This window comes from Sus scrofa, chromosome 11, assembly GCF_000003025.6.
Source record: "Sus scrofa isolate TJ Tabasco breed Duroc chromosome 11, Sscrofa11.1, whole genome shotgun sequence".
In the NCBI taxonomy this organism is placed as follows: domain Eukaryota; kingdom Metazoa; phylum Chordata; class Mammalia; order Artiodactyla; family Suidae; genus Sus; species Sus scrofa.
In genome coordinates, this window is record NC_010453.5 from 41,391,715 (window position 1) to 41,463,803 (window position 72,089).

Genomic DNA, 72,089 nt, shown 5'->3' on the forward strand with positions numbered 1-72,089 from the left:
GCAATGGTGCTATAGATGCAAGATAAGAGACACCATGGTCAGTGATAAAGGAATTTATTTATCATGACGTGCAGACTGAAAGTGCTCAATCTTCGCATCAGTCCCCCTTGTCCCTACCTCCTGTGGAAGCAATGTAGAAGGAGACTCACATATATGGAAAACACATGGAAGGTTTGTGTCACATCTGAGGACTCTTAGGTTTAGTAAACTCAATACATAAAAGAGGGCCTGTAGCAAGTTCGCTCAAACTTTCCCTAAAGAGTAATTCCTTTATTGTGCTGGATCTTAAATAATATATCCTGTGACCTAGAGGGAAACACGACGTCTTAACAACTATTTACCATATGAACATTCTTGAAAAGGTAGTTGAGAACAAAAGCTGATTCAAGATGCATAGAAACACTATAGATAATTGCTTTCCACCAGATCTGAGAAAGCTATAAGGTATTATATCAACTTATATTAACAAGGACAATGGAAGTTATTGTACCTTGCTGTAAGAGACAAGAGAGAACCATAAATACAACCAAACATCTAATACAGATGCTTCACTTTTTCAATATTTTCGATGTTTCATAACACCTGATTTTTGCCATGAGATTAGAGGAAACAGAAAGAGCAGAGCAAAAAGAATAGCGCAGTAACCTGCCAACACCTGCCCCTGATATGCATGAACACACACACACACACACACACACACACACACTATTGGTATATGGAAGGAAGTAGTCAGATATCATACTTAGGATGAGGAAAACATAGAAAAATATTTTAATAGGGTCAGAGATTAAAATTTTATACTATTTTGGACTAAAACTTTAAATAAATTATATATGTATGACTTCAAATATATTATTTGGTATTGTCTAAGTTTTATCATTGACAAAAGTGGTTAATATTAACATCAAAACCACAGGGAAGCTGTGAGGATTGTATACAATCATATACAAAAGCATATGATTGAAAAAAATGATTGTGAAACTTGAGTAAATGAAATATTATTTTTGTCAGTTAGATGATGGTATATGATTACATTTGGTTAACATATTTCAATGTTTTTTGCTAGGCAATCTAGTACTGCTTTTGACATTGGAAACAGAATAGACTGCATTTAAAACAAACGTGAAATATATAAAGATTTTATTATCAATTTTATAAATGTTAATTATAATCATATTAGATTATACATTTTGGTATGTATCATCTATATGACTTAGAAGTAAATTAAATAGTAGCAAAAATTTATACTACATATGGGGAGGGGGAAGAAATCAGTTGACATTGCCTAGAAACCAGCTGACATATATTTTTAAATGAGTAATTAAAATTTCAGAAGCCTAAACCAAAAATGTACATCTTAAATTGTTCAAGATATATTCTGCTCCTGTTCTGGACCTCAAGGTTGAACGAACACCTTGTGCTTAAATTCCATGTTCTGAAATCCAGATTTATTCTTATGAAATTAGAATGCCATCATGTTAACTGAAAAAAATGTGCTAAGACATATGTCAAATATTGACATTTTAATTTGAATATAAACTGGCAGGGAGCTTACAAAAGACAAAAAAAATTTGGATCCATGAGATTATTAAAATCCAGAAAAGAAAAGTTTTACTAAAAAGGATGAATGCATAAAGAAGACATTTAAATATGATCAATGTCTTGCTATTGCTTCAGGTTGAAACATAAAACCAAAAAAGCTTTATTTTCTCTATTATGACAATCTTATAATCTTTCTTTGGTTATAAGAAAAAAAGGGACTTAATAGATGTTTAAGTAGAGAATAAGTTGTTTAGAGAGTAAAATACTTTAACTTAATTGATGGTAATTTCCATGTCCTCTAGCCAAAGACCAAAACTGTAGTTGAACATAGTTGAGTTCAACTCTTTGCAACAAGGGGGAAATATATATATATATATACATACATACAAACATGTTATACATACAATAAGCTTATTTGCTAAGAGAAAGAGATGACCACATTGGATTTTTAAAAATCCAGCTATGCAGGTTACCAATAACTAAACCTACTGTAACTGACCAGGAGTCTTTGAAGCCTTCCTGTGGCAGATCCTCTCAGGTCCTCTGCCTGTCTCTTGTTTGTAGAAAAGCTTTAGTCTCCCAGGCCTCCTTGGAGTCACAAAATCCTGGATCTAGACTTAATGATTGAAAAAAAAAATGTGAACATGTAGCAACAAAAAAAGTAGCAGTTGGACCAGAATAACTAGTAACAATTTAAATAATAGATCAGCTATATAAGAAGTTGCAGAATCTTTTGTTCCTCCTTAAAGGATATGGATGATAATGTCTGATGCACATTCTTGAGTTGTTTGCAGATAGGAAAACTTCCATCTGATGAAATAAGTTTACTGCATAATGTCCATGAGCATGTTGACCCCAGACTATCTGGAGCCTGAGGATTGATGTGTTAACCCCTGTTACACTACCTTGTTACCTCACCATCAACTAATCAGCAAATTGTGCATAGCTATTCACCTTGCAATTCTCCTCTCCCATCCTGCCTTTAAAATCTCTTCCCTGAAATCCATTGGGTAATTTGGGTCTTTTGAGCATTAACTGCCCATATTCCTTTCTTGCCACCTACAATAAATGTTGCACTTTCCTTCATCAAACCCAGTATCAGTAGATTGGCTTCACACATGTGTTTGGTAACAGGAAAGGCACAGAATATTTAAAACTAAAAGAAAAAGAGAGTGAATTGCATCACTGTTTTTAATAGCTAAAAATCAGGAAAGCAAAACTAAATCATGATATTTATATGACATAATATTAAATATAGCTTAACGTATTAATATGAATGTAAATTAGTACCAATATAATTATGTCTGAGAATAGAATAAGCAGGTCATGGAAGAAAAGTGCTCATAGAATCTTCAAAAACATATATGAAAATCTAAATAAGAATTATACAGACATTGGAGTTGCCGTCGTGGCTCAGTGGTTAACGAATATGACTATGAACCATGAGGTTGCGGGTTCGATCCCTGGCCTTGCTCAGCAGGTTAAGGATCCAGTGTTGCCGTGGGCTGTGGTGTAGATTGCAGATGTGACTTGGATACCACATTTCTGTGGCTCTGGCATAGGCCAGTGGCTACAGCTCCAATTCGATTTGACCCCGAGCCTGGGAACCTCCATATGCCGTGGGAGCAGCCCAAGAAATGGCAAAAAAAAAAAAAAAGAATTATACAGACATTAACATATATGTATTAACATTATTTTTTAAAAAATCAAGCAAATGACAAAAACAAATTTCAGGATATAGATTATTTCTGGGTATAAGTAGGGAGATTGAATATAAGGGATCAATAGTAGCTAAAAAACGTAGACAAAAGTAGATATTGCTACATTTCTAGCTTTTATATTTGTGTTGATATCTGCTTGCTCCTCATATAATCAAAACAAATACCCACCCGCATTCACACACACACATAAATACATATATACAGCTATTTACAGATTAAATAATCATGTGTCTTCAAAAACAATTATCATTAATTCTCTTCACCTCCAGGGTATATTTTTTTAAAGTGTCAAAATCTATTTCAAGTATTGAATTAGTAATTCTTTCCACAGTAATCCATGGACTGTTAATGCATTGTCACACACTAGGTGTTCAAACAATGCTCTCCATATGAAAAAATGAAAACATTCTCTTTGAATGATAAGACTGACAACTTATCCTGACAGTTGTCACTAACATCACTGTTTATGTGCATATACCCCAATTAATTGCTTGAACTTTCTTTTTAAATGAAAGAGCAATATTAACTATTTTCCCTTAATAATTTGAATTGCATTGGTTCAAATAAAGATGTAAAAGCTTGATGAATTTTGTCATTTGATGGTTATTCATTCTTAGGGGAAAAAATATAAATTAAGAAAGCTGAAATACCCATTGTAAAAAGAGAAAATGGAGAAAATGGCCTGTAACTGTAGTATGCTGGCTTGTTTCCCATGCTTAACTTGATTCTGAGGTTATCAGGGTGTTGTTGCTAGGAGATTGCAGACATCTATTGCTCATGGTTTCTGTTATCCCCCACCAAAGACCCATTCAAATGTGTTTTATTTCCCACTTTTTTTTTTTTTTTCCAAAACGCCCTACTTAAAGTTAACATACAATATCACGGAGAATCATGTTGTAACTATCGGAGCTTTTTCATTATTCTTAGGAAATTCATTTTAAAGTACTGATTTCTTTTTTCTCTTTTTTTTCCTTGTCTTTTTAGGGCCACACCCATGGCATTTGGAAGTTCCCAGGCTAGGCACTGAATCAGAGTCATAGCTCCTGGGCTACACCACAGCCACAGCAATGCTATATCCGAGCCATATCTGTGACCTACACCACAGTTCATGGCAACGCTGGATCCTACCGAGCAAGGCCAGGGATTGAACCCGCAACTTCATGGTTCCTAGTCGGATTCGTTTCTGCTGCACCACAATGGGAACTCCAAAAGCACTGATTTCTTTAGATAGATAGGCCATTAGATACAGATAGACAGAGAGATAGATAATATATAAAGTCTCAGTGACTTATTATAAAACATATTTCTATTAAAATTTTGTTTTTCTGAATGTGTTGGTATATCATACCTCACCTTACATTAATTTTATAGTATTTTGCATAAAATAAATTAAAAGGTAAGGTCCATAAATTTTTGATTAAAATTAGATATAACAGGTATATTTAAATATGATTTGCTGTTATAAGGAATGCCTTATTTTAAGGAAAAATAATGTTATGCTTTATTATATCTAGGTAATATTGTATTTGTGTGCATAAATGTATGCTAAAACATAAATTAATGTTATATACTATGTAGTGTATCATCAGACTTTCATAATTTTGAAAATGAAGATACTAATCTTAAAATTTTAGTTGAATATTCCTGAGATGTTACATGAACTACTTACTATTTGCATATGTCACTGGTTGAAATCTGTATTACTTTGCATTCTTGACAACCAGTCAGATGTATATAAACATGTAAAACAACAAAATCAAATTTTTAAAAGTCCCAACAATAAATAAAAATAAAATGTGTAGTATTATTTATTTATTTCCTATAAATAAAATGTATAATTTTCTACTGTTATGATATACGTCTGTATCCTTCAATCCTTCAAATATAGAAGAGATTGGCTTGGTTATTAGTGGCTAGTCAATATCCCAGAGCTTGTTTTGAGGTTTGGACCTTGGGTGGTTCTTTCTAACTTGGCAATCATCTCACATGTTGGGACTGCTCTGTAGAATCTGGTGTATTTAGTTGTTGACATTGCTATAGAGATCCAGACACAATTTAATCTTGAAATTTAAGTGGGCAAAAATTATAAACAGAAAGATGGTGTAATGTACTGACATGTATTGAAATGATTTAGGCAAGACAATATTCTTCACAGTTATCACTGGAAAGAAGTTCAACTACATGGCTTAACCATAATAAAATAAATAAGAAAATCTCAAGTCCATTAAAATTTAAAAATTGAAAGCATTTTTATTAATCAGGCTTAAAGATTATTTTGGTATTCATATCTTTCTTGAATTCTCATTTTCATACCATTGGTGATAAAGACTTTTTTATACAGTAGACCAATTTTTATCTATGCTCTTCAGCAAAACAGATAAGCTTTTTTTCTGTCAAAACATTTAATTATAAAGTTGTTCCTGTTAGTTAAGAAGTAAATCATTTAAAGGTTAAAAAAGATTAAATGTAATCTTGAAAGAAAAATGCTTACAGATAAAAAGGAGAAAAACTTGTAGTCAAAGAAAGAAAGTAATTTGTCATTTCAAGATAGTTAATGAGCTTCAGATACTCTTTGATGATGAGAAAGAGTATGATATACACAAAAAAAGCTTTAATGAAGTATAAAATTATAACAGATAATGAAGTTCTTTTTTTAGAATATGCAATTAGTAACTGTTGGATTTTTTATTTCTTAAATATATTGACAGCACTGCATACATGTAAAACCATTTTGAAAAAGAGTTATAAATTCTAACTCAAGATGATCAAAATCAAACATTTTTTCCACCTCAATTCTCCTTTCTGAAGGATCAAGGGGAAAAAAATCTATGTTCAGCATACAGGATTTCAGAAAGTTTTCAGAATATTAAATTGCTTGAATTGTAATAGTATAGGAATTAACTGATGAGATTTATTTAATAAAAAGGCAAAGGGATTTTATGGTATACTCTGAAAAAAGAATTACATGAACAGAAACATTGAAAAGACTGATAATTGGGAAAACTAGAATTGGTGAAATTTTATGTAACTTTTATAAATTATAATACCAGATACAACGTAAGAAAGAGTAAATGGTTTGGCACTAAATATGTCAAAGTTAATTTGAACCTTCGAATACCAAAAGATTGCCTTTTCAAAGCTTCTATTTTGTGATAATTTTCATTTTCTGTACTAAACATATAGAATGAAATAACTTAGGAAATTATAATGTGTGTGTAAAACTATACTGCCTGCAGATATATGCATAAGGATATTATTTACAAAACCGTTTGCAAAGAGATAATATGTAGATTACCAAAATATTTAATAATTAAAATAGATTAAATGTAACTTAATTATCAAAAAACCAATCATATGTGTCTATTAAAAAATAAGGATGTGCCTATTAAATAGAAGGGTGTTAATCACCTAACCACTGAAAAATAAGTTATAAAACAGTATGTATACTCCAGCATTGCTTATAATATAGATGTGTATTGGCTTAGTTGTTAATTTCTTGGTAAAAATTGTCTGCTAAGATTATGTACTAACCTGATAACATTAGTTTAGGACGATATGCATATGGGATTAATCAGGATTTTCACTATTAGATATAGTAATATGATGTTTAAATTACTTTGAATAAAAAATATACAGACAAGAAAAAAGTAAAATTTGATATTTTCTAAGCTTATACTAGTTTACATACCTTGTCTTTGAAAAGCTGACAAAAATCAATTCTTAGTTTGAATTATTGACCCATTTTAAGTTAGTTGTATTGAAAAGTATTGCTTTAATAAACTATATTATTACAAACCCAAGAATCTAAGTAAGTATAATTTTACATATACCTTACATAATCATTTTTCTTAGACAATAGTATTAGGTAATTACTTTATTAATGATCTCCAAATAGAGCAGAATATGCTTCTTTATATGAGTTCGTCTTAACCAAGCAATTGAAGGTCAAAGAGAAAAGACAGATCTCCTGAAGAGGAAATATTTCTCCTTTAATCTGCCTTCTGCCTCAAAATTTCAACATCAAATTCTGCCAGAACTTCTAGACTGTTTGAAAAACGCTGGTCTTTTTAGGTTTCATAACTGTATGAAACACTTCCTTCAAATAAATCTCTTTCTAAATGAATAAACATAGAATTGATGCCTTTTCTCTAGAAAACTCTGACTCATGCACCAACTAACAATGTTAAACATATAAAGCCCAAGTGAATTGGAGTGATTTTAAATTCAATGCCCTTAGAAGTAGAATAGATGATTGAAGTTAGAAAATCAGATGATTATAAAACATTAAGTAGTGGTGGAAATGATGGTGAACTTGAGACTCCTTTCCTATTGAAAGAAATTCAAAGTATTTGAAACAATGTAACCCAATCAAAACTGCTTGTAGGCTGTTTCAGCATGTGGAATACCAGTGTGACTTAGTTCCAAGAACTAACCGAAGGGAGAAAATTGTGTGTTGGAATGATTAGATTAAATTTCACAAGTGTAGAGAGATTTTGAATGTTCCTTGACCAAGACTGGCCTAATTTTCCCCAAAACTTAACTAATTTTGGACAGGCTTCTTCCTGACTCTAGGCCCCTTACATTCCTTTTCTTAAGCCTTTGCTTTAAAAAAAACTATATTTTTTTCTCTGTCCCTTCAGGATGAAAATCTTTTTAAAAGCTTCTTCTAGTTTACAAAACAGCAACGTCTTTTTCAAGAAGCCCTAACTTTGGCAGATTAACTCCAAATTATAAAACTACCTCCTGACATGAAGATATGAGAAAACTTACTTTTCATTTTGGTCAATCAAATTAGAAACCATGAAAGCCTTTTGGTTTGGTGGAGTTGAGCTCAAACTGAGTTCTGACCCCTCTCTTCTGTTTCAGAGGCCTTGGAAAAAGAATTCCTTGTCTATATAATTTGTCCAGTGCAACTTTTGCATTGATTTTGTTTTCATTTCAGTTAACTTATAGTTATAAATAGATATAGGTACTTGAAAGTTTGTCTAAGAAAATGCCCCCCCCAAAAAAAAGTCTAGTGGTATATGTATTCCTTCTTATGATTTTTTTAAAATTCTTTTTTCCCTCTAAGTCATCACTAAGCAATATATTTAATAGAGACATAATTCAAAAAAAAACAAAATAAGAGACATGGTTTTATTATAAAGAAGATTTATTTCTAGAAGATTTATGCCATCATTTCACCTAGATCAATTGATGAGAGAGACCCAAGATTATGGAGTCCATTTGTACTTCTCACTAAATCATTGAAATTGTAGATATTCCTTTCTCTTTTTTTGCCAATGAAATTAAAGTCAAATTATCATTTAGCAACTGTAATATGCATACTCTCTCATAATCAAAATTTTATTCTACTTTACAGAGATACATATACATAGTTACACAGCTGAAAGTACATATAAAGAGACAGAGAGAGTAGTAAAGACATTAAATTGAAATGAGAAAATCTCAAAATCCACACTAAATCATCAAATATCTTACCCACTCCACATTATAACAAATAATTCTTTGAAAGGAATTAAACACTTTTTTTTCTTATATCATGAGCGCACAAGAGCAAGAAACATGACTTTTACCCACTGTCCTGTGGGTAAAAAACTAAATTACAACAGGAATTTAATGGTATCACTTTCACATATTAACCCAGGCAAGAATCCTAAAATATTTATCTTTAAAATTTACAACACCTGTGAGATATATGTATGTATATGCATATATGTATATGTATGCATACATATTTATACATGCATATATATTATTATATATACATTTTTTAGTTAATATAGGCTATTATATTGGTATGATATCTAGCATTGAAACATTTTTATAACAAGGCGCAAATATTTATTTTAAAAGCCCAGTTCCTAATAAGACATTCCTTTAGGAATAAAAGAAATCTTGTTGATAGAAATGCAAAGTAAACAATCAAGTATAAGTTGTAAGAATAACACTTTCAGAATTCACAATGTGAGTTTTCCTCAGGTGAAAGGCAATCAGAGATGTGGAAACTATTGCACACGTCATTCTTAGTCACATGAACTTCTTAAAGGAAACACAAGAATCACCAAATAATTGAACAGTTTAGCAAGGTCAGGATCCGTATTTTCAATCCCCAATAAAGCAAAAGCAGAAGTGAGGTATTTGGTGGCTCAGCATACTTCCTAAATGTTTTATGATTGCTGCAATAGAAAAAAACTGTGAAAGAAAACTATATTCAAAATTCACCAAGTGTCACTGAATGCCTTTAGAGTAGAAAACAAGAACAGCAATATTAGCCACTGGCAATATTGAATATTTCATTTCCTAATTTATTGCTGAACTTAAATTCAGGCACCAAATGCAAAGTACAGGACAGGTGAGTTGTGAATTTCCAACAGTTTAAGTGAAAAAGAGCTGGAGTTTTAAGTTTACTACAAGTGGAATATATGTCAATGGCATGACAGGGCTGTCAGAAAGGCAATTTTGACTTGAGAGAATTAATACAGTCCCAGTGTCCATATTAAAGTAGAGAACCCTTCCTAACTGTCAACCCTACTCAGGCAACATTGGATATAGCAAGATTTGCTCTGAGCACAAGTTACAAAGAAAGTCCACACAATTAACATATTCAAGTAAGTGATGTGTGTTTGTTTTTGAAAATTTGGCTAAAGTATTTTCTTTAAAGCATTTTCTTTACAGAGTTAGAGATGGGGGCGGAGAGTGCTTCTTCAGTTGCTGAAAAGTTTTTCTCAAAATTAAGAATGGTTAATCTGGAATTCCTGTCGTGGCGCAGTGGTTAATGAGTATGACTAGGAACCATGAGGTTGTGGGTTCGATCCCTGGCCTTGCTCAGTGGGTTAAGGATTCGGCGTTGCCGTGAGCTGTGGTGTAGTTTGCAGACGCGGCTCAGATCCGCATTGCTGTGGTTCTGGCGTAGGCTGGCGGCTATAGCTTCGATTCAACCCCTAGCCTGGGAACCTCCATATACCTCGAGAGCAGCCCTAGAAAAGGCAAAAAGACAAAAAAAAAAAAAAAAAAAAAGAATTATTAATCTTAGGTACTGGATGTTTATGTTCTCTCAAAATGAATATTTTGAAAGACAAAGTTTTAATGTGATGATATTACTAGGTGGCCTCTTTGATCTGTAATTAAGTCACAAGCCTGGAACCCCCATGCATGGGATTAGGGCCTTTATGAGACTGGAAAGTATGATTTCACCCTATGATATTTGCTATGTTCAGATTATAAGAATAAACAAACTTCTGCAAATAGGAAGCCAGACATCAGATCTGCTATCACCTTGATCTTATACTTCCCAATCTCCAGGACTATGAGAAATAAATAATTTTTAAGCCACATAGTCTATGATATTGTTGGAGCAGTTTGAGCAACTAAGAAAATTTCATTGTTTCATTTTCCTATTACTCAACAAATATCCACTGAGTGTTGAATTTCTGCCAGAAACTGACCTAGACATAGAAGATTTACAGTGAGACAGTAAAAAACTGATCAATGTACATAAAGAGACTTTAATCTTTCCATGATGAGGGGTTGCTACATGGACTATAACTCAACCAACTGTAATTAATTCTCTGACAGGGGAACAAAGAGTGTTATAGAAGAGGGTCATCTAAACTAGCTGGGCCAGTAATCAAAGAACTGCATTTCTATGAAGGATGTTGGAGAGTTAGAAAACAATGGCAATCAGAGAAATGGAGATAGATCTGAGAAGAATATTGTCTAAAGACTTGCACCTGGTGAAAGAGGTAGTACAGATGATTTGAAAATAATCTTGTAGGGGTGAATTATAGAGTCCCTGGGGCATATGGCAAATTTTGTTGCAAATAACAAGAAAAAGGCTCAAATGATGGTACATAAGGAATCATATAGGAATTGCAGGTATAGAAATTGGTGTTTATTCAAAAGGTGAAGGATGACTATTAAATAGCGGATGATTTTTTTTTTTCAGATAAATGTCCCAGATGAAGAGATAAATGGAAACAACAATAACAAGAATGTAATAGAAGCTATAAAATTTTTTCAGAAAGAAGTGAAGATGACTGCAAGGATGGAAAAGTCTATGGAGATAAAACACAAAGTATACAGTCAAGAGAGGATTCAGGGTGTTCCTGTTTGTGGCTCAGTGGATTAATAACCTTACATAGTGTCTGTGAGGATCTGGGTTCAACTCCAGACCTTGTTCAGTGGATTAATGATCCAGTGGTTGCTGCAAGCTGTGGCATAGGACACAGATGTGGCTCAGAGCTGCTGCTGTAGACCTGTTGCTGCAGCTCCGATTCAACCCCTAGCCTGGGAACTTCCATAGCATATAAGTCCAGCCATAAAAAGAAAAAAAAAAAAAAAGTGAGCAAGAGAGAGAGGTTTCAGAGCTGGAATCAAAAGTGGATGACACATCAGAAGGGAAAGACAGTAAGGAAAGGGAACATACCAAAATAATTTGGTAAATGAATTATTTTGCCCAGCAGGATATACTCAGCTAAAACTATCAACATGGAGAAATGGGAGAATAGATATTGTGTGAGGGGTCATGACTAGGAGCCTGTCATTTGTTGTCCTTCCCATAGCAAAGTAAAAATTCCCATCTAACGTGAGCATTTTTGGCAAACATAATTTTATAACAGCAGTAGATGTTAATAGAATACATGGAAGTAGAAGTCTGTTATTAGTCTGTCCATACATGAAAAAATCAGATAGTATAATTGTAAGATATTTAGGCCTGAACTTTACTCCCAGCCTTTACTTTTTTAGCCTTGTGAAAAATCAGTAAATCTTTACAGGACTAATTTTTTTTTAATTGTGAAATAGAGATAAGTTCCCAGAATTTCTCATTTCAAGGAACTATTGACTAGATTAGGTATCATCTAGATATAGCAACTCCAACACATTATTCAAGTTTGAAACAGAGTTATCAATATCCAGATTTATAAAAAAAAGAAGAAGACTAAGTGAGAGGTTATATGATATTTTTGAGGAATATTACAGAGGTAAAATTGAATTGGGCTGGAGGTAAAGCAAGATATCTGGGTTACATATAATTTTACTGAATTATTTATGATGCATGTTATGTGACAGTGGCTTCTAATGGAGACAAGAGAGGATATAGCTCACATGAAAATACTTTGATATTATAAATATCCCTGAATGATTGCATTCAGTGGTTTTGAGAAAATAAATTGAAACATTTACATTAGGGGTAAAATCTTTCTACGTATTTATATATCTTGGAAAAAAGCCACTGCTATAAATTTCTCTGTAGTAAGATTAAAGGATATAATACTGCCACTTCTAAAATATTCTCTAGTCTGAGGTGATATATTTTCTTAATAGAGAGAAATCTTAAATTTTAAGCAACTTTATGTATCTTTTCATAATATGCTTTATTTAATATTTCCTGTTTAACATTTCTTGTCCCACTTTTTCTTCTTCATCACCACATTTGAGGAGATACTTTTTGATAAATAAAAAAATCTAGTATTATACAAGGAATCAGCACTTATTAATTTCTTATTAATGACTTACTTTCTCTAAAAAATAAGTTTTACAAGCTTTCATGTAAAAAAAGAGAAAAATCATTAAATTCAAATGAAAGTTTCCTATGCCCTGCATGTCTTAGAGAAAATGATTAATATGCAATTGAATGTGTTATAAAATTTGAATTTCTACTACATGGGAAAACATCTTTTTTCTTTTCTTTTCTTTTTTTTTTTTTTGTCTTTTTGCCATTTTCTTGGGCTGCTTCAGTGGCATATGGAGGTTCCCAGCTAGGGGTCGAATTGGAGCTGCCGGCCTACGCCAGAGCCACAACAACATGGGATCTGAGCCACGTCTGCAACCTACACCACAGCTCACGGCAACACTGGATCCTTAACCTACTGAGCAAGGCCAGGGATCGAACCCACAACCTCATGGTTCCTAGTCGGATTCGTTAACCATTGAGCCATGACGGGAACTCCAAGAAAACATCTTATTTCTTAAAGAAATCATATTATTTTTGAGGGAGCAAATTAGCTCATAATAATAAAAGTACTTGGGAAAAGTATTGCCTTTTTAAAATTTTTTTATTTAAGTTGATTTACAGTGTTCTGTCAATTTCTGCTACACAGAAAAGTGACCTAGTTATACATATATATACATATATTATTTTTCTCATCTTAACCCCCATCACAAGTGATTAGATCACTTCCTTCACAAGTGATTGCTTATCCACTGCAAATGCAATAGTTTGCATCTACTAACCCTAAACTCCCAGTCCATCCTAATCCCTCTCCCTCCCTCCCACTTAGTAACTACAAGTCTGTTCTCCATGTCCCTGAGTTTATTTCTTTTCTGTAGATAGGTTCCTTTGGGCCATATATTACATTTCAGATATAAATGGTATCACATGGCATCTAGCTTATCCTTCTGACTGACTTCACTTAGTATGAGAATCTCTAGTTTCATCTATGTTGCTGCAAATGACATTACTGTGTTATTTTTGATGGCTGAGTAGTATTTCATTGCATATATGTACAGCATCTTCTTAGTCCATACATTTGTGGATGAGCATTTAGGTTGTTTCCATGTCTTAGCTATTGTGAATAATGTTACAATGAACATAGTGGTGCATGTAGCTTTTTCAGTGAAAGTTTGTCTGGATTTATGCCCAGGAATGGGATTGGTGGATCACATAGTAGTTCTATATTTACTTTTCTGAGGTATCTCCATACTGTTTCCACAGTGGTTGTACCAACTTACATTCCCACCAACAGTGTAGGACGGTAATATTTCTCCACACCCTCTGCAGCATTTGTTATTTGTAGACCTACTCATGATAGCCATTCTGACTGTTTAGAGGCAGTACTTCATTGTAGTTTTGATTTGCATTTCTCTAATAATTGATATTGAGCATTTTTTCATGTGCCTGTTGGTCATCAGTATGTCTTCTTTGGAGAAATATCTATTCAGGTCTTCTGCCCATTCTTCAATTGTAGGTTTTTTTGCCATTGAGATTTATTACCTCTTTGTATATTTTAGAGATTAAGCCCTTGTCGGTTGCATCATTTGCAACTATTTTCTCCCATTCTGTAAGTGTTCTTTTCTTTTCTTTTTTATGGTTTCCTTTGCTGCGAAGAGCATTTTCAGTTTGATTAGGTCCCATTGTTTTTTTTGTTATTTCTAATACCTTGGGAGACTGACCTAAGAAAACAACCGTATGGTTGATGTCAGAGAATGTTTTGCCTATGTTCTCTTCTAGGAGTTTTATTGTGTCTTGTCTTAGGTTTAAGACTTGAAGCCATTTTGAGTTTACTTTTGTGCATGGTGTGAGGGTGTGTTCTAGTTTCATTGATTAACATGCAACTGTCCAGTTTTCCCAGCAACACTTGTGAAGAGACTGTCTTTTTCCTAGTTATATTCTTGCCTCCTTTGTCAAAGAGTAGTTGACCATAGGTCTGGGTGTATTTCTGGGTTCTCTATTCTGTTCCATTGGTCTGTATTTTGTTTTGTACTAGTACCACACTTTATTGATTACTGTAGCTTTGCAATAGTGTCTGAAGTCTAGGAGAGATTTGCCTTCTGCTTGTTTTCTTTTTCTGCCCTCAGGATTGCAGTGGCAATTCTGGGTGTCTATAGTTCGTATCAATTTTTGAATGATTTGTCCCAGTTCTCTGAAAAAATGTCATGATGATTCTATAAGGATTGCATTAAATAAGTACATTGCTTTCATAATATGGATATTTTAATGATATTAATTCTTCCAATCCAGGAGCATAAAATATCTTTCCATTCCTTTGTTTGAATCCTCTTTGATTTCCTTGATTAATGTTTTATAGTTCTTGGCATATAAGTCCTTTACCTCCTTGGTCAGGTGTGTTCCCAGGTATTTGATCTTTTGGGGTGCAATTATAAAGGTATTGTATTTTTGTATTCCTTTTCTAATATTTCATTGGTAGCATATGAAATGTGACTGATTTCTGAATGTTAATCTTATATCTTACTGCCTTGCTGAATTGTTGATCAGTTAAAGTAGCTTTTGTGTGGCATCTTCAGGATTTTCTATATACAGTATCATGTCATCTGCATAGAGTGACAACTTAACCTCCTCTCTTCCAATTTGGACACTTTTATTTACTTTGTTTGTCTGATTGCTAGGACTTCCAATACTATGTTGAATAAAATTGGTGAGAGTGGGATCCTTGTCTTATTCCAGATTTTAGCAAGAAGGCTTTCAGCTTCTCTCTGTTGAGTATTATATATACTGTGGGTTTGTCATAAATGGCTTTTGTTATATCAAGGTATGTTCCCTCTATACCCACTTCAGTGAATTTTTATCATAAATGGATGCTGAATGTTATAAAATACTTTTTTCTGCACATATTGATATGATCATATGGTTTTTGACTTTTCTTTTGTTATTGCGGGATACGGTGATCAATTTGTGTATGTTGAACCATCTTTGTGAACTTGGGATGAATCCCACCCATTCATGGTGTATGTTGTCTTTATATGTTGTTGGATTCAGTTGGCTAAAAGTTCATTGAGAATTTTTGTGTCTGTATTTATCAAAGATGTTGCCTATAGTTTTCTTTTTTGGTAGTGTCTTTGTCTGATTTTGGTATTAAGTTGATGGTGGCTTCATATCATATTTGGGAAAATTCCTTCTTCAAACTTTTGGAAAAGTTTGAGAAGGAAGGGTATAAGTTCTTCTTTGTATTTTTGGTAGAATCTGCCTATGAAGCCATCTGATCCCATACTTTTGTTTGTGGTGAGTGTTTTCTTACATATTCAATTTCATTTCTAGAGACTGGTTTGTTCAATTAACATATTTATTCTTGATTCAGTTTTGGCAAGCTTTATACCTCTAGAAAGTTTTCCATTTCTTCTAGGTTGTCACATTGCTGGCTTATAATTGTTCATACTATTCTCTTTTTTTTTTAATTTCTGAAATATACATTGAGATTTCTTCTTCATTTCTTATTTTATTTGAGTTTTTCTCTCCTCTTTTTGGTGATTCAGGCCAGGTTTTTAATTTTGTTTACCCTTTCAAAGAACCAACTTTTGTTTTATTGATTTTTTTCTATCATTTTTTGAATCTCTATTTTGTTGATTTCCTCCCTGATCTTTATTTTTTCCTTCCTTCTGCTGACTTTAGGTTTTGTTTGCTCTACTTTTTCTAATTATTTTAGGTGGTAGATTAATTGTCAATTTGAATTTTTTCTTCTTTTCTGAGGAACACCTCTATGGCTATGAACTTCCCCATAAGCACTGCTTTTGTGGCATCCCATATATTGTGAATGGTGTGTTTTCATTATCATTTGTGTCAAGTATTTTTCTTAAATTTCCCTTTTGACTTCCTCATTGGCCCATTAATTCTTTAGTATCATGTTGTTTAATTTCCAAGTAGTCAGTTTTTTCTCATTTCTTTTCCTGTGGTTCATTTCTAATTCCATGCCATTGTGGTTAGAGAAGATGTTGAAATAATTTCTATACTCTTAAATTTGTTGAGGTTAGTTTCATGTCCTGGAATGTGGTCAATACTTGAGAATATTCCATGTGCACTTGAAAAGCATGCATATGCTGATTTTTTTAACATAATGTCCTGAAATTATAAATTAAGTCTAACTTATCCATTGTTTTCATTTAGGGTCTCTGTTGATTTATTGATTTTCTTTCTAGAAGATCTGTCCATTGATGTGGGTGCAGTGTTAAAGTGTGCTACTATTATTGAATTCCTATCAGAGGAGACATTCAAGTATTTTTCTTTAGAGCAGACATAATATTGCTGTACTCTCTCAGTTTTTGTTTGTTGAATAAATTATTTATTTGTCCATCTATTTTAAATGATATTCTTGCTGGGTAGAGAATTTCAGACTACAAAATTTTCCCTTTTAGAACTTGGAATATATCTTACCACTCTCTTCTGACATGCAGTGTTTATGTAGAGAAGTCAGCTGATATGCTTATTATGATGGCTCCATTATAATTAACTTCTTATTTTTCTCTTACTGCCTTTGAATCCACTCTTTATGTTTAATTTTTGCAATTTTTATTTTAAAATGTCTTGCAGTGGGCCCGTTGGTTTCAACTTGTTTGGAGTCCTTTGTGCTTCCTGTATCTTGATATCTGTTTCCTTTAGATTTGGTAAGTTTTCAGCCTTAATTTCTTTAAATATATTTTCAATCCCCTTTTCTTTTTCTTCTTCTCCTCTAATCCCTATTATACGTAGACTGACTCACTTTATATTGTTCCATAGAGCTCATATTGCTTTTGTGTTTTTTAATTTTGTTTTCTGTCTGCTGTCCTGATTGGGTGATATACATTTTTCCATCTTCTAAATCACTAACTCTATCCTCTGCAATATTCATTCTGTTCTTCAGTGACTTTAACTCAGTTTATATCACTGCAAATGAATGATCTAATTTGTCTTGGCTCCTCCTTATATTTTCTATTTACTTTCTAAAGTAATCAAAATTATTATTCATGTCTACTCTAATTCCTTCACATTCATAAGTCCTTCAGTATTTCCACTATCTCATTTTTGACTGCATAGGTCTGTTTCATTGTTTGTTCTTTCAGGGAAATTCTCCTTTTAACTGGGAATGATTCCTGAGTTTCTTCATTTTGCTTATATTTTTCTTATTTTATGAGTTTAGGGAAAACAACTACTGTATCTAGGATCTATCTATCTATCTATCTATCTATCTATCTATCTATCTAAGAATTCCCCTGGGTATTTTGTGAGGGATTACTGGTTTTTCATTTTTGTGGGGTTGTTTTGGTGGGGGGCATGAGGAGGGGTTTTGGTTTGGAGGCTTACTGTCTCTTTCCTCAGTGTGTGCAGGCTGTTATCCCCTTAAGAGTGGGTGCTGGTGTATGGTGTTCACATGCTTCCATGGAGATGGAGGCAATGTGCAGGGTTAGTAACCAGTCCTTGTTTGCTGGGCCCTTGATAGTGGCAAGAACACTTTAGTGGCAGTGCAGGCTTCTCCTGTTGCAGGGCCCTGGGCAGTGACCCTCAGGCAGGTGTAGTTGGAGCCCAAAATATTTAGAAGTGTCAGCAACAGGGCTTGTGTTTTCCCAGGGAATTGAGAGCAACGAGGTGGTGCTTTGTTGCAGTGCTCTCTTCTGTACTGTCCCCCAAGGCAAATGGAACTGAGGTGTGTCTGTTCACAGACTTCACAAACTCCATGCCCAGCTCTGGAGTATGAGATGGTTGTTGTGATTTGCCCCTGCTGTCTGTAATCTGCACAAGCTGTATCCCTAATGAGAAGTGCCCAGCCATCTTTAGCCCATGCAAGAGGTACTCCTTTGCCCATAGCCTGTGTGTGAGGTGCCCTGCCCTCTGGCCGTATGCATGTGTGCAAAGAAAGACAAGGAGGGGCTGTCTTCCCCTCCTCCTCTTGCCCTCCCAGCAATGGCACCTTGCTTCTCCTGTGGGCTCAGACCTCCTCCCATGTTCCCTCAGCTCTGGCTTTCCACTCCTAGACCATACCCTAGCCCCTGAGGCTGTCTCTACACAGCCAACCTGAGTCCTCTCTCCAGGACTTATCTCTGGAACCTGAGGCTCATTTCCCAGCCATGGCCCAAGCATCTCAGGCTGTGGCATCCCAGGCAGCGGAATCAATTTTTTTGTGCAGCTTTCTCTCTTTTTTGCCTTCCTCAGTCTGACTTTTGTGCTTTTCTCTGAGGTTTTGAGGTCCCTCCGTCTTGTCTGCTCTCGTCATCAGTTAGGTGTCTTCCCAAGTGTGGGCTCCTTTCCTCTTTAACAGCTCCATCTCAGGAATGCTGGTCCTATTCTGATGCTTTCTTTGTTTTCTATTCACTCTCTCTTTCTTTTTTCCCTCCTTTTGTTCTACCCAATTATGTGGAGGGCTTCTTGCCCCTTTTGAAGTTTCAGGTTTATCCCAGTGTTCAGTATATGTTCTCTGTGAATTTTTCTACAGGTAGATGGTATTTTTTGTTTGTTTATTTTTCCTTTTGATGTGTTTGTTGGAGAAGATCTTATTCCTCCACCATCTTGATCTCCTTCTGGGTATTGACTTTTAAAACCACCTTAACCTGGAGTCCATGGTTGCTCAGTGGATTAAGAAGCTAGTGTTGTCACTGTCGCATCTCTGGTAACTGCTGTGGTACAGGTCTGATCCTTGGCCCTTTAATTTCTGCAAATAAATAAATAAATAAAACCGAGGTAACCCAACATAACATTTTGTACATGGAGAAGTAAAATGTGGAAATATTTAACTCTAAATGAACACTGAAGTTTTAGGAAAAGAACCTTTACTTAAAACATACTTACTCCAAAAAAATTAGTTTTTTGAGAATTAAAAAATGGTAGTTCAAATAGATTAAATGAATATATAATGTTTATGTCACCATAAACCAGGACTTATGTGTTCTAGGTTCAGATATCTATATAGCTCAGAGATGCTCAGAAGTCAGATTCAAAAATTGAGTCATGAAACATTTACAAATATGATTAATTATGACATTTAATTTTTAAAATATAGACTATAGTTCTATATCATATCATTAAAACTTAGCAGTATTTACCAGCCATGGTAATTATTATAATCTCAAACCTTTGTTCATAAATCATGATACAATTTTTGTAAGAAAAACTTTATTACACTTTAGCCAATACATTTTATAATTATTTTTTAACATAGATTTCCTATTTAAATATTTTCAAAGATAGACTTGCCTGTGAAAAATAATACCATTAGGATGTTAAAAAAATGCTTATTATATTGAAAGCCTACTTGTATAAATTCTGGAGAAAACAAAACAAAAAAGACAAGCAAAACAAAAAAAGTATGTGTAGAAGAAAAGATAATGATAAGCACAATAATCTTTATCATGTATCTTGAGTACTGTCATAATTACAGGGTAGGGAGGGTTGCCAGAGTGTATCAGAGTTTTATCATTTATGGACGATGCACATTGTATGTGAAGAGGATTGGCATAACACTTGGTGCCTATATCATTGTAAATTATAATAAGTTGATGTAATAATGAAATGACAATTAATATGTCAGTTTTTATTCAGGAACCCCAAACAATGTAAAATATTCATTTTTTTTTTATTTATATGTGTTGGCATAGATGATACCATCTACAATTATATGGCAATTAAAATGGATTAACTGTATCCACCTTTTATCAACATGGTTATATCAAATATACACTTCTCATATGTGATCCACTTACAGAAAAATTACATGTACATTTATGTGTACAATTAAAAATATCTACACTTACATACAAGCATTGTTTACAAAGTCATACATGTTTTATAAAACTTTTTATAATACATGTATCATTAAACAATGGATGGCAACAATGCACAGAAACATCCAGAAACATATAGGGTTAAAGGTGGTTTAACCCTATATTATACATATATAAAATAAATGTTATACATATGTATATTATACACATATATACATACATATAGTCATTTTTAGGGCCACGTCCACAACATATGGAAGTTCCAGGCTAGGGTCAAATCAGAGCTACAACTGCTGGCCTAAGCCACAGCCACATCAACAGGGGATCCAAGCTGTGTCAGAGACATACACCACAGCTTGCAGAAAAGCCTAATCATTAATGCACTGAGTGGGTCCAGAGATCAAACCTGTGTCCTCATGGATACTAGTAGGGTTTGTTACTACTGAGCCACAACAGGAACTCCCTGTACATAATATATTAAAGTTTTTTTTAATCTAAAGGGAAAAATGACATAATATTAATTAATTAAATAATATGTATTTGGTATAAGGTTCTATTACTTCCTCATTCCATATGTTAAATGTTCATGAAATGCAGCAAGTTAAAAATATGTTTAAATAAGAAAGAATGTGCAAAAAAGTAGAAGAAAGAAGAAATAAGATTAAGGTGAGTAATTGAAATGAACATCACAGAATATAAAATGCTTGCTAGAGAAGGATCATAAATAAGAGCTGAAGTATTCAAGCCTTAGATTCAGAAATACACGATTCAATTTTCCATAGGATTCTACAAAAATAGATTTTATTTATTTATTTATTTTTTTGCTTTTCAGGGCCACACCCATGACATATGAAGGTTCCCAGGCTAGGGGTTGAATGGGAGCTGTAGCTGCCTGCCTATACCACAGCCACAGCAACACAGGATCTGAGCTGTGTCTGTGACCTACACCACAGCTTAAGGCAATGCCAGATCCTTAACCCGCTGAGCAAGGCCAGGGATCAAACCCACAGCCTCATGGTTCTTAATCAGATTCATTTCCACTGCACCATGAGGGGAACTCCAAAAATAATTTTAGAAACTACAAAACAATGCTGTATGCTGAAACCAAAGTTCACTTTTTCAAAATAAATAGTTATAAAATTTTAATTTTGAAAATGCTATGATAAACATGAATTGAAATCAATATTTTTAATTTTATTAAAATACAGCTGATTTAAAAACTATGTTTTCAATAAGCTTTTAAGAACAAAGTGTTTTTTTTTTGTTTTTAACAAAAATAAATTTATATCTTACAAAGTATTCCCTGATTCATTCAATTTCCAGTAATTTCATCTTTCAAAGTTGAAGAAGTATGATAGCTAAATTTTCTGGAAAAGTCCAATCTAGTTTCATAGGTCTATATGCCTTTACCTACTATTACTGCAAAAGTAGTGTTGTATTTGTAGGAAATTCATAAAATACAGAAGGTAAAATGAAAGCAAAATATGCAAGTTAACTCCCTGGAAAATTGTGTAAACATCTTTTTGCTCTATTATATAATATTTCTTTTCTTTTCTTTTTTCTTTTCTTTGTATTTTTTGGAACGCACCTGAGGCATATGTAAGTTCCCAGGCAAGGGGCTGAGTCAGAGCTGTAGCCACTGTCCTATGCCACAGACACAACAATACAGGTTCTAAGCCCTCTGTGTGACCGACACCACACCTTACTGTAACACTGGATCCTTAACCCACTGAGTGAGGCCAGGGATCAAACCCGTGTTCTCATGGATATTAGTCAGATTTGTTACCAGTGAGCCACAGTGGGAACTCCCTACACAATATTTCTTATTTATAAATTTATTTGAAGTCATAATTCACATACTTTCACATAGCCAGCTTTTTATATTAATATATAAGAAATATTCTTGAGATAATTTTGTATATATAGTTCAGTATTTTACATTTTAAAACACATAGCACTCTGTTGTTATTTAACCTTTTCCATATATAACCTTTAAGATACTTCAATTTTTCATTATTTCAATTAATACTTTTGTTGTGCAATTAGAAAGTGAAAACTTATTTGGATACATCCTCATATTGAACTCTAGAATAATGATTGTATTAAAGAGTATGTATTGAAGAGTATTATTAAAGAGTACTTTAAATAATTTGACAGTTCTGGACAGTTGCTCTTTAGAAAATTTTACTAATATATATTTTCTGCATCTTATAAAATTCTGGCTTCATGCAACTCTAATTCTTTGTTGTTAGGAGTATTCATGAATTCAACATGTTCAAAGTCCTACTTTCCTAAGATCCACATTAAATTTTTCTGTGCTTCCAAAATACTTTCAAATTAATTTATATTAATTATTATTAATCTAGTCAAAATGCACTAATTCAGTCTCTGAGATGCAAAGAAATTGTCAATCCCTTCCAAAAAGAAGCTTGTTGGGATATCTGTCAGTTTGCATTAAATTTAAAGATCAATTTGTAGAGAATTAATAGCTTAAAAAATCCCATCCAGGAATATAATAAGCCCTCCATTAATTCCTGTAGTCTTCATTTTTCTTTCAGTAATATTTTGCAGTTTTAAGAATACTTATCTTATAAATATTTTGTTAAATTGATGTAAAAACATGTTTTGATTTATGCCTCCATGAATGAATTTTCCAATTTCAAAATTTTAATTGTTCTTGATTGGTTATAATGATAACTGCTTGTTTCTTTTTATATTATTAACTATTTTCAAGATTCTAAAAGCACTTTTTTCATTAGCGGTCAGTGATTTTTAGTATATGCAAACATTATGTCATCTGAAAATTAAGAAAATTTCATTCCACCTATTTTCTATATTTTATTTCTTCATCTGGCCCTATTATACTAGCTGGCTTAGAGTACAGTGTTGACTAGAAGTGATTAAAGTAGATTTTCATTGTCATCTTCTTTAGTTTGGATGAAAACATTCAATCTGCAACCACCAAGTATGATACTGCTCAATTATTTTTAATACACAGCATTTATAATATTGAGAGTTCTTTTGCCAATTTCTGAGGATATCAGTTATGAATCATGTTGAATTTTGTTAAATATTTCTTCTGCGTGTTTTAAGAGGATATGCTTTCTTAATTTAATTTAATTTTTGTATTTTGTATTTTTTTCTTTTTAGGGATGCATGTGTGGCATATGGAAGTTCCCAGGCTATGGGTCAAATTGGAGCTACAGCTGCTGGCTTATAACCACAGCCACAGCAACCCAGGCTTCAAGCCACATCCATGACCTACACCACTTCTCATGGCAATGCCAGATCCCCAACCCACTGAGTGAGGCCAGGGATCAAACCACATCCGCATAGATAATTGCTGGGTTTGTTTTCACTGTGCTGCAATGGGAACTTTATTAATTTTATTTTAGATTTTATTAATTTTGAAAATTTTATCAATTTTTAAAGCTTAACAAATTAACATTACTTGCATAACTGAACATATTTCTTTTTTATATTATGTTTGGTGTGACTTGTTAATAGGTTTGAGTTGTTTTTATTTTCAAAGGATATAATGCTATAGATTGCTTTCTGCTAGAATTTTAGATCTGCTATCAAAGTTTTCAATTTAGTTTTAGAACTTTGATTTTACCTATTAAGGTTTAGATTTTGGATTCATCATGTGAATCAGAAAGTATTTTCTGTTTCTCTATATGCTAATATAGTTTGCACAGGATTGAAACAATTTCTTTTATAAGACTTAATATTGCTCATTATTCAGCTTTTCTGGGTCCAGAGTTTTCTTCATTTCCTGCCTGCAGCAAAGTGTTAGGACTGTGCTGTTTTCTTTGTTCCTGCCTGCAAGCAACAGAGAATTTAATTAGAGGGTGCTGTTAAAAGCATATACAAGCTCTTAAAGCAAAAATGTTATAGCTCTTTTAAGACACATAAACAGGAAGAGTGTTATAGCAAGTTTATTAAGTAAAGGTGCACTCTCAGAGGGAGAGCAGGCTGCCCTGTTAGTAGGGACTGGCCCCTCTTTACAATTGGGTTTTTCATATATCCCCATAATGTGCATCAGTGTGAGGATCCTATTCTTCCTGTCCTGGCCCACTGTGGGTGTGTAAGGGTTGAGAGTTGATTGGTCTTTTTATGGGGCATATTTGACCTTCTCATTGGTCATAGGCAGGATACCTCATTTGCATGGGGGGTCGGATTATGAGGAAATACCTCAGAGGAAAGTCCCTTTTCATTGACCTGCATGTGTGTATATTGCCCCTATAGAGTTGTGGTGAGGAGTAGGTCACATACATTTCCTAGTAGGGAGTAGAAAGGCGTAGGCTAGTTTGCTCAAGGTTGGGAAAGGGTCATTACAGTGATACTGGTGGGCTAAAGATAAGGGTCTGGTAATTCTTGTCTTGGCAAGAGGCTTTGCGTTTACTCTCCTTGAAGGGGACTTGTACAATTACACATTAATTTTAAATTAAGTGCAAGTTTATTGATGTTTTTTATGTTAAGTTCATTTTGGTAATATGTGACATTCAGAGATGTTCATTTTTATCTAAATTTTCAAATTTATTATCATAAAGTTTTTATTTAATATATCCCTATTACTATATAATGGTGTAGTGTCATCACTGATGTTTCCTTGTTCAATCTAGATTTCAGCAAACTTTTTACTTTCTCTTTTTAGTCTGCTAAATTAGAGTTTATTATTTTTAACTGGTTGAGACTTTTGCTGACATTAGCTCTTTATTTCCTCCTTCCCTCTTCTCAATTCATGTTGCTTATTTTTCTTTTCTCTGTTTTAAATTAACACCTTAAATTATTGTTTTTTAGATTTTTTCTTTTGTGACGAATCATTTAAAGCCAAAATTTTTGCTTAAGCACTGCTTTAGCTATATTGCACAAATTGTGTTAAGTTGTGTACTCTTTTTCTTTATAATTTCTTTTTGAATGACAAATTATTTAGAAATGTGTGGTTTAATTAGCAAATATGTGGGGATTTTCCATATATCTTTCTATTATTGACTTTGAATTTAATTCATTTTAAATAGCATCTATATAATTTCAATTCTTCAAAAATTGTTTAAATTTGTTTTCAGATTTATTTGAATTTGCTTTATTGTCTTTCTTAGTAAATACTTTTTTGTGCACTTGCAAAATATTTATTTTTCTTTTATTTGATAGAGCATTCCATAAATATCAATTAAGACAAAACATTTAAAAGTATCATTCACATCTTTTATACCATTAATGATTTTCCTTGTTTTTCAATTATGGGAAAAGAAGGTTGACCCCTCCAAATGTAATGGCAAACTTGTCTGTAACATGTTTTTACTTTATGAGTTTGTAAACTGTCTGTGTACACGTATGTACAACCATTGTACATTCTTGATATGTTGGCTTTTAATCATTATGAAATGTTCCATTGTATCTCTTGTAATATTTACTTGTTTTGAAGTCCACATTTTTCATCATTACTATAAAGTGACTCAAACTTTATTCTGCTTAGAAAGTTCATGGTATGTCATTTTTATCCTTTTATTTTTAAATTTAAAGTATAAACTTTTTTAAAAAATAGAAAGAATGTAATTTTTGTCTTGTTTTTACATTTCTCTGCTTTAAATGATTTAGTACATTTAAATTAATTTAATCATTAGATTCAAACCTACTTTCTTGCATTTTGTTTTCTCTAAGACCTATCTGTTCTTTTTTTTTTTTTTTTTTTTCTTGTCTTTTTGCCTTTTCTAGGGCTGCTCCTGTGGCATATGGAGATTCCCAGGCTAGGGGTCTAATTGGAGCCGTAGCCACGGGCCTACGCCAGAGCCACAGCAACGCGGGATCCGAGCCGTGTCTGCAGCCTACACCACAGCTCACAGCAACGCCGGATCCTTAACCCACTGAGCAAGGCCAGGGATCGAACCCGCAAACTCATGCTTCCTAGTCGGATTCGTTAACCACTGCGCCACGACGGGAACGCCTGTTCTTAATTTTTTTTAAAAAATTACCATCATAACCATTTAAAAAAAACTTTACAATTTTATTTATTCTATTATATCACTGCATTCAGGCAATTCATGGACATTCACGGAATTTCCTGGGCCAGGGATTGAATCCAAACTTCAGCTGTAACTTACACCATGGTTACTGCAGCACCAGACTTTTATGCCCACACCAGAAGCAAATGGAAGTTCCCAGGCTAGGGGTCAAATCAGAGTTGCAGCTGCTGGCCTGACATTCTACAAGAACACCAGATTTGAGTCACACCTGCAACATATGCCACAGCTTGTGGCAATGCCAGATCCTTAACTCACTGAGTGAGGCCAGGTATTGAACCTGCATCCTCACAAACACTCTGTTGGTTTCATAACATGCTGAGCCACAACAGGAACTCTGGTATTCTCTTTATTCTTTATTATTGGCTTACACTGTATACCAAATTGTTGTTGTCATTGTTTTTTTGTTGCTCTAGGGTTTAAAACATACATTTCTAATTTATCATACTCTATCATTAAAAAATGTTGCAGAAATATAAATAATGTTAAGTCCATAGAAAGCTACACTTTCATTTGTACACTTTTAACTCTTTTCCTATTACGGTCATATAATTTCTAAATATATTGAAAGATCTGAAAAGTATTGCCATTATTTTGCTTTAATCTGCCAATTATCCTTTAAAGGATTAATAATTTAAAAAGGAATTTGTTACCTGATACTGTGTTACAAATTGCCACAAATTTAGAGGCTAAAAATAATATACATTTATTATCTTATCACTTCTGTGGGTCAAGAATATGCATATGGTTTAGGAGGATCCTCTCTATTTTTGGTGAGAAAACATAAGAAACATAGTTTCTTATTTTATACTTTTATTCTGAAAGCAGACTGCTAGAAGCAGTATTGAGTTGCTGCCATATTTTGAGTAACTAAAAAAGGTTTTGGAATATTTGACCAGTAGTTCTTTGTAGGGAACACTGTGTGCTAACAGTATGAATCTGCCCCACTAAGAAGCAGGAAGTTTGGATTTGAAAACAACTCCTCATTTTTAATTAAGTTTGTTTTATGTACCTCTTCATATTTAATTTATATGATAAAATAGAAGGTGGGGAGAATATGAACCCCAAAGGTCATATGCCTTGCTGTTTAGTTCTGGCCACAATTAAATTCACTTGTAAAATAAATAAATAAAAAATCTATGGGGTTCCTATTGTGGCTTAGTGGGTTAAGAACCCAACAGGGTCCACGAGGATATGGGTTTGATCCCTAGCCTCACTCAGTAGGTTAAGGATTCAGTGTTGCCTCATAGGTCACAGATGTGGTCTGGATCCAGTGTTGCTCTGGCTGTAGCTGTGGGATAGGCTGGAAGTTTCAGCTCCAATTTGATCCCTAGCTCAGGAACTTCCAAATGCCACACATGTACCCTAAAAAGGAAAAAAACAAAACAAAACAAAACAAAAACTGCAATTAGGACAACAGACAGAGCTGAAATCTCATCTCAAAGCTTGGCTGCCAAAGCCCAGATAATGTGATTGTTTGAATATTTCAATTCCTCAAATGTTGTGTGAGGGTCTCAATTTCTAGCTGATGTTGTCCAGAAAACTTCCCCAGTTCTTTTTCATTTGGACTCTTCAATATGGAAGCTCACTTTGTCAAATTGTGCAAGGTGTTAATTCAATAGAAAGAGTCTGCTTGAATGAAATAAGTAATGATTTCATGTAACTTAGATGCATAAGTGACTTCTCATCCCCTTTTCTATCTATCGTAAGCAAATTGCAGGTTTGCCTACATGTAAGGAAAGGTTAAACAAATATGTGAATATCAAGTGGTGGGGACCGTTTAAAAATATCATGGAGATGTCTGCTAGAGTATTTTAACATTTTTCCACAAATTAGAAATATTTTTATTGTCTTGGGGAGACATACTTTTCTATATTGCATCATATCTTTCCATAGGAAGAATTTCCTACAGCACGTATTTCTGTTCTGCTGACAATATTTTTTGGCTTTTTAATTTTCTCTGAAAAATTTATTTCATTCTCTATTTTTGACATTTTTATTAACACAGAATGTGATTTTTTTTCTTTTTTTTCAGTGCTTGCAATCATCATTTCAACACATACATGTTTTTACTTTAAAGATAGTAGTTCTCCTACTATCTTAAAATTTGGTCTTCAACTTTTATCATCTATATAATTTCTGTAACTATGTCAGGCTGAATTTTCTTAATTATGGGTTATAATTGTGAATATTATATGTATTGTGCCTGAAATTTGTTGTCTCTCTTTTCAGGGAACTAGGCTTTGTTTTGGCAGACATTTGGGTTACTTTTATATTAGGTTGATCTCCCTATAGCTTCCTTCACTTTGTAGGATAATTTTCAAGTATAAGTCTATATCATATTTCACTTCACAGATAATTCAGCCCAACTACTGATATATATCACCCTCCATGGTCCCCATTGTATGCCTCAAAGGATGGCCAATTATATTCTACCATGTCTTCTCTGAGCTCAAATGCAACTTGCTTTGTGTAATCTCGGGGAAACATTCAGTTTAAAACCATGCAGTCCTGGAGTTCTCTTGTGGGGCAGTGGGTTAGGGATCTGGCATTGTATATGCAGCAACCTGGGTCACTGCTGTGGTACAGGTTCAATCGCTAACCCGGAAACTTCCACATGTCACAATAACGGCCAAAAAGAAAAAAAAATAAAATCTTTCTTTCATCCTCTTCATCAGTTTCAGCTTATCCTCAGCAATGATTCAAGTGGATCCTTGTCATATTTCTGGAGTATTTATTTACACATGAAGCTTCCTGGAAGCTTTCAATTTGTCTCCATCTCTTCCTCTCATCAGGTTTAACAATTTCTGTTTTGGATTTTCTTTCCCTGTGTCTGCATTCCAGATGTTGTCTCCAAGGAAAAAGCCAAAGTAATGATACGGCTCACCTCATTGTTTCCCTACACTCAGAGATCATATTTCTGCACTTTTCCCATTATCTGAATGTATTATTTTCATGTATTTGTCTAGTGTTATAATTGAATAGAGAGGAGTTAATTTTTGTCCTTGTTGTGTCATTGCTGCCATGAGCAGGTGTTCAAAATTAGATTTTGCTACAGTTTTTATGAACAGGATTATTATATCATTGAATTATGTTAGGTGAGTTTTGAAAGTATGTGAGCATGCATGTATATTTTAGATAAGCAAAGAACGGCTTTTTTTTCTCTAAAAGTCAGCATTTCTCAGAGAGAAATTTTGTGATTGGAATAGGTAAGTCTGAGTGATCTCTTTGTAGATAGAGAGCAAGAATTATTCTAGAGGGATCCAGAGAGTGTTTAAAAAGAGTTCAGTGTGAGAGAAGACTATTGTTTATATAACAACAATTTTAATACTTATAAAATTATTAGTTTTAAGGGGAAGAGTTGAGTAGGCATTCTCTTAAAAAATATTGAATTAGAAAATAATTCAATACTTGAATTTTCAAATTGTATATCTTATCATTACTGAGAATTTTTGTAATAATAGTGTTTATTGTGGTGACCATTTGTTTGGTTTTTCTATCATATATATCATAGATAATATTCAAAAATAGGAAAATATTCAAAAGACTAAAGTGATGAGAAAAACTACCTTAAGAGTGAGGGAAGAGAAGTTTCCTCGTGGCTTAGTGGGTTAGTATCGAGGGTTTCACTACTGTGGCTCAGGTTTTTTCCCTGGTCTGAGAAATTCCCCATGCTGCAGCCAAAAAAAAAAATGAGGGAAGAGAGTCGACTTCAACAATTACTCTTAAGAGGGCTTGAATTTTGCATCTACAAGGGGATGCTACATTAGCTGAGAAATTTACTTTTGATTCATCCAGGTCACTGTAAATATTTAAAATCATTTGAGGTTTCTGCCTATTTCTACTTGTGAGCAAGTAGGATCTTCCTTGCTGGAGCCTCCAGAATAGTTGAAGAATTTTGAGGAATTGAAAGATAAACAAGCTTCCTGAAGACCCTACTGGATCCTGACTTTCACCAGATTGTATGTTTGGCCATTATGTGCACTTGTGACTGTGTAAGCTTGTCTCTGATGGAAGTATTGTTGCATACTATGATTTAGTAGCTCTCTATAAACAACAAATGACATTTTTACATACATTATACAAACTTTATTTTCATATTCTGTTAAGCTGAATTTCCTTCAACCATATTGCCCTAGAGACTGCCACAAAGAGGCCTAATCAAAAATTAATTACTCAAAATGTCTTTTCTTACTTTACTGAGAAAAGTACATTGACATAACAAATGGTCTAAATGAAATGCATGTCATGTGTTTTATAATAGAATAATACTCAGAAATAAGGAACTAAAAGCATTAATGTTGATTTTGTGAAATTCTGATACTGCTCCTTAGGATCAAATATTTTTTTAATCAAAGGCATTTGCTTCTACAACATAGTTTAGTGTGAAGCACAAAAAGTCAATATTTCATATGACTGAAGTTAAGACTTTATTGAAATAGTGTTTGATGAGCACAAAAAATTTGCAAAGCAAAATTAATTTCTTAGTCATGAAGAAGAAATAACATCTTGACTATTTCAGCTGTAGAGAGGTGCATTAAAAGTTTCTTCATGATGGAGTTCCCGTCATGGCGCAGTGGTTAACGAATCCGACTAGGAACCATGAGTTTGCGGGTTCGATCCCTGGCCTTGCTCAGTGGGTTAAGGATCTGGCGTTGCTGTGAGCTGAGGTGTAGGTCACAGACGCGGATCGGATCTTGCGTTGCTGTGGCTCTGGCGTAGGCTGGTGGCTACAGCTCCGATTAGACCCCCTAACCTGGGAACTTCCATATGCCGCGGGAGCGGCCCAAGAAATAGAAAAAAGACAAAAAAAAAAAAAAAAAAAGTTTCTTCATGAGAGTTCCTGTCATGGCTTAGTGGTTAATGAATCCGACTAGGAAGCATGAGATTGTGGGTTTGATCCCTGGCCTTGCTCAGTGGGTTAAGGATCCAGTGTTGCCATAAGCTGTGGTGTAGGTCGCAGATGTGGCTTGGATCCCACTTTGCTGTGGCTCTGGCATAGCCCAGCAGCTACAGCTTTGATTAGACCCCTAGCCTGGGAATCTCCATATGCTATGGGTATGGCCACAGAAAAGACCAAAAAAAAAAAAAAAAAAAAAGTTTCTTCATGATTCACATAAGTATATTGCGGGCTAATTTATGCAAGACTAATATTGATTACATAGTATTTTATTGATAGAAATATGGATATATATCTGCTAACATCATGCATGGTTAGCAACACACCTGGTTAGGGTAAAATAATGGTTATTGGTTAAAATTTCTTCCACCAAAATTCATACTTTGAAGCTCGAATGACCACTACCTCAGGGTACGTTTATATTTGGAGACAAACCCTTTCAAGAGATAATTAAGCTAAAATGAGGCCTTGACTTCTGGCCTCCAGAGTGTAAGAAAATAATTTTCTCTTGTTTTAGTCACCCAGTCTGTGACATTTTGTTATGGCTACCCTAGCAAACAAATACAGTAATTATATTTTTAAATGTTCCATAATTTGTTTATAATTCACTGCTATAGCTATGAATAAACACTAAATTTTTGGCATATATTGTATATAAAATATTCATTTGAACATTTCTCAGTTTTTAGTATGAACTATATTTTTACTAAGATATGACGTTTCAACATAAATTAACATGGAAACATTCATTTTAAAAATCATTTTACTTGACTGAGAAATAAGCCCTTTCTAGCCTTCCTCCCCTTGGTTAAGGAAAATAATGTGATAGCCATACCTTTTAAAGGGTCAGATCAAATTTAAACATATTAAATCCAAGCACAATGAATGAACACATTTCTCACCCCATTTGTCATGGGGAGAATTTTAAACATTTTTTCCCATGTTCTTTTAATTTTTTGGATAGCTAGTATGTTTACTATGACTACATGTCTTTATAGCATTCTAATGGTATTTATTATTTAGTAGATAATTCAGAGTCATCTTATATAAATTTGCTTTAACAGTATACTCATATTTAGTTTAGAATAGTTACTGTTAATAATCCTGGATTAGGAGTTCCCATCGTGGCTCAGTGTTTAAGGATTCTGACTAGGAATGATGAGGTTGTGGGTTCAATCCCTGGCCTTGCTCAGTGGGTTAAGGATCTGGCACTGCCGTGAGCTGTGGTGTAGGTTGCAGATGCAGCCCAGATCCTGAATTGCTGAGGCTGTGGCTGTGGCGTAGGCTGGTGATTATAGCTCTGATTAGACCCCTAGCCTGGGAACCTCCATGTGCTGCAGAAGCGGCTCTAGAAATGGGAAAAAGACCAAAAAATAATAATAATAATAATAATAATCCTGGAGGAGTTCCCTTGTAGTGCATTGGGTCAAGTACCTGGCAATTTTACTGCTATGGTGCAGATTGCTGCTGTGGCAGGGGTTTGATCTCTGACCTAGGAACTTCCTCCTCATACTGAGTGTAAGACCAAAAAAAAAAGAGAAGAAGAAATAATCCTGGAATTTTGCCTTTTGAAACATAACTGGCTGGAGTGTAGAAGCTAGTTACATAGATCTTCTGTTGGACCAAATAGGTCTAAAAAATAAGCAGGTCCTGATGATAAAAACTTCCTCTGAGATTGTATCATGCTCCTTTTGTTAGCACTCATCTGTTACTCCTTAACCAATTCTGTCACAGTACAGAAAAAGGGAATTTAGGGAACTAAGTATAAATAGTTCAGATCTCTTCCAGAAAGGAATATCACATTCTTTCCCAGATTCTGCTTATACCTCGTTGTGTGTGTGTGTGTGTATATATATATACACATATATATATTTACATTGAGTGAATCGTTTTTAACAATTCATTTATTTGTAATATTACACATAAATTTAACTATAAGATTGTCTTTTATACCCCAAAATTTTAATGTGTAAACCATATACTTTCTTTAGCATGAAAATATGAAAGATGTAAAAAAAAAAAGGAGAGAGAAAGAGGATGTTTTGTTGAAAGGGTTTCATTCCTATCTTTGTTAAGAAGTTGCAAAATCCTTAGGAAAATTTAAATAGTCATGTCTTGGCGATGGAATTTGGAGGAAATAGATTTAAAACTAGGACACTAGAAAAGCTTATAGATAGATGATGCCAAGAGCCAAAACATCACCAAAAATAATAATAATAATTGGAGATGATTATGTTTCAAAGAACAGAATAGAAAGAGAAGAAATGATAACACAGTGAATAGCATATGACTCAACTCTAAAAGATAAGACAAGCTGCTATGACAACTCTACCTTAAAAGATTCAGGCCAAATATGGATATATTCTAACCCAATGATAAGAATCCAAATCCAGGATGAAAAAATATCTGAAAAAGAGTCTGAATTTTCACCTCAGTTAAAACTATAGAGTATAAAAACAACTGACTAAGATGGGCTCCCCCAGCTTCCAGTACTTGTAGCATCTAAAGCCCTTGAAGGACTATTCAAAGATATGAGCCAGAGGGCATAGTTCATGATAAGATATGTACATTGATCTCCAGGAGGAATAGAGAGGATTTCTATAATAAGCTTGGAAGGTACAGTGATGCTGTGGTGGTAATGCTAGAGATGTGGTTAAATCATGAACTGGAACAAGTCATTAGAGAAAATATTCTGTGGTTGTTGCCTAACCAACATCTATAGTTGGGATGGCCATTATGTTTAGATGGGGGGCTCTTCTTCCATTATTCTGTAGTTAGTGTCAAGCTAAATCTACTTAGTTTTAATTAGACATGCCAAATATGAACTTGTGGAATTTCTAAATCTCTTCTTTGCAATAAACATTAAACAACACAGAAATTTAGGAAGGAAGCAAGAGGTCTCTGCTGAGATCAAGGTTATGGTGGAGGTGGGAGATTTCTATTGGCCAGGCAGATGTGCATGGAGGCTTGGATTAGATTAAAGGTTTGGAGATTAAAGGAAATGGTTTCCTTAAGAGCTTTAGACACACTAAATATGAAAATTCAGCATAGTAATAATGTTTAATAAAGTTATGGACAACAGTGATTTGTATTTTTATTAGACTTAGTCATTACATTTTTTCCATTTTTATTTCCAAATTCAGCTAAGAACAATTTTCATTTATGTGTATTAAACTCCAGAATAAATTTCAGTTTTGAAAAGGGATATTTGAATTTACTGTCATACTGTTATAATCTAGTGAAGTGAGAGCAAATCTTGAGAACTCAATAATAAGAGGGTTCACTGCTTGGGCAAAATCATGACACTTTTCATTGGCAAAATAAGCAACAGACTATTCAGAGATCTTAAACTCCCATGGCACAAACAGGTTGGTTTACCAAATCAGTCACCTTTCTCATTTCATAATATAATTTCCTTTTCTGTTTTTCTTTTTCTTTTTTTGGGGGGTGGGGGGAGGTCCTGCACCCATGGCATATGGAAGTTCCCAGGCTAGAGGTGGAACTGGGGATACAGCTGCTGGCCTATGCCATAGCCACAGCAATGCTGGATCCTTAACCCACTGAGCGAGGCCAGGGGTCAAACCCGCATCCTCATGGTTCCAGTAGGGTTCATTAACAATTGAGCCACTAAGGGAACTCCATTTTTCTTCTTTTCTTGTTCATTCTTGGAGCTGGGACGGCACTTAGCTTACCAATAAAAGAATTTATTGCTGCACAACACTGGAAAGCCAACTAAATATGAGACAAATCCTGGAGACAAAAGGCAGCAGAATGCCACTGGTCTCTGGATATGTAAGAGTTTGTTTGATTTTCCTACTCTAGTATGTATGAAATGGAAAGAATTTCTTTTTAAAAAGCAACAATAGAACTCAGATGGCATAAAGCAAAGTGGTTATGGGGTGATAATATTGGTTGTAGATTTGCGCTGACTCTCCTTTGGAGCCTTGAATGAATGACTTATGGGAATCCCTCTGGCACAACCATATTTGGTTATACTGAAGGGCATAATGTGCCCAAATTACAGTTTCATGTAACTTGAATGGTGTCGAGTGAGTTCTACTACCAAAATTATCCATGGTATGAATATTGTCCTTTTCCATTTTAAAAGTTATTTTCAGTCGCCTATAATATTTTTTGACTTGCATTGAGTTTTGTTTTTTTTGATGAAAGGATCATATTTTTTATGACTATTCTTTCCACATGTCCAATATGAATATTCCTAATCCTTTTATTTGTCTTGGTCTTACTAAAAAATTTTGTTTCAAGATAATTTTTTGTTTGCTTATTTTTGTTTTTTTTCTTTTTTTTTTTTTGTTTTTTTCAAAGTATGTAATTGATTACCAGGGATGATGATATCTGCCAGAGGCCTTATTCTCTCTCTTTCTCAGATTGTATTCATCCTGCTGAGTTAGCTAAGCTACCAAAAAAAAAAGCAAATGAGGTTTTCTTTGATCACAATGAATGCACAAAATTGTGTCATATTCAAAATACTTTTGAAATACTCAAAACAAAAAAGTTTTGGTTTTCTCTTTCTTTCTTTCTTTCTTTCTTTCTTTCTTTCTTTCTTTCTTTCTTTCTTTCTTTCTTTCTTTCTTTCTTTCTTTCTTTCTTGTTATTTCCCTAATACAATTTTTTTTCTACTGTACAGCATGGTGACCCAGTTACACATACATGTACACATTCTATTTTCTCATATTGTCATGCTCCATGATAAGTGACCAGACATAGTTCCCAGTGCTACACAGCAGGATCTCATTGCTCGTCCATTCCAAAGGCAATAGTCTGCATCTATAAACCCCAAGCTCCCAATACACCCCACTCCTTCCCTCTCCCCCTTGGCAATGACAAGTCTATTCTCCAAGTCCATGAGTTCTTTTCTGTGGAAAGGTATATTTGTGCTATATATTATATACCAGATATGAGTGATATCATGTGGTATTTGTGTTTATCTTTCTGACTTAACTTCTCTTAGTATGAGAGTCTCTAGTTCCAACCATGTTGCTGCAAATGGCATTGTTTCATTCTTTTTTATGGCTGAGTAGTATTCCAATATGTGTATATAACACATCTTCCTAATCTACTCCTCTGTTGATGGACATTTGGGTTGTTTCCATGTCTTGGCTATTGTGAATAGTGCTGCAATGAACATGTGGGTGTGTGTGTCTTTTTTAAGGAAAGTTTTGGTTTTCAATAATAATTCTTATTTTGTCTTTTTAGGGCCAAACCCATGGCATATGGAAGTCCCCAGACTAGGGGTTGAGTCAGAGCTGTAGATACTGGCCTACACCACAGCCCCAGCAATGGCAAAACCAAGCCATGTTTGTGGCCTACCCTGCAGCTCACAACAATGTTAGATCAAATTTTCAATAATAATTTCAGAAAATCTTTAGAAAAGCATATATAAGGCATAAGATGCTAAAACATTCAGTAATTGAGTGACACATTTGATAATTACTCTTCAACATTCCCTAGGTCTCATCTTATTTCTCTGCCTTTATTTACCTCTCATTCACCAGAAAAGAATTTAACTATTTAAACATAAATAAAAGAAAAATGTTTTCTCTTAAGACAATAAGAATGTTAAAAACATAACACTTTCTCTTTGTCAATAAAAAGATCTAGCAAATTTAAACACAGGCATAAAAGTAAATATTTCACACAAAAATTCTGACTTTGAGTGACCAATTGCTACTGCAATTCTCAAAGATCCTCTAATATGATATGATAATTAGATTTTTCATTTTAACATAGAAAGGTGTTGTCATTCCAGAGCATCGAAGATTGACTACTGCAGGAAAAAGGTGAATATGAATGATGTGATTTTTAATATAAATGGCAATTTATTAATAACTCATAGTACACAAAAAATGAAAATATTTCTATATTCTTGATCTGTGTTCTTAATTCTCATAGTTTTGATAAAGGGTCCCCATGAGGTTGATTTATTTGTCTGAAACAACAAATAGGTAAATAGAAACCTATGGGTAAAACCCATTTGAATGTGTTGAATATGGTCCTGTTAGGGCTCTCTGTTATTTCTCTTGGTTCTTGCCCAAAAACAACAAGGATTTGTAGCAGTGGCCTACCTGGCAGAGGACCATTCCAGCAGGGAAGTTCCACAGTTGCACCAGGATAGAGAGAGCGGTCTTGCCCCATCAGTACCTATGCAGCATTAGGGATGAAGGTAGGCAGTCTGTCTAGGAAGGAGAGTTCTGTTAGGAGCAGCAGCACCTTAGAGTAAAAGGGTAGTCCCTTTAAAGTGATAGTGTCATAGGTTAAAGGTTATAGCTCTCTGGAGGGTATTTTTAAGGGGTCCATTCCTGGAAAAAAATAACTGCCTCTGCAGGTTGCCTTGGTCACAATCAAATTTGAATCAAATTTGCTGGAATAACGTGTGCAGCAAATTCATTCATACCCTCAGAGAGAGTAGGCTGCCATGGGAGTAAGGAGTGGCCCTTTTCAGAGTTGGGTCTTCCTTTATACACCCATTCTGAGGATTTGATTGGGGACCTGATTTCTCCCACACCAGGCCCACCAATTTCCCCTGACCCAGGCCCCTACACTATGTATAAGGGCTGAGTATTGTTTGATCTCTGTATGGGGACATGTTTTGATACCCCAATTGGTTTCAGTCAGGATGCCTCAATGCAGGGGGAACAAGTGATATAGAGGTGGGGTGAGAAGTCGATACCTTTCCTATTAGGAATTACAGAGAAGCAGTCTGGTTGTGCAAGGCAGGGGAGGGGGCATTACAATGTAACATGATAAGGCTCTGGTAATTCTTGTTTTGGCCAGAGGCTTTGGGTTTAACCTCCTTGAAGGGGACATGAAGCCTATTAACAGCCTTAACTATTCTATACAAACAAATCAATTATCTATTCCCACTATTCTTTGGAAAAATAATTATAGAGATGGTCACTATTAACACTATGACTTTACAAAATGATACATTTCTCAAATTGAGTATTTAGGCAAAGGAGCATTATATCCTAATTGAAAAGAATAATCATTCTAGGTAAATAAAATTTGGTAAATTATACTCAAAAACAGAGTATCAGATTACACTAGAAGTTAAAACATGAATTCCTTAGCTAGTAATGCATTATAAAACTGCAAACAAAATATTATTGAGACCATATTATATTTAAAATAATTGGTAATTTATATGTGATAATAATGGAAAATTATACAGCAAATTTGATTGTAGCATATGGCTGTACAAATACAGAAATTCTCTTGAATATTTGGACAGACACAAGCTATGAAAAAAAAAGTTTGCATAATTTCCATAACCACACAGTTCATGAAATGTAACTGTGATATTAAAATTAGATGTTTTAGGAGATAAAAAGGAACAAAGTTAGAGAAAAATTTTATACCATGCCTTTTGAAGCACCGATTTTTTAAAATATTTTAGTTCTTTTTTATTTTTTTATTAACTTTTATAGTTATTTTTATTTTTTCCATTATAGCTGGTTTACAGTGTTCTGTCAGTTTTCTACTGTACAGCAAAGTGACCCAGTTACACATACATGTATACATTTTTTTTCTCACATTATCATGATCCATCCTAACTGACTAGCCATACTTCCCAGTGCTATAGAGCAGGATCTCATTGCTTATCCATTCCAAAAGCAATACTTTGCATCTATTAAACCCAAATTCCCAGTCCCTTCCAGTACTTCACCCTTGGCAGCCACAGGTCTGTTCTCCATGTCCATGATTTTCTATGGAAAGGTTCATTTGTGCACTATATTAGATTCCAGATATAAGTGATACCATATGGTATCTGTCTTTCGCTTTCTGACTTACTTCACGCAGGACGAGAGTCTCTATTCCAACCATGTTGCTGCAAATAGCATTAATTTGTGGGGTATTTTTATGGCTGAATAGAGTTCCATTGTGTATATATGCCACATCTTCCTAATACAATCATCTGTCCATGGACATTTGGGTTGTTTCCATGTCTTGGCTATTGTGAACAGTGCTGCAATGAATATGCGGGTACATGTGTTTTTTTCAAGTAAGGTTTTTTTCCAGATAAATGCCCAAGAGTGGAATTTCTGGGTCATATGGTAGTCCTATGTATAGTTTTCTAAGGTGCCACCATACTGTTCAGCAAAGTTGTTGTACCAGCTTACGTTGCCACCAAGTGCAGGAGGGTTCCCTTTTCTCTACACCCTATCCGGCATTTGTTATTTGTGGACTTATTTATTATGGCCATTCTGAATGGTATGAGGGGGTATCTCATGGTAGTTTCGATTTCAATTTCTCTAATAATCAGTGATGTTGAGCATTTTTTCATGTGCTTGTTGGCCATCTATATATCTTCCCTGGAAAAATGTCTCTTCAGGTCTTTGGCCCATTTTTCCATTGGGTTGTTGGCTTTTTGTTGTTGAGTTGCATAAGTTGTTTATATACATTTGAGATTAAGCCTTGTCAGTTGCATCATTTGAAACTGTTTTCTCCCATTCTGTGAGTTGTTTTTTTGTTTTCTTTTTGGTTTCCTTTACTGTTCAAAGACTTGTCAGTTTGATTAGGTCCCATTGGTTTATTTTTGCTCTTATTTCTGTTGCTTTGGATGACTATCCTGAGAAAACATTTGTAAGGTTGATGTCATAGAATGTTTTGCATATATTCTCTTCTAGGAGTTTCATGGTGTCTTGTCTTATATTTAAGTCTTTAAGCCATTTTGAGTTTATTTTTGTGCATGATGTGAGGGTGTGTTCCAGTTTCATTGATTTATATGCCGCTGTCCAGGTTTCCCAGTAAGACTTACTGAAAAGACTGTCTTCTTCCCATTTTATGTTCTTTCCTGCTTTGTCAAAGATTAATTGACCATAGGTGTCTGGCTTTATTTCTGGGTTCTCTAATTCTGTTCCATTGGTCTCTATATCTGTTTTGGTACCAGCACCACACTGTCTTGATGACTGTGGCTTTGTAATATTGCCCAAAGTTGGGAGAGTTATGCTTCCTGCTTGGTTTTTGTATCTCAGAATTGCTTTGGCAATTCTGGGTCTTTTGTGGTACCACATACATTTTTGGATTGTTTGTTCCAGTTCTGTGAAAAATGTCATGGGTAATTTGATAGGGATTGCATTGAATCTGTAGATTGCTTTGGTCATTTTTACAATATTAATTTTTCCAACCCAGGAGCATGGAATGTCTTTCCATATCTTTGCATCTTCTTTAATTTTCTTAATTAATGTTTTACAGTTCTCAGCATATAAGTCCATTACCTTCTTGTTCAGGTGTATTCCCAGGTATTTGATGTTTTGGGGTGCAATTTTAAAAGGTATTTTATTTTTGTATTTCTTTTCTAATATTTCATTGTTCTCATGTAAAATGTGATGAATTTCTCAATGTTAATCTTGTATCCTGCTACTTTGCTAAATTTGTGGATCAGTTCAAGTAGTTTTTGGCTTGAGTCCTTGGAGTTTTTTATATATAGCATCATGTCATCTTCATACAGTGACAGTTTTACCTCTTCTCTTCCTATATGGATGCCTTTATTTCTTTTGTCTGATTGCTGTGGCTGGGAGTTCCAGTACTGTGTTGAATAGCAGTGGTGAGAGTGGGCATCCTTGTCTTATTCCACATTTCAGTGGGAAGGCTTTCAGCTTTTCTCCATTGAGTATTATATTTGCTGTGGGTTTGTCATAAATGGCTTTTATTATGCTAAGTTATGTTCCCTCTATACCCACTTTGGTAAGAGGTTTGATCAAGAATGGACGTTGTACTTTATCAAGTGCTTTTTTTGAATCTATTGAGATGACCATGTGATTTTTGACTTTTCTTTTGTTAATGTGATGTATGATGTTGTTTGGTTGGTGTATGTTGAACCATCCTTGTGAAACTGGGATGAATCCCACTTGGTTGTGTTGTATGATATTTTTTATATGTTGTTGGATTCAGTTGGCTAAAATTTTGTTGAGAATTTTTGTGTATATAGTCGTCAAAGACATTAGCCTATTGTTTTCTTTTTGTTGGTATCTTTTTCTGGTTTGGTTGAAGCACTAATTTTATACAAAGTGGGTTATCAAAATAAACTGTTCTCTATATAGATGCTAGTATTAAATAAATAAAAGTATAAATATAATGGTTAATATCCTCTCAAATAATTGTAACTGTAGGTTCTTAAAATTGGTTGGTTATATGAAATTGATTGTGACATTTTATGCTAGAAAATGATTTTCCTGTCTTTCCTTATACCCACCAATGTAAACTCTTTATAGAATCCCTCACTAGCAAAAGTATATTCAGCCCAAGATTTTGATTTCCCCTTGTGTTAATAAGAAAATGTTATTTATTAAGCTTGAATTCAACTAATTCTTATTTAAACCCAGTAAAAACATATTCTCCTTTTATAAAACCACAAACCAATTAATAAATACAGTATGTGAAGAAATATAGAACTCTTAGAAATCTTTGCTTTTTCTTTCTTCCTTGTTTCTTTCCAGGAATTAGGATCATTAAAGATGGTTGCACTTTATACATTTGCAATTATGGGATTCAATATAGAAGACTCCGGCATCATCAGTTCAGGTTAGACTCACATAACTCAATCATCTAATTTGCTATCAAGCTTTGTCATGTTCCATTGCCTTCATGATGATCAGGTTTCTTGATGTGAGATGAAGGGCACTGAGGAATAGGGAAGTATGTCTATTGAAAATTCAATACTCACATTCAAGGAACTGCCAACTATAGTGACATGAAGAGTTTGGTGAAATTCTGTCTGCATTACAAAAAAAAAAAAAAAAGAAAGAAAACCGGACCAGAAAAAAAAAAAAAATGGAGGCAACTTCATTGAATTAAAATGGAAGGGTAGAAGGACAGTAGCTCAACTCTCATAAAAGCAACAAAGTTGTAACCAATTGCTGAACAACCTTCAAACAAAGAGATGGCCAACTATCAAAAAGGACATCAGACTACAAAAGACAAAGAGGAGGCCATATCAAATGGTAGGAGGGGCAATTACAAAATATAAGCCACCCCATACCCACCAGGTAGGTGACCTACAGACTGGAAAGTATCTGTACCACAGAGGCTCACCCATGGGAGTGTGAGTTCTGAGCCCCATGTCAGGTTCCCATACCTGGGTATCTGGCACTGAGAGGAGCCCAAAGAGCATTTGTCATCGAGGGCCAGCATGGCTTGTGCACAGGAGCTGCACGAGATCTACAAAGGACTGGGGTAATTGGAGACTCCATTCTTTAAATGTTCATGCAAGCATTCATGTGCCCTGGGTCCCAGGGAAAAGCAGAGACTACATAGGAATCTGGGTCAGACATGACTGCAGTTCTTGGAGGATCTCTTTGGAAAATAGGGTGTGACTATGGCTCATTTGGGGGGAAAGACTTTGGAGGCAAAGTCTCAGGAATAATCATCTCATCAGTGTGTGCTCCTCTAGAGGCGAACATGTTGGAAAAATTTGACCCCACTCATCAGGGCTGAGAAGCCCCAGACCAAACAATAATAAGGATGGGAATGCACCCCCACCAATCAGCAAAACAGGCTGCCTAAAGACCCCCCAGGACACACAGCCACTTCTAATCTCACCAAGAGACAAAGCCACACCCACCAGAGGAATATGAATCAGCTCCATCTACCACTGGGCAAGCATCAGCCCCTCCCATCAGGAAACCTACAGCAAGCCCCAGTACCAACTTCATCAACAAGGAGGGGCAGATGTCAGAAGCAAGAAATGTTGAAAACCTATTTTTTGCACAAAGGAGACCACACTGAAAACCTATACAAAATGAAAAGGCAGAGAATCATGACTCTGATAAAGGAGAAAGAAAAAAAACCAGAAAAACAACTAAGTGCTCTGGAGATTACCAACCTCCAGACTGATGACAGTAAAGATGATTCAAGATCTTGTAAATAACGTGGAAGCCAATTTTGATAAATTTAAAGAAAAAAAAGAGCAAAGAGTAGAAGATTTAAGGATCAAGTAAGCAGAAATGCAAAATAAAGTAACTGAAATAAAAAATTCACCAGAAGCAACAAACAGCAGATTATGGGTTGCAGAAGAACAAACAAGCAAGGTGGATCATAGACTAATGGAAATCACTGATGTGGAAGAGGTAATAGTCAAAAACTTGAAGAGGTAATAGTCAAAAACTTTCCTAACATGAGAAAGGAATCACTCATTCAAATCCAGGAAGCATAATGAGTACCATATAAAATAAACCCAAGGGAGAACACCCCAAAACACATGTTAATAAAATTGACCAAAATTAAAGACAAAAAGAAAATATTGAAAGCAGCTAGGGGAAAAAAAAGAAAAAAAGATGCAAGGGAACCCAGATAAGGTTATTGGTAGATATTTCAACAGAAACTCTGCAGGCCAGAAGAGAGTGACACAATATACTTAAAGTGATGAAAGGAAGAAAAAAATGATCCCTCTACACACCAGTGTCACCATTCAGATTTGAAGGAGAAATCAAAAGTTTTATGGACAAGTAAAAGCTAAAAAAATTCAGCACCACTAAACCAGCTTTATGATAAATACTAGAGGAATTTCTTTAAGTGGAAAAGGAAAGGCCACAACTAGAAACAAAAATGTTTCAAATGACAAGTCTCACCAGTAAAAGAATACATATAGCAAAGGTACGAAATCATCAACACTCAAATATAGTACCAAAACCAGAAATTGTGAGGAAGGTACAAATACACAATACTGGAAATGCACTTGAAATTAAGAGACCTACAACTTAAAATAATCAATGAAATCAATGAAATGACTCAAATTAATGAAATTAGAAAGGAAAGATGAGAAGTTACAATGGACGTCACAGAGATACAAACAACCGTATGCCAATAAAATGGACAACATAGAAGATATTGGCAAATTCTTAGAAAAGTAAAATTTTCCAAGACTAAACCAAGATGGAATAGAAAAAAAAATGAATGGACCAATCACAAGTACTGAAATTGAAAATGTGATTTAACAACTTCTAACAAACAAAAGTCCAGGAACATATGGCTTCACAGGAAATTCTATCAAACATTTAGAGAAGAGTTACCATCTATCCCTCTGAAACTATTCCAAAAAATTGCAGAGAAAGGGACATTCCCAAATTCATTCTATGAGGCCACCAGCATCCTGATACAAAAACCAGATAAAAATATCAAAATAAAAATTGCAGGCCAATAACACTGTGAACATAGATGTAAACCCACCCCCCAAAAAAACTAGCAAACTAAATCCAGAAATAGGAGTTCCCGTCGTGGCGCAGTGGTTAACAAATCCTACTAGGAACCATGAGGTTGCGGGTTCGATCCCTGCCCTTGCTCAGTGGGTCAAGGTTCCGGCGTTGCCGTGAGCTGTGGTGTAGGTCGCAGACGTGGCTCGGATCCTGTGTTGCTGTGGCTCTGGCGTAGCTTGGCAGCTACAGCTCCGATTCGACCCCTAGCCCGGGAACCTCCATATGCCACAGGAGCGGCCCAAAAAATGGCAAAATAAATAAATAAATAAATAAATAAATCCAGAAATATATTAAAAGGATTGTCCACCATGATCAAGCAGTATTTATCCTAGGGATGCAAGGATTTTACAATATGTGCAAATCAATCAGTGTGATTCACCCTTAACAAACTGAAGAATAAAACCATATGATATTCTAAGATGCAGAAAAAGCTTTTGACAAAATCCAACACCCATTTCTGATTAAAAAACCTCCAAAAAGTGGGCATAGAGGGAACCTGCCTCAACATAATAAAGGCCATGTATGACAAACCCAGAGATAACATCATTCTCAATGTGGAAAACCTGAAAGATTCCAATTAAATCAGGAACAAGACAAGGATGTCCTCCCTGGCCACCTTTATTCAATATAGTTTTAGAAGTCCTGGCCATAACAATGAGATGAAAAAGAAAAGGAATCCAAATTGGAAAGGAACAAGTAAAACTATCACTGTTTTCAGATAACACGATACTATACCTAGAAAATCCTAAAGACACTACAAGAAAACACTTAGAGCTCATGAATGAATTTGCTAAAGTTGAAGGATACAAAATTAATATGCAGAAATCAACTGCATTTCTATATATTAACAATGAAAGATCAGATAGGGGAAACAATTCCATTTACCATTGCATCAAAAAAAAAAAAAAAGAGGAAAATAACTAGGAATAAAGCTACCTAAAGAGACAAAAGACCTGTATTCTGAAAACTATTAAGAAGCTGATGAAAGAAATCAAAGATGGAAATCAAACAGATGGAAATCAAAATCAAAGATGGAAATCAAAATCAAAATCAAAATCAAAATCAAATCAAAGATGGAAATCAAACAGATGGAAAGATATACCATGCTCTTTGATTGGAAGAATATACTTTGAAAAACTTACGGTTACCAAAGGAGACAGGTTGAGGGGGATGGAGGGATGGGCTGGTGGTTTGGTATGGAAATGTTGTAAAATTGGGTTGTGGTGATCATTGTACAACTATAAATATAATAAAATCTATTGAGTTAAGAAATGAAGGTAAAAAAAAATACTCCACCACATTGACCAAAGCTATCATTTCTGGGCTCTAGAAAGAGACCAAAGACAGATAGCAATTAAAAAGAACTTATTCTTGGAAAACTGATAGACTGTCATAAAATAATAGCACTCATCTACTGGTTTTCTTGTCTAAGGCTGTTACTATTTCTCTTTGTTGACATAAATTGTAGTTTTAAGGATATGGCTTTCCTCCAAAATAATCAGCTTTGGTCCCCTAGAGGAGGCAGAATTGACCTGGGACCAGGACAAAACCTCACACAGCTTTGTTCTTTTATAGTGGTGAATTCGGTTGGAAACAGATGGAAAAACTTATGCTTTTGTAGTATTAGACCTTGGAAATGATTGGGGTGAATGCAGACAAACCAGAAAATTAATGAGAAGATCCTGAAATAAAAGAACCATAGGATGGCCATATGTGACCTCCACACCCTACTTGATTACAGGAAACTGCACTTTTGGGACCTAGATGTTGACTTTATCACACAAAGCCTCACAAATATCTATTGTAAACTTGTTCACAAAATTAAAAGATGCTATGCCTAGAGAACAACTTCTATAAAATATACTTTTTCAAAAATTCTGTTGGAAAAAACAGGTAAAATCTACATGATGGACTTTACCAGACCAATAAATGAAGTGAATTTTTAAAATATGAGTATGGTTTTTAAAAGTTAAAGTGATAATGATAAGTGGAAAATACAGTAAACATGTTTTAGGTGAATTGTTTACATTGTTATTTTCCAATGGCATAATATTAGAACAGACACTGGGAAAGTTTTTATTTTTATACTATTTAAATTCTTCCTTTATAGGTTTTAAAAATGATTACAAATTATAGGAAAATTATCTAGTATTAAAATTAGGTCACTGTATTTATGACAATCACATTCTCATTATTTTTAGCAATAACTTTATTTTATTTAAACATTTCTTTTTGGTTATTTTATCAAAAATTACACTCAGGAAACTTACTTGATAATAAATATTATATAGATCAGGACAGAATCATGCCATTAAATGAAAGGCTAAAAAGTAGAACAACCTCTGTGGAATTAAAATTTGAAATGAATAATTCACCAGCCGTTATTACAGATCAAATATGTGTATTTTAGTGGAAACACTTGGGATTTCTAATTGTTCACAGTCAAATTCCATTTGATTTCCTTAATCTATTTTTCTTCTTTGATCTCCCATAATCTTCAGTACTGTATTAGTGGCTTTTATTAATGGAAATTTTTTCCTACTAAGGGGAATTAATATCTGAACATCTGAGCTTTGCATATAAGTATATAAAATTGTCACAGCTCTAAGTGAAAGCTCTTTTGTGCAGGTGCTGTTCTTAAAAACAAGGTTACACTATTTAAAACTACACTATTTACTTCTAAGAAGCAGAGTTTCATATTCTGCAAGGACACAACTGCTTAAAATTTATTTAATCACTAACATTTTATAGCCATGGAATAGACTGTAGTTTATAAAACTGATGTACATAAACCATTCCCAAATATTTGGTATTCCTGGATTTATGAGAAAAACAAGAAAAATAACCCCATCTTCTGGGAGTGAGAGGTATGGTGATCCTTAAGGGACTCCATGGACCCAGGTAACATCAAAACCTAAATAACTATTGAGGGGTGAGGTTGTGTGTGTGTGTATGTGTGTGTGTGTGTGAGGGTGCATGTGTGTGTGTAATTAAAATAATAACTTGAAATAAAATGAGACACATTAGAAACTATAATCTATGTGTTAGTAATTACCTTCTATTATCAGTTAAGGTACTATAAGTGGGGATTTAATATTTTAAGTAGATATAAAATTGGAATTGCTAAGTTGTAATGTGAATATACCACATGGTATATTAAATTTACCATGATTATGGCTTGTACAAATTCACTTCATTGAACAAGACTGAATACAGTGATTCAGAAATGTTTGCTTTCTGCAGCTAAAGAAATTAGAATTTATGGGGAGTGCAATTTAAGATTGAACACAATTCTTTACTGTTCATTGGTTTTATTAAGATATCTTGGACTTCATTAAATTCACTCATACAATAAATGTAAGTTTCACAAAAATGTTTAAGTTTCATATCATTCTAGAAAAAATAGTCAAAGTATTCCAATACATTCAAGAAATGACAATGAATTAAATTTTTAGGTCTGTATTAAATGGTAAATTATTTTTAAACTTATTGAATATGAGCATAATTGTATTGTAAAGTCAGTAGATGATGATTTTCTTTTAGCCATAACAATTCTCCTACATGAATTAATGTCTTTCGTGTGTATCTTAGCTTTAACTGCTCCCACATTGTAAGTATGAAAATGGCATATGTCCCGTTAATGAGAAACTATGAGATTATTTTATTTAAGAGGCAGGTTTGGATTAGACATAAAGTAGACTTCCTCCATACAAGTTGGTTTAAGTAGGGCTTGGGTTTAGAGTGTGAACATATTACCGACTGAGAAAACAACACTTTAATGAAGGTAATTACTCATTGAGAAACATGTAAAGGAACAGGTTTTTCAAGCATAAGCTTTGCAAGCTAAAAGATATTTAGTCAAAAGAGGGAGACATTGGGAAATATTATAAAAATTGTGACATGCACTGCATTTCAGACCCCAGTTGGAGCTTCTCTTTTACTTCCTTTGAAACATAGTTTCATCTTTCTAAAAGCAGATTAAAATAAAATTTCTGGAGATTCAATAAGTTGACATGCATAAAGCTAGGGGTTAAGCCTGTAAAAATTACTTATCCTTTATGAGTTTCTGCTATCCTTTATGACTATTTCAAGGAGTTCCTACTGTGACACAACAGGTTAAGGATCCAGAGTTGCCTCTGCAGTGGTGTGAGCTTCATCCCTGACTGGTGGATGCAGTGGGTTTAGGATCTTGCTGCAGCAACGGTGTAGGTTTCAGCTGTGGCTCAGACTCCATGCCTGGCCTGGGAAATTCTATATCATTCAGATGTGGCAAAAAAAAAAAAAAAAAAAAAAAATCTGTTTAAAGGAGCCAAGTCTTTAATTTTGGTGACAAGACAGTATTTTTTCCTAGCCCAATCATAAAAATTTAGTGTAATTTTCAGAAGAATGTGCAATTGCTTTAGAGGATTATATGTTTTCAAATCTCTTCCAGACAGGTACTCATTCAATATGGTGAATACTCTACACAATATAAAGGAATCCTCTTCAAGAAGGATTATTGTTGAAGATAATACATCCTATTTAAACAATGGAATCTTTATAACAAGGTGATTTACATCTGAAAAAGAATTGTAGTAACCTTTGGAATTTTAAAATATACTCTGATATTTGGAATAAACACCTTACTAATAACAGTTCCAAATTTTGAGTGCTAACTCAATTATCTTTTCTTCCTATGGCCTAACATTACTTCCAGATTTGTATTGACATTATTTTTCAACTTTTTTAAAAGTATGTGTCTATTTACTTTCCTCTCACTTTTTTTTTTTTTTTTGAAAAATAGAAAATACCTTTTTAGGACTATCCATGTGAAGTCATTGAATAATATAATGATCTTGTTATCTGGGAAGTTTAAGCAAACCAACTTACAGGACTAATTTGATCCCACATTTAAAATCTGCATTTTGACTATACAATTGACATGATCAGATGCAAAATGCAAGTATCAAAATTTTTAAAAATCTTTTAAATTTTTCATATAATAATAATTTCTCAATTTTGTTACTTTTCAGATAAAACGATTTTTTTTTTTAGCCAGGAATACCAAGGAATTTAAGGCAGTTCTACATATAATAGTGCACTCAGATTTTATGGTTTATAAAGTCTCAATCTATCCAGATAACAAAATGTGCCATTTAGGAGATTCACTGTTATGAGTATGTGCTCTGGAAAGCAGACCAGAGATGTGGCTGGAAAACCATTTACTGAAGAAATTAGGCATGTGACACATGGATCCACTCAACCATTTCAGCAAAACCAAGACTAGAGTTGAGATTATCAAGAAGATCATTGGAGGACCCTCTTGTCTAATGATGAGGGCCGTTATGGCATACTCAGGAGACTCACAAGATTTTCAAAAATTTTATATCACCAGAAACAATGTCAGCTTCATTGGAAATGTAAAGAAGCATGAATTGAGGAATGAATATCAGAAATCCAAATGTCTACAGGTAGGAAGCTGCTGATATAGTTACTCAGCTGTAAACATGCTGCCTTTCAGGAAAAAGGTTAAAAATAACTCTGGGGACAAGAGCAATGAACACAAAGTGGAGCTACAGGTGCAGAGACAGAGGCTAGTGTATCCAGGTGACCAGAAGGCAATATCACAGGACATTAAGGTAGAACACTGAGCCACAGTAAATTATTCTCAGGCCTTGAAATGTGTTCAAATTTGTGCTGCTTGATTTTGAAGTTGTCTGGAACCTATGGCCCCTTTATTTCTCCTATTTTTTTCTTTTGAAAAGAGAATATCCATAAATGTCATTCTATGCCTTTCTGTTCCACTACTGTATATTGATGCAGATAACCTATTTTTTTTTAGTTTTATAGGTCCATAAATAAAAGGAAATTTTGTCCCAAGATGGTTCATACTGTCAAAGATAAACAAAATTTTTAAGAAACTATTTCAATCAGTTAAAATTATTCATATTAGAAAAAAGAATTCACCTGAACTGCACTTCACTTTATGCAAAGGTTAACAGGAGATTGAGGGAATAGAGAGCAGGGCAAGTGAGGGTTCATTAGAGTCAGGAAAGTAAAACATTACAAAGTGTTAGTGTAAATATGATTAGGCTATTTGTGTCTGCTAGCTGGTAATTAGCAAAGCTGGGATTTTACCTTCACATAGAGACTGTGAGCCAGAAGTCTTACTCTCAGGTGCTGGCTGGAAGAAAGAGTACATTTTCTTTGGCATCCTTGGAGTTTTCTCAGTTAGACACTGTCAGAGGGGCTAAAGTCATCTTAGGGATAAGACTTGTAGATTTTAGGCATTACATTCGTGTATCTTCAAGTCTTCACAGGCCAAGGTTGAAACACAATTAAGAAGAAACCTCAGAGGAATCTGGCTAGAGTTTGGTCTAGTAGAGATTTTTTGTTAATACCTGGTCTTATCAATACTTAAATTAGGTAATGAGATTTTTGGCTTCTGAGCTGATAATACTTAGATGAGTTTTTTTTTTTTTTTTTTTTTTTTTAACCTAAAGTTGAAGCAGTAATAGGATGAGACTTGTAGGTATACTGGGGTTGAGTGATTAACTTTTGCATGTGCAACAGACAGGAAAGCTTGAGGCTAAATGTCAGACTGCAGTGGCTCTAATGATGACATTGAAAAGATAGGTTCATATTTTAATCCATGGAAGCTGTTAATCTTCTCTTACATGGTAAAAGAAAAAAAAAGAATATTACCCTAATATGAAAAATATAATTAAGTTAAGGATTTTTGAGAGAAAGCGCTTATTGTGGATTATCCAGTGGGCCATGAATCCAAGGGCAAATCTTTATAAGAGTCAGTAGGGCCATGTAAGGTTTGATTAAAACACACACACGTGGGAGAAGATACATACCCACAGAATAGGAGGCCACAGAAGAAAACAAATGAAGAGTTTTAGTAATGCCAGTGAAAACTCAAGGAATAGCAAGAAATGCCAAGGGGGGCCAAACAACAACCAGAAGCCAAATGAGGCAGGGAATTCATTCTTCTTTAGAACCATTTGAGGGTCATGCAACTAGGACAGCACTTTCATTTCAGATTTCTGACCTCCAGAACTATGAGAAAAATAAACATAAATTGTTTAAAGTCAAGATTTGGTGGTAATTTGTTACAGCAACCACATGGAAATATTATAAAATCCCTTGTAGCATAAATTATGACCAGGCTAATTTTTTCACCATTAATCCTTAAAAAAATATTTCCAGAAATGGTTTTGCTGTCTATAAATTGCTGGATTGGTTTCTAATAGCGAGCATACCTACATACTCTCTCTCTCACACACACACACTTAAATGTGAACATACAGCACTTCTTTTTTTTTTTTTTTTTGTCTTTTTGCTATTTCTTGGGCCGCCCCTGCGGCATATGGAGGTTCCCAGGCTAGGGGTCGAATCGGAGCCATAGCCACCGGCCTACGCCAGAGCCACAGCAACGCGGGATCCGAGCCGCGTCTGCAACCTACACCACAGCTCAGGGCAACGCCGGGTCGTTAACCCACTGAGCAAGGGCAGGGACCGAACCCGCAACCTCATGGTTCCTAGTTGGATTCGTTAACCACTGCGCCACGACGGGAACTCCCATACAGCACTTCTAATTGTAATAGGAAACAGGAACAAGCAGGAGGTGAGAAAAATAAAAAAAAAAAATTGTGGTAAATTAAAATATGTGTATTTTTGTGGTTTCAAAAAAGAAGTGTCTTGGAGCAAATTCTTCTAAAATTGATTATTTTGAGATTTTATAACTGTTCCTAAATATAACAGACAAACTGTATTCCAAATAAAAGCATGGTATGGCTTTTTCTTAGGATTTAATATTACTGTGTTAAATTATGCATAAGCCTCATTTTATGTGGTTATATTACTGTTTATTTGAGGAAGTTTGAACTTTTAATCCTAAAATTCTTTATTAAAAATATTTTTATTAATTTTTAAAAAGTAAAAAATAAATTTTTATAGTTTTTTAAAAGTACTTTTTATTTTAATCCAGAGAAGGAAAGAAATTTAAACATACTACATAGACATTAAAAATCTTAACCCTCCTTTCCAATCTTCCCATCCTCCAAGTTTGTTTTTAGCTCAATCTTATCATTTCTCACTTATTGGCAATAATGTACTTTAATAAGATTTACCAGAATGGTATTATAACTTGATATAATTAATATTTTAAAAATTATCCATCCAACAAGAGGAGCATACCTATTTTTAAACCTACATGGAACAACCACCAAAATAGATCACATTCTGAGCCACAAGACACACCATAACAATCTTACTAGAATGGATGATTTGTTACTAGACAACAATACAATTTAACTAGAAATCAATAACAGACAGATAGCTAGAAAATCCCCAGATATTTGGAGAAAAAGCAACATACACCTAAATAATACATGGTTCAAGGAAGTTTCTCAGGTTGGACCAAGTGAAAATGAAAATAGAACCTATCAAAACTGTGGGATATGGTCAAATCTGTGCTAATGGGAAATTTACAGCATTAAATGCATATTTTATAATATAAAATCAATAACCTAGTTTTCAACTTTTGGAAACAAGAAACAGGAGAAAAATTTAAGCCTAAATCAAGGGCAATGAAAAATTTTAAATTCAACAATTGTTGTTAACTGAAGACATAAAAACATTAAGAAAGGCAAGGAAACAAAAAGCTAGGTATTTGTAAATATCAATAAAACTAAGTCCTAGCCAGGCCGACAAGAAAAAAATGAGAAATAATATAAATTACTGATATTATAAAGGAAAAAAGGATCATCAGTATCATGCCATAACCACTAAAATTGTAATAAAGGCATATTATGAATAATTCTAGCCCACATATTTGATGAGATGGTGCAATTTCCTGAAATAGATAAGCTATCGAAATTTGCATGAGAAGAAAGAGATAATCAGGATATGCCCAGATCTATTAGATAAATTGAATCAATAATTAATAACTTTTCAAATAAGATAGCACGAAGCCTAGAGCTCTTCACGGGTGAATTCTAACAAATATTAAAAAAAAAAAAAAGATACCAACACTCTACACTCTATTCCAGAAAATAAAAGTAGGGATAATACTTTCAAATTCATTTTATAAAACCAGCATTACCTGAATACCAAAATCAGATAAAATTATTACAAGAAAGAAACAACAATAAACAACTTTCATGAATATAGGTGCAAGTCCTTTGTAAAATGCAGTTAATCAAATCTAACTATAAATAAAAATAATTATGTAGCATAACCAGGTTTTGAAGGCTATTACCATATTTGAAAATCAATAAATATAAACCACTACATCCACAGGCTAAAAATAAAAATCATATGATTATATTAATTATGCAAAACAAAATGGGCAAACTCAAACATATTCTTGAAAAATGTCTTCGCACACTATAAAAAGGACTTTCAAAAAATTACAAAAAAGTATAGCTAAATCTTACTTAATTTTGAAAAAATGTATATTTCCCCCTAAAATTAAAAGGTAATATGCCCTTCCAGTCAATCTTATTCAATGAACATATTGCAATATTCAGCTAATGTATTAAGATTAAAAAAAATGAAAAACATAAACTATGAAAATAGGAAAATAAGAAATAAAACTATCTCTATTCAAAGATGACACACTGCTTATCTAGAAAATTCAAAGAATCCCCAAAAATATAAAATTTCTGTAGCTAATATATGAATAGAGTATGGTTTGAAAATGCAAAGTTAGAAGAGATCAAGACGGCAAATTAGGAGGATGTGAAACTCACCACCCCCAACCATGAACACATCAAAAATACTTGTACATGTGAAAAAATTTTCACTGAAAACTAACTGGAAACAGGCCTAAAGACTCCTGTAAAATAAGGCTTTAAGAAATATTCACACAGAGTAAGTTCGGAAGGGAAGGGATTGGGGTTGAGACTTGTGCTCCTGGGAGGGGCCTCAGAGGAAAAGGGAGATTACAGAGGTGGAGACCCTCCCCAGAGATCTGAGCCACATATTGGACACTATAGTCCTGGGGTCTGACACAGAAAAGGTGATCCTCCTTGTCTGGTTGAAGAGCTGGTAGGACTAACATGAGATTCCTCTAATATGTGCTTGTTTGCTCCTGAAGCAGGGTGCAGAGTAAAGATTGAAACTATAGCTTGCAGACTATTTTCCCACAACCAGCCTGCCACATGCCCCAGCATGATCTGAGTGAATGCTCCAGCATCACCTGCTTTATCATGCAGCTCCACACTGTAGTGATGGCTGCCATAAGGGAGGAAAGACCTTGACTGTGAAACATAGAGTTCATGCAGACCTGAAATGGCATCCGAGCAGGACAAGAGAAGTCATTGTTGGTGTTTATAATGACAGAAGCAGCCTTGACCTCAGTCTCCAGCCGGATTGCTCTAGTCCACATTCTGACACACACACAGAGAGTCTACACAGGCCATGCCTACCCTGTGGTACAGCTCCACTCCAGGATGGTAGGAGTAGCAGATGATGAGAGGAGAGGTCAACTACGAGGGACAAAGGAGACTCAGAACTGAAGCGGCCTCTGAAGTGAAACTGAGGCAGCCATACCTGGCACTTACACAGGCAGCATATCAGGAGTGACCACAACCTCTGTCTGACCACCACTGGTTGTGCCTCTCACATGCTAAGAGTCTGAATGGGCCAATCTTGCTCAAGCACACACTGAAAAGGAAGAGAGCTGCTTAGGCATGACCTTCAGGTTGCTTCTGCTCTAGCAACCTGAAACCTCTTATAGGGTGGTGATGGCCACTGAGCAAAAGTGAAGCCCTGGCTCACACCCAGCTCTGGCCCTAGTGACTCCATCCAAGGTGATAGATGGCAGCATGTACTGAAGAAAGATGTGACTCATGTTCACATCAAAACCAGCCCTCTCACCAAAGCCACAGGGTACTCATAGACTGTATAGGATGCTTGGAAATGAGGACAACATTTCAGAACTTCAGACGCAACTATTTTACCTAATTACACAGAGATAGAGAAAATTAAGTAAAAGGAGAGGACAAAGGAATTAGTCTCAATTGAAAGAGCAGGAGAAAACCACCGAAAAAAAAAACAAATAATGAAACAGAAATAAACAATTTGCCAGATAAATAATTCAAAGCATTAGTAATAAAAAATCCTAACTGAATTAGTGAAAAGAATTAATTTAAAAAACTGAAAATTTTAATAAGAAACTAGAAAATAAAAGAATAACTATCCAGAAATGAATACAATAACTGAAATAAAAAATACACCAGAAAGAATTAATAGCAGACTAAGTGATACAAAAGAATGCATAAGTGATCTGGAAGATAGAAAAATGGAAATCATCCAACCAGAACAGAAAAAAATCTCAAAGAACAAATTTTTAAAATTAGAACAGTTTAAGATATCTCTAGGAAATATTAAATGTGACATTAGTATATAGAGGCCTCAGAAAGAGAAGAGAGAAAGGGGTCAAAATGTATTTGAGGGAATAATAGCTGAAATCTCCCCATATCTGAAGAATGAAACAGATATCTATGTATAGGAAACACAGAAAATCCAGAAAATCCTAAAGAAGATGAACCCAAACATACTCACACCAAGACATATCATAAATAAAATGGAAAATTTAAATATAGAAAGAAAATTCTAAAGGAAGCAAAAGAAAAATAAAGTCATATTTAAAGGTGTCTCCATAAGGCTATCAACTGATTTCTCTAGAGAAATGTTGCAAGCCAGAAGGGAGTGCTTAGAGGGAAAAAATGGCAACCTGGGATATTCTAGTCAGTAAAATTATCTTCTGGAATAAGAGAGAAAAAGAAATTCTCAAACAAGCAGAAATTAAAGAAGGAGTTCTCCTTGTGGCAGAGAACTAATCCTTGTAGCAGAAACTAATCCAATTAGGAAGCATGAGGTTGTGGGTTCAATCCCTGGCTTCACTCAGTGGGGTAAGGATCCAACATTGCCATGAGCTGTGCTGTAGGTCACAGACATGGTTCAGATCTGGCATTGCTGTGGTTCTGCTGTAGGCTGGCAGCTATAGATCTGATTAGACCCCTAGCCTGGGAACTTCCATATGCCACAGGTGTGGCCCTAAGAAGACAAAAAAGACAAAAACAACAACAACAACAACAAATAAACTAAAAGAAATAAGCAATACCAAACCTACTCTAAAAAAAGTTAAAGGGTCTTCTCCAAGTGGAAAAGAAAGACTTTAATAAGAAGAATTTTGAGGAAATAAAAAGTCCCACTGCTAGGATTTCCCACTGTGGTTCAGTGGTAATGAACACGACTATTATCCATAAGGAAGTGGGTTTGATTCCTGGATTCTCTAGTGGGATAAGGATCTGGCATTGTCATGACCTGAGTCACAGATGTAGCTCAGATCTGGCATTGCTGTGGGTATGTCATAGGATGGCAGCTATCCCTAGCCTGGGAACTACCATAGGCTGCAGGTGCAGCCCTGAAAAGACCAAAAAGAAAAAAAAATCCCACTAATAAAGGCAAATATATAGTAAAGGCTGAGGATAAACCACTTAAATAAACTAGTATGCTGATTAAAAAAAAAAAAAAACTGAAAAATCAACTATGACTGCAGAGATGGACACTAAAGTATAAAATATGACATCAGAAACACAAAATGTGGTGAAGGGATTAAAAGATGTTGACCTTCTATAATGTAATTGAACTTAAAAGCACTACCTGTTTAAAACAATAGATATTGTTATAGGTCAACATACATGAACCCCATGGTAACCCCAAATCAAAACTTATAATAGATACACAGAACCTGGAAAGAAAGGAGCATAAGTATACCACTAAAGAAATTTATTAAATCAGGATTTCCCATTGTGGTGCAATGGAAATGGATCTAGCTAGGAATCATAAGGTTGCAGGTTCGATCCCTGGCCTAGCTCAGTGGGTTAAGGATCTGGTGTTGCCAATGCTCAGATCTGGCATTGGTGTGGCTCTGGTGAAGGCCAGAAGCTATAGCTCTGATTAGACCTCTAGCCTGGGAACCTCCATGTGCTACAGGTGAGGACCTAAAAAAAAAAAAAAAAAAAAAAAATACAAAAAAAAAAAGAAATTTATTGAATCAGAAAGGAATAAACAAAAAGAAGAAATGAAGAGAGAACTTCCAAAAATTGGAAAGAAAGTAACAAAATAGCAATAACCACATATCTAACAATAGCTACTTTAAATGTCAATGGACTAAATTCTCCAATTAAAAGGAACAGAGTGGCTAATTGGAAAAAATATTAAGACCCATCTACATGATGCATACAAGACACTCACATCAGAGCTAAAGATGAATACAGACTTAAGTGAGAGGATGGAAAAAGATATTTCACCCAAAAGGAGGCAATAAGAAAACTAGAGTGCTAGTACCCATATCAGACAAAAAAAGACTTTAAAACAAAATCTATAACAAAAGCCAAAGCAACACATTGTATATTGCTAATGGGAGCAAAATCAGAAAAGGATATTATTCTTGTTTACATATGCACCAATACAAAGGCATCTAAATATATAAAGTAAATATTAACAAATATATAATGAGAAATTGACAATAATACAATAACAATAGGGGTTTTAATACTGCAATTATATCAATGGACAGATCATCCAGACAAAAAACCAGTAATGAGACAGTGGTCTTAAATGACATGATAGACTGGTTGGACTTAATGGATACAGCACAATATACATTATTCATCCAAATACAGCACAATATACATTATTCTCAAGTCTTCATGGTTCTCCAAGATAGATCACATGCTAGGCCACAAAACAAATCTCAACAAATTTAATATAGAGATTATATCAAGCACTTTTTCAGACTACAATGGTTTGATACTAGAAATCAACTAAAAGAAGAAAAAGCAAAAAAGCACAAATATGTGGAGACAAAACATGTCACTGAAAAAAACAAACCAAAACAAAACAAAAACAATGGATCAATAAAGAAACCAAAGAGGAAACTAGAATGTACCATGAGACAAATGAAAATGAAGACATAACTTTCCAAAATCTATGGGATGAAGCAAAAGCAGCTCTAAGAAGGAAGTTTACAGCAATAGTGGCCTACCTTTTTTTTTTAATTTTTTTTTTATTTTTGTCTTTTCTATGGCTGCTCCCATGGCATATGGTTTCCCAGGCTAGGGGTCAAATTGGAGCCATAGCCACCAGCCTACAACAGAGCCATAGCAATGCAGGATCTGAGCTACATCTGCAACCTATGCCACAACTCATGGCAATGCTGGATCCTCAACCAACTGAGCAAGGCCAGGGATTGAACCCCCAACTTCATGGTTCCTAGTCAGATTCATTAACCACTGTGCCACAACAGGAACTCCAATAGTGGCCTACCTTAAGAAGAAAGAAAAATATCTAATTAACAAGGTAACCTACCATCTAAGAAATTAGGAAAAGAAGAAACAAAGCCCAGTGAGCAGAAGGAAGGAAACAATAAAGATAAGAGAGGAAATAAAATAGAGGTAAAAAATAGAAAACATCCTGAAACAGAGCTTTTTTAAATATATATACAAAATTGATAAACATTTAGAGAGGCTCACCAAGTAGAAAAGAGAAAGGACTCAAACAAAATAAGAAATGAAAGAAGGGAAATGACAACAGTTACCACAGAGATACAAAAAAAGAAAAAATCATAAGATAATACTATGAAGAGATATATACAAGAAATTGGACAACCTAGAAGACATGCCAAATATCCAGTAATACATATTTTGTGAAGACTGAATCAGAAAGAAATAGACAATCTGAATAGACTAATCACTAATAGTGAAATTGAATTTGTAATTTTAAAAAAAACACACCCAAAAAAGCAAATAAACAACAACAAAAAAACCCTCCTAGAAAATAATTTCCAGGACCAGGAGGCTTCATAGAGGAAGTTATTAACATACTATTGAGAGCTAATACTTACATTCTCAAATTTATTCCAAAAATATGAAGAGGACAGAACATTCCTGAATTGATTATACAAGCTACTGTTACCCTGACACCAAAATTAGACAAAGACACTATAAATAACATTGTTTCTGGATCTCTTATACTTCTCCTGGTTATTTTGTAGAAGTTTCTTCTAGGACTGGACCTAAATTTTTCAGGACTCAAGGCAAAGCATATCATTTTAGGGAATTCTGAGTTTGGTCATGTGTACCCAGAGCAGGATTCAAAGAAGCATTCAGATGTTGGTTCTGAGTTTATTCACCTCATTAACCTTGCTGACCCCGACACTGTGGCCAGGGTGAGAACACAGCTATATGAAGAGCCTTTAGCTCTCTCTCTATATATACATATATATATATTCTATTCTTCATATTATATATTCTATTCCTCATATATACTATTCTCCATATATCTATTCTAGTCTCCATATATATTCTAGTTTTCATATATATATTCTATTCTTATACACATATATATATATGTTCAATATATATATTCTAGTCTTATATATTCTAGAGTCTTAGCTACATAAACAATTTTGGAATCCTTTCTTATTCTATTTGGAAATAACTCTTGATCATTTGCTTAGGAAGGATTTTGGAACAAGCTTCATCTCCTTGTCCTAGTTTTGTTGGATTTTTGTTTTTCTGTTATGTTATTTACTTATTTTTTTCTATTTTTAGAAGAGCAGTAAGTAAAAATGCATTCCAGTTTATATAACACTAGAAAAGAAATTCAGATATGAGAAATGTATGTCTTTGAATAGAATACAAAAATTTGATTATGACAACATACTTATGTACATAAGGAAAAGGGTTTTCTTTACACGACTTTTTTCGTTTAGACCAACGCTCTAATGTTGGTGTTATGCAGGTTGTTCTCTAATAGAAACCATTATTACAGTTAGAAAAATGAATCCACTTGACTAGAAAGCATTACTAACTAGATTTGGTTGAAGAAGACACCAAATAATTAACCCATTTTATGCCACACAAATTTTTAAACTGTTGAGAAAAAAAGATAAATCCAACGTACAATTTTCTTTATGATAAAGTCTAAATTGGTAGCCCTAATTCACATATATGGGCAAGTATTCTCATACTCCTGAAATACTAAATTAAATACAGGCTTAAATAGAGATGGAGGTTTCTGACATGGAGAACAGAGGAAAATATGGACTTGAATTGGCAATGTTTTTCCTAAGAGAAGAGGAAGACTCTGGTGAACATATGATCAATCTCTTATCAAATCTCAAATTTTTAGTTTATTCACTCCATTCTCCCAAGGATAGAGTTGAATGAGCAGGCCCCAAGAAGACTTGTACATTTGATTACTGGAGCTTTCTTTACATGGAAGGGGATATGAACAGTATAGAAATGGAGTCCCTCATCTAAGAAATGTGGAAGGAATTGGTTTATTATGGAGTTAAAAAATTTAATCCACTTGACTGAGACCCTAAATGGAATGAGACGTGTTAGGACAACCACGGTGCAACAAAGGGAAATGTTATGTCTGGGCACACATGTTTTCTGAATGTGGATGAGAAGGCCTAGGGAAAGAAGTAGGCAGACACTGATAATAACAGTCAGAAAAGGAAAACCTTTAAATCAATAAAGTAAATGAAATACGTACATGGAAAGAGTTGTGCCAGAAATAAGATTATTTCACTTCATAATTTTGTACAGGCTCTTATTGGTCACACATGATTTTTTTAGAGGATGGAGTGGTACATTCTTTAAAACTAGCTTTATATTATTGTTTACAGTCCTAACGAGGGCACTGTTGATTATCTGGGAGAGTTTACTTCAAATCGCTTTGAAGCTTTTTCCTCAGGGTTTTGCTGGGCTGTACTTTGACAAGGAGTCTCTCCCTAATTACCATTCCATAGATTTGACTGTCTACCTCTTGCAGCCTGGTTTTCTTGCTACCAGATCTTTCTCCATCAAATATTTATTAGAGTTGTGCTGCGTGCAGGGCAAGGTACTATGAAGTAAAGAAGAAGTTAAGGAGTCAGAGATATGTTCCCAAATCCCATTAGGTTAGCAGTTTGAAGTAGTCATAGGGCACATGGCAAAGAAAAAACAAAAACAAAACTAAACAACAGTTACATATACAAGTGGATGTTTTAGACAATGCCAAAGCAAGGGGTAACCTCCATTTCTTCTTAAAGCCATAATATATGTATCATTCCCTCCCCCCCTTTTTGTAATTCTTAGGATTTGCAACAAATGCAAAAATAAAATAATTTATTACTTGTTAATTTAATCTGTTTTCAGTCCAAGTGACTAAGTGAGTTTGTCAAGTATTGCTTCATTGTTTTTAAAGAAAGTAAGAGACTAGATAATGGATGAAATAAGGCTCATACAATGTGCACCTCTTTCTTATTCCTTGAAAATGAACTTGTAGACCTCAGATGTGTTTAATCATTTTAACATAGTCTAAATCAAATACAAAGAAGCAGAATATATATTGGAAAAAGAAAGTGCTGTTGCACCATTTCTTATAAACAGTTTGTTTTGAGAAATAAATAATTATCCACAAGTAACGTTAGTTTGACTATAACATATTGTCCTTTTCCCCTAATTGTTGGTTATTGACATTTAAATTTGAAAAATATACCAAAGGAGTTCCCGTCGTGGCGCAGTGGTTAACGAATCCGACTAGGAACCATGAGGTTGCAGGTTCGGTCCCTGCCCTTGCTCAGTGGGTTAACGATCCGGCGTTGCCGTGAGCTGTGGTGTAGGTTGCAGGCGCGGCTTGGATCCCACGTTGCTGTGGCTCTGGCGTAGGCCGGCAGCTATAGCTCCGATTCGACCCCTAGCCTGGGAACCTCCATATGCCGCAGGAGCGGCCCAATAAATAGCAAAAAGACAAAAAAATATATATATATATACCAAGCATTTGGTAGAAACATTTGAACAAAATTCTATGTTCAATAATTTTTGAGGCATGTATTCAAAACCACTAGGCTTAAAATTAACTTTAGTGTGAGATAACATATACACACACACACACACACACACACACAATATATATATATATATATGTACCTGAAAGTATTTTCTATTTGCATTTTAGTGTGGGCAAGGATAAAACTATATGTATTGCAGGCAAAGAAAGAAATGAGAGGAGTTTCCTGACTGATGGAACAGCAGATTTAGGATCTGCCATTGTCACTGTTGTGGCTCAGATTTTTGCTGTGGTGCGGAGTTCAATCCCTGGCCTGGAAATATTACATGCCTGGGGAGTGACCATAAAAAAAAGGAGAAAGAAGGAAAGAAAGAAAGAAAGAAAGAAAGAAAGAAAGAAAGAAAGAAAGAAAGAAAGAAAGAAAGAAAGAAAGAAAGAAGGAAGGAAGGAAGGAAGGAAGGAAGGAAGGAAGGAAGGAAGGAAGGAAGGAAGGAAGGAAGGAAAGGAAGGAAGGAAGGAAGGAAGGAAGGAAGGAAAGGAAGGAAGGGGAAAAAAAGAAAGGGAAGGAAGGAAGGAAAGAAGGGAGAAAAGAAAAGAGAGTAACTTGTGATATCTTTTATCTCACCACTAAAATTGCTGAAAGTAGCCTGACCTATGAGTTTGAGAGTATTTCTCTTATTTCTCCATACCTATGCCTTTGGAAGATGTGTGTTTGACCAAAGGCTTATTTATTTTATGAGGGAAAAATACAGTGAGAATCAATATAGAGAAAATAGTTTCCTAACCAAAGAGAGGATGTGAAGCGATGCAATAAAAGATTTATCAAATGTTTATAAAGTACTCAGCACAGTAAGATGAGAATGGGGACTTGGAGAATTCTAAAAATAAGAAATTCACAAATTAAACAATATCCATCAAATATTAATTGGACAGGCTTCAGTGGCAGGCATGATTGCTTTACAACTCTGGAAAATAGATAGAGATACTATGGGGAGATGGGTAGGAGAAGGATAAAAGCCCAAAGCAAATTTTCATCCTGGAAAAAACAACTGGTATATCATGCACTATTCGTTTTAAATTTAGAAGTGCTTAATAAAAGTATAAACATAGATGTGACAGTGAGAAAACTAAGCAGCAGTCAATATTAAGATTAGGAAAACTAGTGAGTTTAGGCATGAGAATTTGCCAGTATGAAATAGGAGCCTTTATAAGTTTCTGTCATTATGTCTTATTATCAACAAGAAAATTATAGACTATGTAATATATTGAGTACTGTTACTTGTGTAGGATAGGCAAAACTTTATTCCTTTCTTAAGGTTTCGACTGCCCTGAGAATTAAATTGTCATAAGACAAATTAACAGGAGAAAAGTATACATGTTTGTCTGTGCCCGTTTTGTTTTTTTTTTTTTTTTTTTGGCCACACCTGCAGCATGTGGACATTCCCAGGCCAGAGATCCAACCACTCCAAGGTAGCAATTCAAGCCACTGCAGTGACAGCACTGAATCCTTAACCCATTGCACAACATGGAAATGTAGAATACACATTTATACAAGTATTACTGGAGACTTCATAATGAAAGAAGACCCAAATAAGTGGCGAAACCTTAATGTTATTATATTAGACTGAACAATGAAGGCAATTGTATGTGTTAGGCTGAAGGGAGAGACTATTTTAACAAGGTTTTTTTTGTACAGAATTCTCATGGTTTCAGCATCCTGTGCTTGATAATAAGCACATTTCTTTAATTCTGATGTGGAGAGGGCATTTTTCATATGCAGGCTTTCTTATACTTGCTGTCTTTTTAAGCATCTTTAACACAAGACAATTTTTATGTTGAAAAGGCATATTTTGTGATGACATAGTCAGATGTTCTTTAATTGTGAATATGTGTATTGTGGAATTTGAAGATGATTAATGATCATTTATTTAAAGATTATTTTGTATCAGCATCCTTGTTAGTCTGTTTCAAATTTCCCACCCTCTTTATTCTGTTTCTTAGTGTGTCTAATTATTTTTGTTTGAAAACAAATCAGGTATTATATAAATACAGAAATATTGACTGTATTAGTTTGGGTTTCTTCATTAGCAAAACCTGGAACAAGAATTTAATCACAGCAGTCAGTGCAGTTGAGATGTCCAGGAAATACCAGTAGGTGAGAAAGGAAGTCCGAGAAGCAAAGGGGGAAAAAAATCAAATCAAATATGTATTAGCAAACTAATCAACACTATGGGGAAATTGTGTTAAATCCCATTGAAAAAGCCAGGAAAATAGTCCGGAAAATTCACCAAAGAAAGATTTCATGTAAAGAGCAAAAGAGCAGAATTCTCTCACCTGGTGAGGTCAGTTCCTGGTCTGTGGCAATGATTAACACCCCACCAGCTCTGGCTAGCCACATTAATGCTGGACCAGTGGGCTCTGGAAGCCAGAGAAAGCCGTTAGAGAGATAACAGGTTCAGAATTTGGAAATGGAACTGGCTTAAAGTAAAATAGTAAGGTCTGGGGAGGTTGGTGGGAAACTGACAGTATCTGCTACTGTGATGTTACACCCTTCTGAGAAGATGCACAATATTCTCTGTCAGGGTTAGGATTGGAGTAACTTACTTCAACCCAATCAGGAACAGAGGCTGGTTTCCAGGCTTTTAAGCTTCAGTTTATCTTGAAAATGCACCGGCAAAGGGCATAGCCTTGCAGTTATACCAACTGAGCTCCAGGGGCCATTGTTTTCAAGGATTCACCCAGTTCCTTTTTGAACTCTGACTTTAGGCTCCTTAGTACAGGTACACTTCTGAAAACTCAGCTTTGCTTTTTAGCCACTTTCGACTTGGCACTTTACCCTCTTGGATTGCAGAGAATAATGTGAAAATGCCTCAAGGGACAAAGTAATGTTGAGTTTAATATCATATCTCTGAATTTCCCTTTTTTAAAGGAAACTTGGATCTTTGAATTCTCTTTCTCTTGGCATCCTTCATCTTCATCCGCCCCCCCACGTCCCCGCCCCTCAGTCCTGGGAGGAAGGCTAAAGCTCTGCCAACTTTTCTGATACTTAACAGAATCCCACTGCCTGATTTCTCAGCAAATGCTTTGAGAATAAAAGCAGAAAAGATGATTGGGGAAGAGAAGATAGGCTTGCCATTGTAAAGATTTTTCTTTCTCTGGGACCTCACTGCTCCATGTTGGCTCAATGTCTTACAGATTTTTTTTCCCCATCTTTTTATGGCCTTAAACTCTTGAAAGTATTGTATCTAGAGCAGAAGTCAAAGATAGTAGAAGATAAACTGAAGAACAATTTTAAATTTTGAAAACAAATTACACAGTAGATAGGTAGACTATATACCGGGATAGAGAAAGCAGTAAGGGATTCTCCCTTTTTTTTTTTTTTTTTTTTTTTTTTTGCTGCTATGCAAAAGAAGCATGAATCACATTCTAAGGTATCCAGGTGTACACACAAATATATGTAATTTTATTTTTGACAAAGGTAAACATCTTCCTTTATGTAAAGTTTGAAATGGACTTCATGTCAATACAGAGCTCAGTAGCACTATAATATTATTTTTTAAATAATATGCACACACATATAGTCTTCTCTCTAAGGAGTATTTCTCAGAGCATGTCTGGGAACTCATTGTCGTTTTCCAAGGTTGAGAAATCAATAGAAAAAGCACCGGTTGCTTTTGGGATGCTTTGCTGACATATTAGCTTACATGCTTTTTCTATCAAGAGACTCCAATCAATATTATACAGTTTTCATGGCAAGTAGATAATAGATTGTTAACAATTTTTGAAGGAAAATAGATAATTACAATGTTCACATTGAATGTTGACATATATAACACACCAAGAGGAGTTAATCGTGATAAAATTTTGAATTGCATATATTTTCCTGCTTGTGACATTGAATTGTTATGCCTGCTTCAGTACCTGTGTTTGTTTAATTTCCATTATCATGATTCCCAAGGGGACATTGCTATTTTACAGGCCTCATACACACAATAACTAAAATCAGCCTTCGTGAAAGAGGTTAAAGGTAGGGCAATTGGATTTCTGCAATACTGATTCAAGGACATATGATAGGGCAATGTCAGTACAATTCAGTCTAACAAGAATCAATACTGAGTGCTCAGGTGTTATCTACTCTGAATTGATAGAGTTCTAAATATATCAGAACTTCATTTTAGAATATATTTTTCATAAGAGCCTAGCTTGATAAAAAATGAAATTATTTAAAAAGTCTCCAAGTATACAAGTTTTCTGTCTAACCCATGGAAATTTTCAGTGCTTATTCACATCGTTATAGGAAAACTAGGCAGTTTAAGAATGGAAATTTTCTTGAGTTGCTAGATAGGATTAGAAGAGACATCTGTGGTTCTGTTACATGTACAGCCTTTCCACTGATGAGTTCTCTGACCTCTAGTTAGTCACTTAACTCTTCTCTGGGCTTAATTTCCTTCCTGGGTATAAAAAAGAAACAAGGCTTGTTGTAGACATTGCCGCATCCATGGAAGAAAACTTCCTATAAGGGTGAAGAAGTAAAATTAAACCTTGGCATTGTTCCTTTAAAAATTAAAAATCACATTAAAAATTAAGAAAGTTTTAAACAATCTCATTATTATGCCTGCTTCAGTACCTGTGTTTGTTTAATTTCCATTATCATGATTCCCAGGGCTGGAAGTGATTCAGTATATTGTTTTCCCCTAAAATCATCCCAGAAGGTTAGTTGTGCTCCTTACTGCCAATGATATTTACTAATATAATTGATAAAAGATGTTAACTGATGAGTTTATTTCAGTATTTATTCTCCATTTAAATACCACTCCTAAAATGGACATGGATAATTTAGTTAAGCAAGAAGTTGAAACATGGAATTTATTCAAAATCCAAGGAATTTTAAAACAGAACAGAATGTAATGACTATATCCTAATAACCTTGGAACAAACAATTAGCTATATTTACCAGCTATTCTAAAATCTATTAAGCTAAATATTATTTTATTGTTATATTATCCTTAATATACATATACTTGGGGTTTTTTGGACTTGAAATTTCTTTGAGAGAAAAAAATACTTATTTTTACATGTGTGGCTTTTCTTTCCTACATCTTTAATTTAAAGAAATAAAATATTTATGTTTTTTTATTAAAAAAACCCTTATTCAATCAATAGTAACTTTTGAAGCTTATTTCCCATATTTCTAATTTTACACTTTCTGGGTTACTATAAAATTACTGATCTCTTCCTATAAAAATTCACACCTTACAACCACATTAAATTTAGATTAGTTTAAATGAAACTTCACATCTTAGAACCATGTTAATTTTATTTAATTTTTATTTATTTATTTATTTTTGAGTGCACCCATGGCATATGAAGTTCCCAGGCCAGGGATCAAATCTGAGCCACAGCTGTGACCTACTCCACAGCTGCAGCAATGCTGGATCCTTAACCCACTATGCCAGATAAGGGATTGAACTCGTGCTGCTGCATAGAAAACACCAGATGCTTAACCCACTGTGCCATAGCAGGAATTCTCTGAACTTATTAATTTTAAGTGAAATGAAATAAATTATTTTATTTTACAAATTTTTTTTTCTTATAAAACATTGTTTTGCAATGTTAACATCTACAAAACTTGATACACAACTGAGGGAACAACCAAGGATCTGCCTTATTTGGATTCATTTCAATGAATATCTATTGAGCATTTATTCTATTTTATTGAATCTAAGCCATCACTAATTTTAAAATGCATAACTTCTTATTTCACTAAGAAAAAAAAACTAGAAAAACAGCAAAATAATTCTTAAGTATAATATTTATATTTTGCTTAACAAATGAGTTCTTTACACTTAACAAAATGTAAATTTTAGACATAGAATTTTGATGTTATTTGGAATTTGTCCCAGGGTTTCTTTGCTGTATTAACTTGTCATCTTTACTTTCCAATTTTGACTCTTCTGCATTACTTCTCAACTCAGTTTCTGTGTGTTTCTACACAATATACTCTCTACTTTCAAACTTACTAGGAATCAATATTTTCTGGAATTGTTTTTTGACAGAGTGATTACTACTTCTGTAATACCAATCCACAGGTGTAGTAGGATAGGAAATTAAATTTCTAGATTAAGAATGGAATAATTTTTTTGGTTATTAGCTACTTTACTCTTTATATATTCTATATTTTGCCCACAACCCAAAGCCCAACAAGCTGGATGAAAATAATAATAATTTGTCTAAAAAAATCTCATTGAATTGATTTCACAGGAGAAAGAATTAAATAAGGTTGCTCAATTACTATGGTATTTTTTTTTTTTTTTAAGTCCAGGAAAATATAACACAACACCTGTCTCTTAATAAGCCCGATTGTAGGCATCTGACTTTAACAAATGAAAACTTATGTTGACATTTCCCTCTAAAATTCCTCAAAGAACTTGTTTATGTTGAAATATATAACATTTAAATCTAGAGTTTCTAGCTTTTACTTAGTCATACTTCTAACATTTGATATTTTTAATATGTGTTTCCCTCACCACAGGTAATTTCTTGCTCACATCAATTTCATCAAAACACATGGCTTATTCACAATGATATATTTTTTTTTTTACATTCCAGTACTATACACACATTTTTTCTGGCCACACCCATAGCATGTGTAATTTTCCATGGTGCCAACGTAGCTACCCAAGCTGCTTCAGTGACAATGCCTGATCCTTAATCCCCTTAACCTGCTGCACCACAAGAGAATTCCTATAAGTTTTCTTCATGCAGGAAAAATTAGGCTAGATTTTTCACTTGTAGCTATGCTCTGTTTCACATTGGAACTTTAATCTTTTATAGGAAATCCTCATGCTTACCCAGTTTACTTTCCCCGTCTAGATTAATATAGCATTTTTTTCTGCTATAAGGCCTTCTATCATAAAAGAATATTTTTGATTTGTTTCCTGCTTCTTCATATTCTTCCTCAGCTTTCTGTTATTAGTACTTCACAGCCACGTCTTCTGAGTAATAGAGCCTAACCTAAGAACAGATAAAATCATAGTTCTTAGAAGTAGTTAGATTATGAATTCTGCCTCAACTTCAGTGAGATGTCCTATCTAAAACAGAGTTTTAAACCCCTAGGTCCCCAGTATTTTAAAGAGCTGAACAATTCTGCTGGATGCTAATACCTGGCAATAAATAGATCTATGAAATGTTTTGTTAAACAAAGTTCAACATATTTTTATTACTCAGACATTTGAATAGTGACTCTGTAAAATACATTTTTGAGTGATTACAGACACTACTTGTCATTCATCCTTTTATAGAGAGAATGTGCTTTTTTTTTTTTTTCTTTTAATCAAGTGTACAAATTTAACACAGCAGTGAAGCCATAACATAGTTAAGGAGAGTTTTCTCTAAAATACTCTTCAAAATAAGCTCACCTACGTTACGGAAATGCTAAGCACCAATTGAGACACCAACAGCAATCTTCTCAAGCAGAAAAGAATTAAAAATTGAAGGAATAAGAATAATTGAAAAAATCACTGATTTGAAACTGAGTGTTGTCAAAAGTAAAGAGCTAGTTTGTAGCACTAACATATTCAAGGAAATGATGTTCAATTGTTTTCACTGATAATCAGCAGGAGGGAATCGAGCACCTCATAGCAATTACTGAATTTCTGCCAGAGTCTGTTATAACATTGCCTTAGGGGAGCCAAGATAAAGAAGATTCTAGCTAAGAAGCTGCATCAAGGAAAGTAGGGAAATGAGAAAGACCATTGCCACTTTAACTTGTGAAGTTACCTAATGATAGGAGATGTTGCACTTTCAGAGAGAGAGAGGATTGATGGAATATTTAATCCTAGGTAATTAAAAACAGAATGGTATTCTTAGGAAAAATACCATAAAATACATTGTTTAAATTTTAAAGTCAATGATTATGTTACACTTAATAGTTTATGGTTTTGAAATTTTAGCACATAATAAAAATGTTATCCAGTGTCAAGTATTTGCATACCAATGCTGGGAAAAAAATCAAGTAAAATGTTTAAATTATTTGGTTTTAATGAATGTGCTATGTCATTAGATGTAGTGAGTGAAAATTTAATAAGAGAAAAACAATTGAATTCTGTAGCAAATTATAATAACAAGAAAATGAGTTAAGTAAATCAATATAAATTATAGTATATTTTGCCAAGTTTAGAATTTGATTAGAAATATGCTATGGCTTTTAAATCTAGGGTGTATAACTCATAATGCAAAGAAGATATTACCAGTCTTCAAAGATTTAGACTGGAGTTGCTGTCGTGGCGCAGTGGTTAATAATCCGACTAGGAACCATGAGGTTGCGGGTTCGATCCCTGGCCTTGCTCAGTGGGTTAAGGATCCGGTGTTGCCGTGAGCTGTGGTTTAGGTTGCAGATGCGGCTCGGATCCTGTGTTGCTGTGGCTCTGGTGTAGGCTGGTGGCTACAGCTCCGATTCGACCCCTAGCTTGGGAACCTCCATATGCCATGGGAGTGGCCCTAGAAAAGGCAAAAAGACAAAAAAAAAAAAAAAAAAAAAGATTTAGACTATGTAGAATATATTTAACTTTAAAACAAACTTGATGACTCCAAGTAATTCCTAAAGTTCCCATAAATCATTTGGAAATAGTGATTATACTGAAAATGAAAGGTATCCATATGCAGAAATTTACTAATCTATATATTTATACATATATACTGAAGAATGCAAAACATAATTTTTTTAAGAAAATTGTGGATTGTATTGGAGTTCTCATTGTGGCACAGCAGAAATGAATCCAACTGAGAACCATGAGATTGTGGGTTCAATCCCTGCCCTTGCTCAGTGGGTTAAGGATCTGGTGTTGCTGTGAGCTGTGGTGTAGGTCGAAGATGTGGCATGGATCTGGCATTTCTGTGGCTCTTGCATAGGCCAGCGGCAACAGCTCCAATTAGACCCCTAGCCTGGGAACCTCCATATGCCACAGGTGTGGCCCTAAAAAAGACAAAAAAGAAAAAAAAGAAAGAAAATTGTGGATTATAGAAGACGTAGCTGTTAGTTGCAATGTCCTTGGGAGTTTCCAAGTGTAATCTGAAAGCAGCGCCCACAAGAGTAGGGCAGAGAAGAATGAAGAAAGGGACAGAACACACCAGATTGTGAGGTATCAGATTAATTAAGGAAATGTATTTAAGTGGTTTGTTTTGGGTGGCCTCAAGATAGATAGATTTCTGCAATGGCCCATCAAATCTTAAATGTTAATATGGAAGCTTTAACTGGATTCAGTCCTGTACACAGTCCAGATGGTTTCAACGCCAAATTACTTTCTAAGGCTGTGTCTTAAGTAGCTTCTAGCTCTGGGCAGGCAAGCATAGTGTACATTCCAAGGACAGGGGAGGGTGTAAGCAGCCTCCAAATACCAGAATCCAGCTTGCAAGTCAAAGCAGTGGCCACTTCTACCTGATGACCTTCCCCAGCACTCCACACTTCATGACTGGTTCTTATAATGTTACATACCCCCTCTTCTGCAGTGTGCCCTGACTGGCCAGAAAGGGGTCTCTTTAGCATGGAGGTGACACATCTGATGGTTATTGGAGGTAGGTGCCACAGTGATAATATGGTAGACAAAAAATAAAACACAAGTTAAGAAAATAATTCTGAAAATCA